Here is a 72089-nt window from a genome sequence, read left to right on the forward strand (position 1 = left end):
TCCACCAGCCACCAGCACCACCATCACCACCATCACCAGCACCACCATCACCGGCGCCGACCCCCTCTCCCGCGTATCGTCCCCTCCCTCTCCCGCAACCACCCTCCCCGAAACCCTCCCTCTCCCGCAACCACCCTCCCCGAAACCCTCCCTCTCCCGCAACCACCCTCCCCACCCTCTCCCGCAACCACTCTCCCGCAAAACCACCTAAAACCCATCCCCCACCCTCGAAAACCCTAATCGGACCTCCCTAGCCATCGCTAGGGGTTCAGTCAGGGTTTTTCGAGGGTGGGGGATGGGTTTCCGGGGGTGGGCGGTGGAAATTAATTTTCGGGGTGGGTGATTTTCTGGGGTTTTCGTGGGTGGGGGAAGGGAAGGGGTGGGTTTCGAGGGAGGGGGAGGGGTTTCCGAGGGTGGGCGGTGGTTTCCGGCACCAGGGGAGGGTTTTTTCGGGGGTGGGGGTGTTTTCCGGCGGGGTGGGGGTGGGGGTGGGGGTGTGGTGGCAGCCGCTGGGTATGGGTGGGTTTGTGGGGTTTTTATTTTATTTTTTTTTATTTTTTTGTTTTTTTTTTTTTAAAAAAATTTAAGCCAATCATACGCTGACACGTGGCTAGGTAACCTGCTACATCAGGTTAGATGACCTGTTGGGTGCAACGAAAATTAATACCCCCTAAAGTTGGGTGCAATAGATAATAAACGAAAGTTGGGATTATTTTCGGCGGACGAGGCAAAGTTCAGATTAATGGGAGCAATTTTTTCTAAAATTAAATGGGGGAAAATATATGTAAAAAGAACATTTTTAGATATATAAATGTCCATGCACTATTATAAGAGTTTTGTTAACCATTTTATAATTAAAGTAGGGATAAATCTTAGTAGTATATACTTCGTATATTTTATTTATATAAAATTATCAGTATCCATACCTATATACGAAGTATTTGTGTTGTATACTATATTTAATCAGTTGTTGGTTATATATATGACTATTATATAATATATAGTTTTTGGTACAATGTTTAACTTATGAAAATATATGTTCTGGTAGGTCAAATATAAGGTTATTATTGTGTCTATAGATTTAATGAGTGCGACGGGTAAATAAAACATGTATATATTAGATTGATTGTAGCTACTGATGCGGATGGTATGATAAGAAAATTTTAGTTTTTTCTCAACGGGAGATATAAATAAATTAGTCCACTTCTTATATAGCTATGTGGAGTATTTTTCAATTATTTTTCAATTAATAAAATAACATTATAAAAAATTAAAAGAAATTCAAATAACATAAAATACTATTCAAATAACGTTCCTTTAATTTTTTTTTTATTGACCATTAGTAACCAAGTCCTTTAATAGTAAATGAATTACCTTTGTTTTTATTTTTATTTTTCCTACGGGTTTATTAATTTGATTTATAAATCGTGCATCGCACGGGCACTATGCTAGTAAGTTACTAAGTTTCGACTTAGCTCAGAGTCTATGTCCTCCCTAACCTAATTACTTAATTTACTCCAAATAAATTTTTAAAAAAAAATAATTACAACACAATTGCTAGCCTACTTTATTTCTCCACTTTTTTGAGGCAAATTTGCTGAAAAATTGAACATGTTACTAGTAGTAATGTAGTATCAATTTTGAAGCCTTTAATTCTATTGCTTTATTAATGTTGAGGTATCTTAGTCTATTACTCTATTATGGATGTTTCTACTGTGTCATTCTTCAAAAAATGACACCATAACATGATGATATGTCATGTTATGGTTGGTCTATTTTTTATTTATTTTTAAAAGCCTAAATATACTATACATGTATGTATAATTGTAAATACATGTATTTTTTTAAAAATACGTAATTATAGCTTTTTAAAATCTTATTTTTTTTTCTTATTAAAATCATTTTCGAAAATTAAATTATAATTAAAATTTAAGAAATAAAAAATTCATCATTAACCACTCTCATAATCTTGTATAATCTATTCGCAACGCAGACCAAAATTCCAACCAAAATTCCGTCAAAAATCCCGTCATATTCATTTACAAATTTTGTTTTAGGGTTCAATTGATAATTTTGATTAATGTAAAAATCACATTATTTGATGTTTTTGAGAATGAAAAAAACATTAGGAACTTGTATTATGATGATATAAAATGCAGATCCTTCATTTTTTTTTAAACGATGAATGGATAATGAGGGTTTGCTCTTTGATCCGAAATCTTGTTTTTCAATTTTTGTAATTTGTTTATGGTTAGGTAATCACCTGTATTTAGTTAGGTCATTACCTTAAAAAATTTAGTTTTTATTTTGTAGTTAGATTCTACTTGTACGCTAATCGTATAAAAAAAATAAAAAAAAATTTATGAAATTTTTATCATATAATTTTAGCAAAAAAATGTTTTTGGGATCATTATCTTATTATATTTTGGAAAAAATATTTTTGAAATTTTTATCAAATAAAAAATATTTATGGGATAATTATCTTATTATATTTTAGGAAAAAATATTTTTGAAATCTTGGGCATATAAATTAGTGGCTATAATATTGGGATGTTCCTAATTAGCTTTTATTCACATTTTTTTTTTTTTTTTTGTATTAGCTATATACGGAGTATTATTCTTTATCAAATCCTATGTAATGACCAAAGATAGTTTAAGTCATTACCTAACTCACAAACAAATTCGAGCAAACTTAATTACATTTATAAGATTAAACAGAGGTTGCAGTAGGTAAAAAAAATTCGACCCACTTCATCTTGTACAAACTTGATACTCTTTGTTCTTTGACAAAATTGCACAATTTGAGTCCACATAAATCATATTTTCAAACCATTTAAAGCGGAATTTGTCATTTGCAAATACTTATAAATGAGATTGTTATTGAGATTTTTTTACGAACGAAAACTTAAAATCAAAAGTTGCAAAAAGCAAATGCAAACACACAATTTATTTTCAAATTTTTATCACAATTTTAGTTGGGATTTGCGAATTCATCAACAACTAACATTGAATTTGGGAATAGGGCTAATCTATGACATGATTGATGAACAATGATGAACGATGACGATCGAACACTGATGAACCATGATGATGAACGCAGACCAACAAAGATCGAACAATGATGAACCATATGATCGATGATGATGATGAACGATGATGATAGAACAATGATGAATGATGAAGGATGATGATCGAACAATAATGATGATGAACAATTTTATCACGATGATTTCTAATTATAATTATAAATTGAAAATTAATTTATATTATAAAAATACATTTTTATAATTTATTATTATATATTAAAAAAATACATGTATTAAAAATAATACAAAAAATAATACAATTTTAATACATTGTGGGCATTAAAAATAATTCAAAATGAAAATAAAAATACAAAAAAATAGGCCAATTATATTTTGCCACACCTGCAAATTGTGGTGTCAATTTTAAAGAATGACATTGTAGAATTTTTAATTATTACCAACTCCAAATCAACAGAAAAAAATGCGAGGCTCTTCATGTTTGTTAGTTTTTATGCTTCCTTCTAGAATTCTCCATAAAAATAAAAAGCATTAAAGTTGTTGCATGTTTTCTGGTCTTGTTCATTGAAAACTTGCTCCATTTTAGGAAAAATTGGCATTTACTACTAGCGAAAACACCCCGTGTCACATTTGCTACCCGTTTAATTTTTTTTTTTTATTTTGCTACCATCTAAAATCACATAATTTAAATTTCACTACCACTTAACGGAATTCGTTAAGGTTCCGTTGAGTTTATTAAAAAAAAAATTAAAATAAAAAAAAAAAATAAAACAAAGTAACCCCTTCCCACCTCACTGCCACGGTGCCACCCCCTCCCCCCTCCCCTCTCCACCTGCCAGCGACGGTGCCGGCGCGACCCCCACCCCCTCCCCCTTGCCGGCGCGCTTTCCCCCACCCTACGCAGCGCAGCCAACCTCCCCTTTCCATTTCTTGTTGCCCCCCGACCCCCAACCCAAATCGAAAACCACCTTTTTTTCCCCTCCCTCCACCGGAATCGGCCTCCTCCTTGTTCTCTCCACCGAATTCAACCCCCCGAAATCGAAATTGAAATCGAAACCCTAAAATTCGAAATCGAATTCAAAATCCTAAACCACCATCCCCAAACCATCAAAATCGAAATCGAAACCCTAAAATTCGTTTAGGGTGGTTTGGGGTTGGTGGTTTAGGATTAGGGATGTCGAAAGGGTGAGGGAAGGGGAGGGGGTCGATTTCGGTGGGGGAATAGGGAGGGGGGCGATTTGCGGTGGGGGAAAGGGAAAGGGGGTGGTTTCCGGTTCGGGGTGGGGGGTCGGGACAGCAGGAACGGGAAAAGGGAGGGGTGGGTCGCGCCGGCAAGGGGGTTGGGGTCGCGCCGGCACGGGGGAGGGATGGCAGTGAAGTGGAGGGCTAGCTGCAAGGTGGTTGAACGGTGGCTTAAACCCAACTAACGGAAACTGTAACGGTAAAGTCTTTTGGTAGTGAAATATATATTTTAGGGTTTTGTTTGGTAGCAAAATAATTTTTTTTTTTTTAAACAGGTAGCAAATGTGACACGGGGTGTTTTCGCTGGTAGTAAATATCAATTTTTCCTCCAATTTATTTAGTGGTGCGATATTTCATTATTCCCTCTGTCCCCTTTTGATAGTCCCTAATGGGAATTTTTCACGGGAATTAATAAACACAAATAAGAATAGTTAAAGTACATTGAAAAAGTAAATTAACTTTGGGTATACAAAAAAGTTTAGGGTGAAAGTAATAAAAGTACATTAGAAAACAAAATTTACCTAGGAAAGTTAAATTTGCACAAATATTGTTATAAATGGGAGGGAATTTTGGTACGGAGTAAAAAATTAATATTAATGGTTGTTGAAAAAGCAAATGGGGTGAACATTTTGGGACTAAAATTTGTTCATAAGGGACTATCAAAAGGGAACGGAGGGAGTATTTGCTAATTTTGTTACAACACTTTTTTTTGCAGGTGTTTAAAGATTACAAGGGTACAAGCCAAACCATTAATATAATTATACTTTTAAATTTCTACTAGTTTGTATCCTACGGAGTATTTATTTTTTTTTTTTTCATGTTGACTTATGATGTAATTATACTTGTAAATTATACAATATTGATGTTAATTTCTTTAATTTATAATTTTTCCCCCTAATTTTAATAGAGCGAAAATAAAAATTTTAAAAATCAAATGAAATTTTGTAAATAATTTTTTTAAAAAAATAAATAAAAAGATGAAACAGACCCGTTATTTAAAAGAACGGGTCTCTTTGATACAACTAAACAAATCCCACATTTCAAGTGATGGGTCTGTTTCCCTTCAATTAATGTTTATTTGTTACTTAATTTAACAGACCGCCTATCTTCAAGAACGGGTCTTTTTGTCTTTACAAACAGACCACATGTAATCAGGGGGTCTCTTTATCAAAGAGACCTCTGAGCTAGAGACCCGTCAAAAGGCGGTTTGTTAGGCATATTTAGACGGATCTCTTTGACTATTTTTGTAGTAGTATATAGCTACTCAAGACAAACAATCTCACACATCTAATTATAGATGTGCACTCTTTCGCACTTGACCTCACACATGCTCTCGGAGTCCCGACTCACTAACCTTTTAGTTACCCAATTACAAACACTCTTGCTTTTACCCTTCAAAGTGTATTCTCCCAAAAATATTTCTATTATTGCTATAAACTTAAACTCAAACTAAGATTTCAGTTATGTTAAATAGCGCTTGGAGATGAGCTATTGGTAACCTAGAACTCTAGAAGATCATACTTGTATCTTATAACAAAAGATATTTTCTTTAGTGCAGAACCACACAATAGAAATTAACTAATAATATATGAATAATTCAGCTTTTCAAAATAGCACAAATATACTAGTATTAGAAGTAATAATATAAAATATACTCTTGTTATTCAACTCACCACTAGTTAGTGAGCAAGTAATAAAATATATAATTCTGAATATATCTTAAACATCAAATCTACTAAAAATGATACAACTCAATTACAATTCATATATGACATGAAAATATAGCTAAAAATAAGGAAATTGTGTGTAGAGACAATATGTGGTACAAGGGATTGTGCTTATTATGACTATATAACCTGTAAGTAGTGAGTAGTCATTTGTGAATAATAAGTTTGGTCCGACCAAATCCCTGGTTTTGCAAGAAGCGCTCCCCTAAGCCAAGATGAGCCATATACAGCCACACAAATGTAATGAGTTCCCCACCTTTGCTCAATTGTGCAATATGACTTCTTGGCGAGCAACGGACAGCAGCATAACAAAGCAGCTCCACCCAAACCTTGCTGGTTATCTTCCATTGCTCTTCTTCTCCAAACAATTGCAGTTGCTTAGCTAGACGACATGCATCAAAGAGGACTGATTTACTTTTATCACCCTTGGCAACAATAGGCTCAACATCTGCTTTTACTCCAAGCACCTGTTGACTAAACTTCTTGAAAATTTCAGCTTCTTGGACTTGTGAAGGATTTTCACCTGATTGGCAACAACACTTCTTAGCCTTCCACCACCACTCTACAAACCAGCTGATACTCAATTTCTCATAATTCATGAACTTCAAGGCTTCAGCACAAGTGTCTTCAAACCGAGTATCCAACATACCAACCACAGAAGAAAGAAGCTTTTGCTGCGACATTACAAGATACAACATGTAATCTGAGAGTGACTTGCTGATGAGTTTATAATCTTTGGTCTCTTGACTTTGGTTGTTGCTGCTAGCAGTCCAGGAGCAGATATCGGTTGCAAGGTGCCAAATCAACAGACTTTCGTCATAATCAATATCCACAGTCCATGGACTTAAGCACTCGGAGGCAAGGAAATAGTCATCTTGCAAAACCAAATTACCTCTAGCAGAAAATACATCCTTCGCCACCACTATATCAGAAGCTAGTACTGCTTTCTGATGTAGCTCCTTCATGACAAAATCAATAAGCTTCTCTTCATCCTTACATCCTTCAACATAGACAAATCCATAAAGAGAATCACGAATGTGCTTTATACCAACAATACACTTAGAGTCGAGCAAAGAAGGGGGATTCCTGAAGCAGCGTTTTAACAGGTTGTATTTGGAGATGGATTGTGACCATCTTTGGGAGCTAGGTTGCCTTACACATTTCGACCACCTTGAGAACGGCATAAGAAATTCATGGTATCTGTTTATTTTTACACCGTGTGTGATAATAATCCACCAATCTGACAATACAAACATAACACCAGCACATATATCCAATGCTACAGCCCCAACAAGCAAGGTCAACGTTATTATAGCATCAGACACATGGTGTTTGATGTCCCATCTGAAAGAGAACATCAATAAGGATGCAATAACCAATAAAAAGCATAAAACGCGAACAAATGCACGTTTCTTTAGCAACAAAAATGACTTGGTATAAAAGATATCATAGATTAAGTTGAGCTCAATCTGCATGATTTCAAAAGCTTCTTTTAAAGACCTTTTCAAAAAAAAGTTTCGACTTCGTTCACGATCCTTTAAGCTCAAAAACCCATCAGCGAGAAGGGGTTTGGACATTTCATAGAATTCGTGAGCTTCTCTTACTATCTTCACAAAATAATTTGGATCTGTTTCCTCAGAAGTGCCCGTGTTATTACCACCATTATTGCTTTCACCATTCTCGTCTAGACCTCCATCTCCCTGCGATTTTCGGTCCAAATTTTCTGATTGACCATGTTCAACATCAAATTCAGAAGGAATATGAGCACATTTAGCAGAAAAATACTCTTCCATTAGCCTAGCATAGTTAGGCCCAGGTTCAGGTGTGGTCCTAAGGGAGTCCCTAAAATTGTCACTGCTAGCGTAAAACAAAGCACAAGTGCGTTCATAATATTTGGTAAATCCAACTACAAACATGAGAATCGTGGGTATCCACAAAGAATTATGTCGCAATGATCTTACAAACACATAAATAGTCACGAGTACCTGGGTAGCCAACTGAAGAGCGTGCCTGCGCCACAGCTCATTATCCTCCATTGCCAGAGCAGTAATTGTGTCTGGACCACCAAGGTGCAGTAGAAGAAATGGTGCCCAAAATGCTTGTAGCTCCTTCTGAGCTGAATGATTTCTGTTGCTGGATATTAACCCAATGATATACACAGCAACTACATCTGCTGACAAATACAGAACCCAAATAAAGAGCATAAGATAGCTGTTTGAGCTGCGTTTTCTTCTAGGTGCAAGAAATGTAAGCAAAGCCTGGATAACGAGACTCGTGAGAATGAGGCAGCGAATTTGCCCCTTTTCCCATAGATGTTTCACCTCAGCAGCACTTACGTTTTTTATTGAATTTAAACATTCCATTGTTATGATATTTTATTTACACGTTTATTGTACCCAAATTTTAGATTACTATAAGAGATAAGTTGTTTCTGAGCATGAGCTATAATGAATAATTCATTACTTATTAAAATGATAACACATAAAAATGAAACATAAAAAAGGTATTACCTACTCACTTGGATGTGTCGGAGTGTTACCTACTCAGTCACATTCCCAAGGGAGCTGCTTTACTGAAAAAGCTTAGAGTTCTGAAGGGGTTCATAATTAACCCTGAAACAGCAGATCATTCCTATGATCAATGTAAATTGAAAGAGTTATCAGATCTGGAGAATCTTGAAAAATTGGCTATTCGCGCTAGATTTGTAAATTTCCCAACAAATGAAGATCTAGAGACACTTTGCCATATGCATAAGCTCAGAAAACTGAAAGTAACCTGGGTGATCAACAAAGCCAGCCAATCCCATATCCCTAGTGCTGCAACTGAAAGCAACAGATCTGACTCCTGTACGCTAGCTCTGCCAGCCACCTTGGAGAAGCTAGAGCTCCAGGCTGCCCCTAAGATGATGGCGTTACAACTGTTGGACTTAATTGGTTGTAGAAGTCTCAATTGCCCCGTAAAACTCTGTATCAGAGGAGGTGGTCTTCGGAAGCTTGAACCTTACAAGTATTGCTTCTTAAATGTTAAAATACTTTGTCTTCGATATTTGCCCAAACTGCATATGAAATGGTCTGATTTGCAACAGTCATTTCCAAACTTGAGTCATCTTGAGGTGTATGAATGTCCTAATCTCATCTTCTTCCCATGCGGAAATAATGGTCAGTGGAATAAGTCAGAGCAATCTTGATGGGCTGCTAATTATATCTAAGTTTTTGAAATTGAATTATAGCAAAAGAAGGTAATTAAAGTTGTGTTCTTTATATTTGTTTTGTAAGTTGTAACAGTTTTTTAAAAAATCATATGTTTAACCTAGAAGTTCCATTATAAAACTGTAATTGTATGTGTGTTCAGTCTTTCTTTTCAATCCGGTTTTTCTTTAGTGGGGTTGTTGTTGTTCTTATATTATTATGAGCTAAGACTTTGGAATAAAATAAGAGTGAAAAGGCATCAAATTCTGTCTATATTAGTTAATTAACTTTATATATGAAAAAATCATAGGAGTATGAGTTCTTGTTAGATAAACACCATTCATGAGGAGGGAGAGAGTGACCTTCCATACCTCTCCAACAATGATGAAATTAGACAAACGTCACAAACCCATTCATGAGGAGGGAGAGAGTGACCTTCCCTAACTTTCCCTTCCCTCCCTTTCCCTCCAGATATTCATCTATATATGTTGGATAACAATGATGAAATGAAAGGCTGGAAGGGAGGGGAACGAAAAAGAGGAAAGAGAAGAGATATTGCTGATTACAAAATTTAATTTATTAAAAAAAAGATTAAGAAACAATTTCAGTGACCACATACATGGCCAAAATGAAAATAGCTTTCAGAAACCAGCAACACTAGTTTAGGGAGATACCAAAGGCATGATAAACCCAATGTTCACATAATTCTTAGAATGGATAATGAAGCTGTCAGCGGTATGAAGTTAAACTGCATAATCCAAATATCAAATGACCAATTCAATAGCAATGCAGGTTACATAAAGCATTTTTACTGAAACAAGGTTATAAAATTCTGCATAATCCAATTATCCACAAACCTGCACCTGCACCTGATTCCATGTTCACTGCCACCAACCCGGGGTTCTGACAACAACCCAACCTCCTTAACTTGAAACGCCTCTTCCAGGAGTAGTGATAGACCACTACCAGGTATGGGCTCGTTGGGCCCATACCAGGGGCAAAAATGTAATTTCACGTAAAACTTACCCATATTGTAAAAATGCAGTCTCTCTCCTCTCAATAACAGTATATAAATTATGAATAACAGTAAAAAAAAACCAATAATAACAGTATACAAACCAATAATAACAGTATAGAAATTAATAATAACTGAGCACCGACAAAAAACTACCGGCGTCAATTTCGACCGAACTCAGCGATTTCCAGCATAAAACTCACCGTTTTTAATGGCTAGAGCCATAAGTTTGTGTCTCTTGTTTTTGGGTTATGTTTTTTTTTGTGGTTTCCGGTGATTTTTAATGGAGGTAGTTGCATGTTTTTGGATTTCGACCAAGGTAGTAGCCGGTGGGGTGGGCTTCTTGTTGTCGGAGGTGAAGGTGCGGTGGGCGGAGGTTTGGCCGGCAATGGGAGCTATCCATGGAGGTGGGGAAAAGGGTTTAAGGAAGGAAGAAGATGAAGAGGAAAGGGAAAAAAAAGGAAAAAGAAAAAAAAAATTGTGGTATTGGGTAGTATTACCCATACCATGGTAGTGGGTAATACTTACTCCTCTTCCAGTGCTAATTTGCACAACGAATTCATCAACACTTTCATATTCCTTTGTCTCACCCCACTATCAAATTAATAAAATCATTTATCTAATTATATAGAAAATACATCAAGAAAATTATGAGTATTATTTAGCTGTTAATTAAAGATAACTATGGAGTAAAATTTTGTTCTTAATCCAGGATAATTGAAGGAAAAATATCCTCACATCATCAAACCTAAATAATGATCAAAATGATACAATTTTTTTTGGAATTTAATTTTAACTCAAATTTTATCCACACAATCAGGGCTCTCTTAATTGCAACCATTTTCTTCATCTTCTTAATTTTGAGTTTTTGACTACTGAAAATTAAGTTAATAAAATCATATAAGAATAGTTGAAAACAATAAGTTTGGAATGGAGAGAATGAGCTTAATTAAGTTTGGAAGGGAAAACAATCTAATGAGGTTAATATAAGCTAATATACAGCTACAAAGGTAATACAGTCATAGCAGCTAGTTGTTAGGATATTTTGTGTGATGTTTTCTATGATGATTCTAGTGAATGCTAGGCAATGATTAGCTGTAAGGATTGGCTGCCACTCTTGTCTTCTAGCTAGTATATAAACTGTTGTAATCAGTCCTTGAGGAATAATGAGAAATGACCTAATATTCTCCCTCTTATTCTGCCTCCTTTTCTATTATTCTCTGATTACTGAGCTAGTCTCCTTGCATCTCTTAACATTATTTCTGTCATCATGGTATCAGAGCTTTGATGCAAAATCGAGACTTTATTGCTCACATCTGTATTTCTGGTCATCTCATTTGTTAAAAATCTATTTTTTTTTTTCTGTTGCTCCTTGTTTTTTTCTTCATAAAAATCCTCTCTTTCTCATTTTATAATGGCTGACACTGCCAGTCCTTTGTATCTTCATCCCAATGATGGGTCTTACTCCATATCTGTTGATAAGCTTACAGGAGCAGCTGATTACAGATCCTGGAAACGTTCAATGGAGATAGCACTTTCATCAAAGAAGAAACTGGGCTTTGTTAAAGGCTCAGTTCTCAGATCTACATATGTCGAGGATGCTGCAAAATCAGAACAATAGGATACATGCAACTCAATGGTAATTTCTTGGATCCATGCTTGCTTATCTGATAATATTAAAAAAATCTGTTTTGTATGTCAACACTGCTAGAGAAACTAGGGTTCAGCTTGAAAAACGATTCTCCATGTCCAATGGTTCTAGAAAATATAGGCTAAACAAGGATATCTATAATTTGAAACAGAACAATGAATCTGTCAATGCATATTATACTGGTATGTCTAGTCTATGGGAAGAACTTGATGCTATAAATATCTTGCCTACTGTTTCTGATGGTAATGCTGAGGTCAGAAATCTTTTAAATGCCATTGCTAAGTTCCAAGAAGAAAGCAGACTGTTTCAATTTCTAAATGGGTTAGATGAATGTTATGTTGCTATGAGAAGTCACATTTTGATGCTCACACCCCTCCCTACTGTTGAATCTGCTTGTTCCATGCTGCAACAAGAAGAGAGTCAAAGAGAAATCCTGCTCATAGGCAAGAATGAGCCTGAATGAGCCTGCTCATAGGCAAGAATGAGCCTGATTCTCAGCAATGTACAACAGAAATTCTGCTACTTATCATGCTCCTGGTTCTGCTAATAGACTTCCTCTTTGTAGTACTTGTGGGAGGAAAGGGCATAGTTCAGATAGGTGTTGGTTATTGGTTAGGTATCTAACTTGGCATCATAAATACAAACCAAGCACGACAAAGCCAATTCCCAGACAGAATGAACAGAAATGGACTAGGCAAGGTCCTAAGTTAGCAGTTGTTGCTCATAGTGCAGGCACTAGTAGTTCTGGTTCTGTAACCCTAACTCAAGCACAATTTGAAAAATTGCTTCAGAATATTCCCTCAGCAAATGCTGCATCCCAGCATAGGGGGGATGACACTGATGAAGAGCTAGAGAACTTCTCTGGTATGGTGTCCTGCTGTAATGCAATCAAAGTGTCAAATGACTGGATAATTGATTCAGGTGCATCTGACCACATGACTTCTAACCTTCAAAATCTCAGTGAATTTCAACCTGTTCTCTCTTAGCTCAAGATAAATTTGCCAACTGGTGAAACTTCAAGAATCTCACACATAGGATCTATGGAACTTCCTAACTCTCTGACCCTTAGGAATGTGTTGTGTGTTCCTAACTTCAAGCATAACTTGTTGTCTGTAAACAAGTTGATCAAAGATTCTCAGTGTGAAGTGGTCTTCTATGGAACACATTGTGTAATAAGAGATATAAAATCAAAGAAGATCGAGGGGCTGGGAAAGGTGAAAAATGGCCTTTACTACTTGATTAATGGCTCTGCTGATCAAAGTTCCAATATTCCTCAACTGACAGGCAAAAATGAGAATGCTGGTGATGAACACCTAGCCTTAGCAATCTCATCAAAGACTGAGAGTGTTCCTTTTGCTGTGTGGCATCACAGATTAGGACATGCTTCACTCAGCAAACTGAAGCATATTGAATGTGTTAAGAAGACAATAACACAAAATAGCCAAGTTTGTGTGACCTGTCCCCTAGCTAAATTCACTAAGCAGCCTTATCAGTTGAGTACATCTCATGCTAAGGAGCCATTTGAAATGGTTTATATGGACATTTGGGGCCCTTACAAAGTATGTACTAGAAGAAAATACAAATATTTTCTCACTTTGGTGGATGACTATTCAAGAATGACATGGGTGTATTTATTGGAGCAAAAATCTTATTCTCTGGCACAATTCAAGTCTTTCTATAATTATGCTCTCACTCAGTTTGAGAAGAAAATCAAAGTTCTCAGGTCGTACAATGCCCTTGAATTTGATGATGGGCCATGCCAAGAGTTTTTTGCCCAAATGGGAATTGTGCATCAAACTTCCTGTGTTGACAGGCCACAACAGAATGCAAGGCTGGAAAGAAAGCACAGACATATACTTGAGATTGCAAGAGCCATCAGATTTCAAGCTAGTTTGGAGCTATCTTATTGGGGAGAATGTGTCATGACTGTTGTACACATCATAAATAGATTGCCTACCACAGTTTTAAATAACAAAACACCATTTGAAATGTTATTTAACTCTGTTCCTGAGTATGATCACTTGAAAGTATTTGGGTGTTTAGTTTTTGCTTACACACACTCAGTTCAGAAAGATAAACTTCAACCCAGAGGTTTGCCATGTGTATTCTTGGGATATCCAGCTACTCAAAAAGGGTACAGACTCCTTGATTTGTCAAATAAGAAGATCTTTGTGTCTAGAGATGTTGTGTTTCATGAAACCATCTTTCCTTTCCAACTTTCCTCTCTTGATCAGCTCATGAAACCCCTACCAATACCCTTTCCTAACCAGACTCATTACCCTATCTTATTTGATGATTGTCCTGTTCCCTTGGGTGCACAAAATGACATTCATGAAAATCAGACTTTGTCTGATGATGACAATGATACTGATGCACAAAATCAATGCCCAAACACAAGCTCAAACACAAACCAAAACACTTATCTCCCACCACCTCCACCACCACCTCCTAGAAAAAGCCATAGACCATCAAAACAGCCTTACTGGATGAGAGACTATGTTCAGCCAAAAAATAAAAACAAAAATCAGCAAATAGCCAATTTTGCAAACCAGCAGGTTTTCCCTGAATTCTACTGTTTTCTTTCTACTCTTGAAAACACCACTTATCCAGTCCACTACAAACATGCTATGCAATATGATCAATGGGTTGCAGCTATGAACCTAGAGCTTTCTCAGTGTGAACTTAATGGTACTTGGGAGGTCACAACTCTGCCACCTGGAAAGAAGGTCATAGGATGCAAATGGGTGTATAAAATAAAGTTCAAATCTGATGGCACCATTGATAGACATAAGGCAAGAATTGTGGTTTTAGGTAACAGACAACAATTTGGCATAGATTACAAGGTAACCTTTGCCCCTGTTGCCAAAATGACAACTGTAAGGACAATCTTAGCTATGGTTGCTATGTATAATTGGCACACCACCCAAATGGATGTGACCAATGCTAATCTGCATGGTGACTTGCTGGAAGATGTTTATATGTCAATGCCACCAGGGTATTTCTCTTTTGGGCACATAATTCAAGTTGATTCAAGTGCTTCTGCTCCCTGCAAGACCTCTCATTTGGTCTGTAAGCTTAAAAAATCCTTATATGGATTAAAGCAGGCACCTAGGCAATGGTTTTCTAAACTTTCTTAGACTATTCTATCCTTTGGGTTCACACAGTCTAAGGCAGATTATAGTCTATTTACTAGATGTCTGAACAATAACTTCACTGCTGTACTAGTCTATGTAGATGATCTCTTGATCACTGGTAACTCTGAAGAAGACATTGATGAGGTCAAGCTTCTTTTGTCATCAAAGTTTCACATGAAGAATCTGGGGCCACTGAGATATTTCCTTGGTCTAGAAATAGACAGATCAGATCAGAGAATTTTTATTTCTCAGAAGAAATACACAACAGACTTGCTGACAGAGTACAACATGCTTAATGTAAAGCCCTTGAAATTGCCAATGGATACTCACTTAAAAATGAGTGATAGCAAAGGTGATCCTTTGTCAAATCCTACCCCATATCAGCAGCTCCTTGGGAAGCTCATATACTTAACTGTCACCAGACCTGTATCTCTTTTACTGTCCAGAATCTAAGCCAGTTCATGCATTCACCAACCACAGTGCATATGCAAGCTACAAAGAGGCTCCTTAGATACCTAGCTCGTACTTGTTCTCAAGGCATATTACTAGCTTCTGCTTCTGCTGCCATTCTCACTGCCTATTATGACAGTGATTGGGCAAGTTGTCCAATTTCCAGGAGATCCACCACAGGTTATTGCATACTCCTTGGTGATTCCCCTATATCCTGGAAATCTAAGAAACAACCAGTGGTGGCTCGTTCATCATCTGAAGCTGAATACAGGGAAATGGCTCTTATAGCATGTGAAGTAACTTGGATTAAAGCTTTGCTAAAAGATATGAATTTATCTCACTTAGCTAAGACTGTGCTTAAATGTGACAACAAGGCAGCCTTAGCAATTGCAGCAAACCTTGTAATGCATGAAAGGACCAAACATGTGGAAATAGACTGTCACTATGTTAGGGATATGGTCAAGGCTGGAGATATTGAACCACAATATGTTTCCTCAACAAATCAGCTAGCAGATGTCTTCACCAAAATTCTGTCAGTTAAGCAGCACAATGGTCTTCTACTCAAGCTGGGAGTCAAATCTTCACCTGCCTCTCAGCTTGAGGGGGGGTAATGAGGTTAATATAAGCTAATATACAGCTACAAGGGTAATATATACAGTCATAGCAGCTAGTTGTTAGGATATTTTGTGTGATGTTTTCTAGGATGATTCTAGTGAATGCTAGGCAATGATTAGCTATAAGGATTGGCTGCCACTCTTGTCTTCTAGCTAGTATATAAACTGCTGTAATCAGTCCTTGAGGAATAATGAGAAATGACCTAATATTCTCCCTCTTATTCTGCCTCCTTTTCTATTATTCTCTGATTACTAAGCTAGTCTCCTTGCATCTCTTAACATTATTTCTGTCATCACAATCCATTTGCACAAAGACAAATTTATTGGTTTCAATTCACTTTTGAAACAGAACATATATGACAATAACTATAAATGCCTACCAAAGCCATATAAAATCATACCACGAGGTAGTTGAACTATCTCATGTACATGCATTATGATTGACATTAATTTGGTATGTACCATATATGGTCATATTGTCAGTAACCTTATGAGTGGAACCTCTTATGAAACATACTGCCACTTTCAATGTTGAAATAATTATTGATGTGTGATTTGAATATGATTACATATATACTATCATACGCCTTAATGAAGTTGGATATATAGGAATGTTGAATAAGTTGGACATGAAATACTCATACCTATGAACTTGAAGTTCCTTTAATCTTTGAATGTTTACAAACCCGCTAAAAAAAATTTGGTGGCCTCCTACTTTTAAGTTTTCCACGTGGGAGACGATGTTTTTTTCGAATCTCTAAAGTGTCATCTTAATTTTTTTTAATTTACAAGTAGTGGCCTAATTGTCATTAAAGGTGCTAACCATCTCCTAAATGGCTACTTTTTTAACTAAAGTAGATAAAATGACTAACCTACCCCTGATTTAATGCATCCCCTCCCCTTCTTCATTAATGCCAACCACACTGCACTGTTCCTCTACATTCATCCATCAAAAATCCCAAAACCTTTCTTCTTCATTCAACAAACATCAAATCACAACTGAAACTTAGTGTGTTTTAATTAGGGTGAAACAAACACAACTGATTGACGTTTTTTTTCGAAATTATTGAGCAATTGGTAGCGATTAAGGGTTTGGTGAAGATCGAAATTTGGCAAATTTGGGGGAGCAAAATTTAGGGTTTTTGGTGGGATTTGAAGCAGAATTCAGACAATCGTGGACATCCTAGGAGTTTCTAAGAGCTATACTGACCTTAAGCAAGGTATGTCTTTAAATATTATAGTTTTTTGATGTTTTTTTAGACTTGCAGAAGTTAGGTGCTCTGTTTTTTGTTGTGTGTGTATATGTTGATTAAAGATGATAACTTTATGCTTGTATGTGGGTGTTTGATGTTTAAATTTATGCGTCTGGTTGTTATGTTGCAGAATGGATCAAGTTATGCTTAAGTTTGCTCATATGGGTAATGTAATTGATGTTTTTGTTGAAGATGTGGACAAAATCATGTGGATTGATTTGATCATTGAGTGTGAGGAAGGGTTTAGGAAAAAAAAAACTATGACTTCCCTAAATTCCCTAAGTTTCACTGCTGTTATAAAATGAAAGATGTTAACATTACTTGGGATAGTGATCTAATGAGTATGCTGGATAGATTGAAGGATAGGGCAGAGATTACTATTTGGATTGGGTTTGGGGATAAACCTAGTGACTGTGTTATTGCTGCTAGAAAACTTGCTGAAACACTGAACAAAAACAACCCTGCTAGCCCACCTAAAAACATGAATATTCCAGAAAAGGAAAAGTCTCAGATAAATGAGGGGTTAAATGATCTTGAACAAGGTTGGATTGTAGGAAATCTAGAAAGTGATGATTACATCAATGATATTAGGATAGAAGCTGAGTTAGATTACAATGCACCAACTGAAGAGGAAGATGAATATGATCGAAGAGCAGATTCAACAAAAGGGGAAAAGAAAGATTGCACCTAAATCTAAGAAAATTAAGAAACTACCTGTCAAGAGAAAGCTACAAGTAGGCACTAGTTCAGAAACCATAACCCCACAAGAAACTTTCTCAAATGCCCCTATTGTTCCTCAAACAGAAAATGTTGTCATTCCAACACCCTTTCCTAATGTCTTACACAAAATTCCAAAGACTACAGCTGCTAGGAAGCAGGGTTCTCAGAACAATAATACTGTGGTTGAGGCAATGGTGGTGACTGAGTTTGAGTTCAATGAAGCAGTTAGGAATAGGCAGGAGAGGGAAGATCAGGTGGTAGATGACAGTGCAAGGGTGGAAGATCAGATATGGTGTGGTAATGGCAACAAGTACTCTTTATAAGATGAGAGGGGTGGATTTGAGGCAGATAAATGGTGGGCATGATACTTCTTTTGGGCATTTGCCAAAATACTGTGAAATGGTTAAAGCAACCAACCCAGGATATGAGGCACACAATGTTTGGAAGCAACTGAATCCACCTGATCCAGCCCTCACCTTTTCAACAATATTCATTTCATTCAAGGCTGCCATAGATGGCGTAATTGCAGGATGTAAGAGTTTGGTGGGAGTTGATGGAGCCCACTTGAAAGACCATTTTGGTGGGGTTCTTCTATCTTCTGTGGCATTAGATGGAAACAATGAATTGTTTCCCTTTGCTTGGGCTGTAGTTCCCAAGGAAAATGCTGACACATGGAAGTTTTTCTTTTGGCACTTGAAAAAGATCTTGTCAGAGTCTGGGAGGGGTAATGACTGGTGTATCATTTCAGACAGACAAAAAGTAAGCTTCATCTGGTATTTGATCCAACAAGATGTTAATTTAATGCAACTAATAGCTAATCTTATTATTGTGTATTTGTATACAGGGAATAGATCCAGCACTGACTGAGATATGGCCTGAGGTGGACAGGAGGTATTGCTGCAAACACTTAGCGGCAAATTGGAAAGGAGCATTTCCTGGCCCTTTGATGCATTCACTCTTCTGGTTAGCATGCAGTGCCACATCACCTTTCACATTTAAAAATTTCATGGATAGGATTAAGGCAGTAAATCCTAAGGCTTGTGAATGGTTGGATGATTTGGGGAACCAGTCAAGGTGGACAAGGCACAAATTTGATCCCAAGATATGCAATGAAGAAAACAAGACCAACTTTGTAGAGAGTTTCAATTCAACATTGGGTGTGGATAGATGCAGGCCTATTTTAACACTATTAGAAGGTATAACTTTTGGTTTGTAACTTGCTTTAATGTTGATTTATATTGTCTATAATGTTGCTAACATAGCATATCATGCTTGAATAGGTATAAGAAGAATGTGTATGGTGAGGCTATCAACTAGAAGACAAAAATGCAACAGTTGGAATGAAGATGAACCTTGCCCAAAAATAGTAAAGAGAATAAGGGTGTTGACCTTTGAATCAAGAACTTGCAAAGCTTATCAATCAAGGGAGGGTGAATATGAAGTGAGGGATGTATGGGAAGTCTATGCTTCCTGTATCACTTAACAAAAAAAAACTTGTATTTGTGGTTTATGGCAAATTTCAGGTTTGCCTTGCAAACATGCAGTTAGAGCAATATTGGCTGCTGGATTGAACCCTTACAACTTCTACAGCACATGGTTCTCAGTCTAAACATATAAGCAAGCTTATGCCAACTCTATTCACTCTGTACCTGATTTTGAGCACTGGCCAGAGATTGACATGCCCACAATCCTACCACCACAAATGACAAGAGCCATTGGTAGGCCATCTAGACAGAGGAAAAGGGCAGCTGATGAACCAGACAAAGGGAAAAGGTCAACAACAGTACAATGTTCTAAGTGTCAGTCCTATGGTCACAACAAGCAAACCTGTAAGGGTGGACTCACTGCAGCTGAGCAAAGTGCAAAGGTTGGCAAGAAGATTGCAAAGGCTAGGGATAAAACTGCAGCAAGGAAAGCTACTAAACAAAGTGCAGAATAGAGCACTTCCACATCACAGCCAGTTGGAAAGACAAGATTCACAAGAAGCTCACTTAAGTTTGCTTCTCAACCTGAGCCCTCCATTAATAATACTCAGCATTCTCAGAAAGCTTATGAGGGTCCCAGCAGCCAACCTGTTACTAGGTCAAAGACAAATGCAAAAGGAAAGAACAAAGTCTAAAGTCTAAGTTGTCTTGTGACATGTAGCTTACTGAACTAAGTCTAAGCTTAAGTATTGTGGGGTTTTTTTTTTGGGGAGCCTAAGATACATATATGATCTGTATTTTGACTAAATCCTTTAATGTCCTGTATTTTGACATTGCAACATGCTTTTGATATCATATTTTATGCAAAATATCATTTCATATTAGTTGCTATCATTTCATATGAGATTATTGCAACAGGCTTTTGATATCATATTTAAAGTCATATTCTGCTTTTCAATCTATTTTGTAACATACTCCATAAAATTGTTGGCTAAATCAACATAACCAAAGAAAATACCATAAATAAACATCCATTAAATGTAATAGACAATAAAACTTCCAATCCCAATTTTTATTTATACTCAGAAGAATTACATAACTTCATTCATAAAACCCATACAATTTAGGATTCACCTACTTGCTACCCATACTACCCCTTTCCCTTCATTACCCTGAGTACATCATTTCATGTAAACAAGAACACAATTGAAGCAATCTCTGAATTTGCTGAAGCATCATAATAACTCACAATTGCATCAGATGTGCCCCTCTTCCTTGAAGACAGTCCTCGATAATTCATCCTTACCCAAATGCAATTGCAGAGCTTTTTTTTCGCAATTGAAATTGCAGATGAAACCCTAGAAAACGAATTGAAAAAGGGGAATTGATGTTAGGCGGGAAACTGATAATAAAAAGGGGAGGGGATTAATTAAAATTGGGGTTAGGTTAGTAATTTTGTCAAACTTAGTTACTAAATGAGCCATTTAGGAGATGGTTAGCCCATTTAATGACAATTAGGCCACTAATTGTAAATTAAAGAAATTTAGATGTCACTTTAGAGATTCAAAAAAACGTCGCTCGTCTCCCACGTGGAAAACTTAAAAGTAGGAGGCCACCATGTAGAATTTCCCAATAATAATAATATGAGATATATATATGTGACTTAGAAATTTCTATTATTTTCACAATACTAATGTGATTTTATAAATATAGTGTCATGAGAAAGAATATACAAAAGTTTTGAAAAGTTTATCAAACTCAAGGTCAAAATTGATTATTTATAAATTACTAGATTTACTCACTCCTAGATGTGAATGAGAATTTGTATGATTGGAAAGAAGCATGTTTGCATGATGTTTTCGTCATCAAATCATTGAAAAGCTCAATAAGAATTACAAACATTATTATATTTCAACTATTTGATCGAGAAATATTTTTTATAAGTTTATGAAATACAACATGACATGAAATTGTGAGCAACTGATCAATAAAATAATTACATGACTTTTACAAGAGAAATTTAACTTTGATTGATACATGATATTGCTAACTTAAAAGAGCAAGGGATTTAAAGATTGTTGGACTGTTTTTATACCCATATGCAAGGATTAGGGGGAGATAGTGTTTATTCCATTGTTTTTATGTAATTTTTGCACATGAATAATTAAATATATTGATGGTCAGTTTGGTACATACAATAGCCTAAATATTAATGATTTATTTAATAGTGGTGGCCACATGTTAATTAAATATTTTGAAATGATACCATCCTGAAGATGGATATAAATAAATTTCATTGTCATATTACTCATATACTAATTGTACTGTAAATGCTCCAATTAAAATTGATGTCCCTGAAGGACGACATCAATTGCTGATGAACCTATAGCACGTCTGAAGCGTGATAGATCAATAAGTTCTAAAGATGATTAAGTATCTTCGAAAAGGAAAGGAGTCACTATTGACAATGACAAATTTGAGGAAGTGATAAATCCCAATATATTTCTAGAAGAAATCACTTTAGTAAAGTTCATGTGTTCCATGATTACATAAAAGACTCCAGAAGAGTATGAAACGTCCAACAAGATTAACATGTATCAAGATTATAGTCAAAACTCTAGCAGAGTATGAGTAATTATTGAAATAATGATAAAATAAAATTTTAAAAAAAAAGTGATTGTCTTGCCAATTGTAAAAAGAAACACATGTTGGTGTTTTAATATCACATCATATTCATGTCCATGCATAAAATAAGTTTTTTAAAGTGATCACTAGTATTGGAAAACTGACCAAAAATTCAAATTTAGAGAAGTGATTGGATGTGATAATTAAATTAGGTCATCCGGGTTTTAATATTTACCCGTTATGGAAACCTGAAGTTTCATGTGATAATGTGATAACGCTCTCTCAATGTTAAACATATGAAATGAATTGAATGGCAAGACATAACATTGAGATTGAGCTATACTTGGATAATGATTCATAATAATTTGTATTGATGAAAATTTCAAGAGTTAATAAGTTTGATTTCTTATATGAAAGAGTAATGGGTGACCAAAAGTTCACCAAAATAACTTATATATTATTGTCAACTATCAGGTGACCAGAGGCTCACCAAATATACTATTTAAGTCTTTAAAGATATAGAAGATCACCAACTAGTAAAATTACATGCAAGTGATTTATGCTTGTATAACAATTCTTTTGATTTGGGCTATAATATGTCAGCACATAAGAAATAGAAAAAACAAAATAAAAAAATCAGCTGCACACCATATGTCTCCCCATTGATGTTGAATTTTAGATTTCCTGAAGAGAACAAATTATGAAAGATTAATAAAAAATACATATGCGGTATGGAATGTATAGTTAATGAAGAAATGTTTTAAAATTGCTCTCTAGAAAAGATAAAAGCTTGTTTAATATAATTCTTCTGAGAGATTAATTTTGTTGATTATGATCCTCCCATGAAATGAATTTTATTGCAAATTTGTACACTAAGGTGAAGAATTGTGATGCCCCTATATGTGAGATATTTTACCAACTTAGGGGGAGAATTGGAGTAAGTTGGCAAAAAATTAATTAAACTGATGATCCCTATATATATAATGATAATTTGAAATGTTTTCTAGCTAAATTTCATCCATATGCTATCAAGATATATTGCGTATTGAGATAAAGCTTGCCAATTGTATATACTTGAATCACTACGCTTGAAGTGTAGATTGTAATAGGTTCCAAAATAAAGATGTGATATATGGAAAGATAGTGCAGTTGACACTTTTAATAGTGTAATAGTATATTAATATCAGGTGTATTAAATATCTTAGAAGTTGTGTAGAAATCTGAACTATTACAATAGATGGCCTATGATGTAAGAAAAATTATGATGGTACCAATGAAAAATGTATTCAGATATCATTGTCAAAATAGCAAGCAAATTAAAATTGTACCTTGAGGAATTATATGATGATACCGGCATATGATGGAACCGATAAATAATGCGTATGCATGATATAATGGACTAGTGAATAAGGGATCTGAAATAATTGTCTATTTTGATGTCGACATAATGATAATAATTAAAGTTTATCATGGACCAGAAGTCCAATGAAATATGGATTTTTAAATCCACACTGTACAGTGTCTTGCATTATTTAGAGTAGTATGTATGTTAATATACATGTGTGAGTCATAGGTCATTATTCATTGTATAATTTGTTTAGTATGTTATCATGTATCTATATCTCATGTTGCATGCATTAGTTTCTTACAATGACTATGGTGTATGTGAATGTTCCTTCAAAATATAGTAAGACATATTTACAACTTTGATGAAAAATTAGAAAGAGATATTTATATTTCAATGGGCTTATATTTATAATGAAATTATTGATGACATTGATTTAATTGCATGTTATGAATCACGAGTTCCTGAAGAAATTATATACAATATACTTAAATATCCAGCCCTACAAAGTTTATATCTTGAATATTGCAATTACTATCAAACTCTTGAAGAGTCTATGTAACTACATCATTGACATCTCAACCTGAAGTTTGAGCATATGAGAGTTAATGAGATTTACTGTTTGTATTTGCAAGAGAGCTATCGCGTCAATTATGAAACGTCTAAAGAATATCAATGGAATACTTATGCATGAGAATGTTTTCTTATGGTCCAGAAGAACCATGATTAGCGTATATAATTACATGTGTTATATTATAATTCATATAAAATTGAAGAACGACATTAACAATATCAAGTTTTGTCATCAAATTATTATTAATGAATCTTTGATCAAATAATGATCATCAATAAAGACTTCCTGCAGAAGTCATAACCGCATAAGTTTAACCTTTAAATCAACTATTAAACAGAGATTTGAAATAATGATATTAGAGATAAACCCATGTAAGGTGAAATGAATACACTTCACATGTTCACGTGAAGACTTGAAGATCAATTTCAATTTAGGAGGATCGAAGATTAACGAGTGATATTTTACTACACATGAGAAGATATCCAACCTATTGGATTCATTGCTGTGACACTAGAAGATATGAAGTTATGTATTCATCAGGGGGAGAAAATACGCGCTGCACTCTTTTTTCCTTGACCATGGTTTTGTCCCACATTGGGTTTTCCTGGTAAGGTTTTTAATGAGGCGGCATCTCGAGCGTATTACGAAGAATGTTGTACTCTTTTTCCTTCATTAGGTTTTTATCCCATAGGGTTTTTCCTAATAAGGTTTTAACGAGGCACAGTATTCAATAATGGACATCCAAGGGGGAGTGTTATGAAATATTGTGTGGATGACCATTATACTCCTTTATCATTCCGGAATATTCTGGATGTAGGGTTTATTCTTATCTAAACATATTTGTGGATGTCCATCTTGTATCATTCTAGAACTTTCTAGATTTTAGGGTTTATTATTCTCCAAGCAAACCCTATCAATTGTACTATATATATATATATATATATATATATATATATATATATATATATATATATATATATATATATATATATATATATATATATATATATATATATATATATATATATATATATATATATATCATCATATAAAAAATACAAGTAGAATATACAGATCAGTTCCATCTCAATCTCTTATATTTCTGCTTATTTTATAACATGTTATTATTATTATTATTATTATTATTATTATTATTATTATTATTATTTAAATTATTATTATTATTTTAAAAAAACCCACAAAGTCAATCAATTTACAAGAAATTGGTGGGGAGCCGAGATACAATCTAGGCCCCCACCCCTCTAGCTATAGCGAACCCTTTCCTGCTGAAGATGTGAGTAGCTGCACGAGCACCAATCCCGAGTCTTAGCGAACGCCTGAACCCGCTTCAGCAACGCAACAACATTCTTCTCTAATTCCCCCAACAAAGAAAAGGAGAAAGGAAGAAAACCATAGCCAATAGCCCTGCAACGTGACCCATACTTGTCCCGCTTCCGCTGCGCCGCCGCGGACACAACACAACTAGGAACGAAGTCAGACAACCCCGATTGTGTCAAAGGTGAAGACCCCGTCAAGTCAACACATACATCAAGGCCTCTATCCCGGGAATAAAGCAACACATCTGCTGGACGAAGAGCCTCGTCGTTCTCTCTAGTCAACCCAACGTTAACCTCCTTTAGAGCAGAAATCCCAGACCGAAAACAAATATCAACAAGCGTGTCACGAACAACGTTGTGCCGATGTTTAATAGCCACCACCCCAGCACAAGACACTGTATGATCCCCATCAAAAACCCTTGAGCAAGCAGAACATGGTGTTGAAATGGAGAACAAAGGAACACCCAACCAGTAGCAAAGAACACTACGTTAAGTCTTACCATTCATAGTCTGACCCAAACCCAATATCAGCACCGTCCGCAACCAGGCCTAAGAGTGATCCCCCTGCTGGGACTTCCATAAGGCAACCTGACGCGCAGATAAAGAGAAAGTGGAATCCGCAGATGCAGCGACCTTCATGAAATATATATCTACCAATTTTTTCATGAGTCTGGGGGCAGCGATCTCACTAGGGTTACTCATAAGGTCAGTCTCCACAGTCTCGTTAAAAAGACTAAGAGCACTATCGAAGGCCAATCCCGGACCAACAATACCAGAATTGCTAAGAAGCGTAGCCGGAAGACCAAAAGACTGCAGACGCAATGCAAGGAAAGCATAGTGCCGAACATCACGCACTCGCTGAATAGACACCCAAACCTCCAAAAGCAAAAGTTAAGGTGGCAAGTCGCCATTGCTAATCACCAAAAATTATTTTGAGATACCATTTATTTGAAACTTTGAATGTATAGCAACAAAAATTGTATACTCCCTCAATTTTAAATACTTGCTAGTTGTTACTACTCGTACTATATACTTCCTCTGTTTTTTTAGTTAAGTTGATACCGTTTGACTTTTACACTACAACACGCTTTGACTCGCTTTTGTGGTTTATAGATACGATAAAACATATTCATGTAGGATCTTGTTTGAATTGTTTCAATGTATATTTTATTAATATCTACTTTTTATAATTTTAAAATATTTATAATTAGAGATATTAATCGTCAAAAACATGCGTTAGCAAGCGTGATAATCGAAAGGTGTCAACTAAAATAAAACAGAGGAATTATTTTTTACACTATTTATTTTTCCTAACTAGCCTTGTTGATATTTGTTGAAATCGAATCTAAACTAATTCCTAAAATACATTGGTTTAAAAACTATTTCCCACAATATCATCCACGTAAGCTCAGTTTAAAGCTAGGTTTGGTATTTGCAAGTATAAAACCGCTTACAATGTTCGCGGTTTTAACTAATATAGAATTCCAATGTTATTAGAGGTTCTATACATGGAATCTCTATTGGTATTAGTGGTTATTTAAGAAAAACCTCTAATACCATTGACGGTTCTATATAAAGCTCCGCTAATTCTATTTAATTTGGATTATCATTAGTGGTATTATATAATCTAGCAGAAGTGAAAGTTAAAGTGAACAAGGTAGCTTCAACTTAGAACCGCAAATGATATTAGAGGTTCTATGCATAGAACCTCTAATGGTATTAGCGGTTCTATGCGTAGAACCTCTAATGATATTAGCAGTTCTATGCAGTCAAATTCCAAACCTAGGAATTGATCTTACGTGGACGGTATTATGGAAAATGATTTTTAAATCGACTTATATAAAGAATTAAGGGTTTTTCTACATTATAACCCTCTAGCTTTCCGTTTTCTACGATGTGCCCCTCCTTTTTGAGAAATCCACATTGTAACCCCATAATACATTTAGTTTCTATACGGTAACTTTTTCGTTAACAAATTTCGTTAGTGGGGCCCACTCACCACTTAATAATATTTTTATCGATTTGCGTGTTGAAAAAGGTTTTGTTAAAGGTTTTGGGGGCTATTTTGACCTTTAAAGTTTTAAATTGGGCTCAGATTTAGCAAAAAAAGAAATACATAAATGCTTCGTTTTGCATATTAAAAATGTCTCGATATGCGTGTTTACGTATTTAATACGCAAAACGATACATTTGGGTCATTTTTTTTTTTGCCAAATCTAAGCTCAATTTGCATCCTCAAGGCACAAAATAGCCCCCAAAACCTTTGATGGAATAATTTTTAACACGCAAATCAATAAAAAGTAATTATTAAGTGGAGAGTGGGCCCCACTAACGGAATTTGTTAACGGCGGGATAACGGCAAGTTTACCGTATAGAAACTAAATGTGGATTTTTCAAAAAGGAGACACATCGTACAAAATGAAAAGTTAGAGGGTTATAAATCTTATAATGTAGAAAACCCAAGAATTAATTTGTATTTTAGCATTATTGATAATTAAATATATTAGGGTAATGCTATTTGTAGCCCTAAGGGCTATATATAAGCAATAAATTCATTCTTGGAGATTGTATAAAATTAGAAATTCATGACAAAACACAAGCGTAAATTAGTGTATATATTTTTATGATTTCTCAACTATTTACGATTTTCAAGTGTAAATTTAATGCTTATATGTAGCCCCTATGGCTATGTATAACATTTTCCAATATATTATTGATAATAGATTAACATCGGCATACGTGCTCAAGAGTATTTCTTACTTTGGATACAACATAAATTTGAAGGAGTAAAGAGCACAACTACTCCCTAAACTTAGCCAAAAGTTACAGTTAGCTCACTGAACTTTCAAAAGTTGCAAGTTACTCACTATAACCTCTTGTGACCTTCATTTACAGGTTAATTGGTAGAACTCCCTAAACTTTTTGACATAAAAGTTAGTGCACACCCTAAACTTTCCTATAACTCCCTAAACTTCCTCACATAATTTTTAATTAATTAGCCATTTAATTATAAAAAATTATTATATAAAAAAAATTCTAACAACAACTATATATATACTCTAATGCATTTTCGATACTATGTTATTATTTTTTAAAATAGATAGTGAAGAAAAAAAGAAATTAAATTATTCTGTAAAAATGAAAAAATGGCTACTTAGCAAAGTTTTTTTTTTTTTTTGAATAAATAGCTAATTCTAGTTTGCCTTCCTTAAATAATTATTTTTTAGTCTGGTTTAACTCTTGTAAAAAAAAAAAAAAAAAAACCCCTTAATATAATACGAAGTACATAATAGTGACAAACACATTGGCTATTTATATAATTTAATTCCATAACTAGCTAAAATATTGATTTGGAAGGAAGTTATTTATTTATTTATTTTTATTCGTCTCTTTTGAATTGGTTTAGTTCAACTTTTTTTTTTTTGGTTTTTTTATTTATATTTTTGGTTTTTTTTTTTTTTTTTTTTTTTTAAAAAAAAAAATTTCTGTTTTTGGGCTTTTTAGTTAGAAAGCTTTATAGCCACGTACTAATATAAGTAAACAATCGCTATTAAGAAATCCTAATTTCAACATCACAAAATATTCTAAACTTTTTTCTTGATCATGATCGTATCACAAAAAAATGGAATTTTAAGTAGTTTTTTTTTTTTTTTTTTTTTTTTTTTTTTTTTTTTTTTAAATCAACACACGCAGCTGCAAATTCTTACGATGTTCTGATGAGGGGGAGTTTTTTTTTAAGGAGACGATAAGGGATTTTTAGTACTATGTTCTCTTTTGAAGTCTGCTAATTATAAATTTTGTTGAGTTTAATGTGTATAATAAATCAAACATTCAAACTAATAATTACTCGTATGTGATATATAATGGCACACAATGAATATGCTCATCTTGTTCAAAGAACAATTTGATTCTTGATTGTTTGATTTGGTAAGCCATTCTTTCTACTATGATATTAATGTATATGGATCTTTCTAATTAAAAAAAATAAAAAATATAAACCAAATTAGTGCAAAAGAAAAGATTCCGTCCAAGTCAAAAATTTAGTTAGTTTTAGAATTTAAATTTAGAGTTCCCGTTGGCTTTCAAATGTATGATTAGATTGATATTTATTAAATTAAAAAATATTTTTAAAAAAATAAAAATAAAAACTAAGGTTTAAGGAGTTTACATATTAGTACAATAGTTTAGACAAAGTTTTGGGAGTTAACCAGCTATAGGTTGCTATCTAAAAAAATGACCTCCAACCGCCTTAGTAGTGACTAACTTACAACTTTTAAGAGTTTAGTGAGTGAATTGCAACTTTACAACTTTTAAGAGTTTAGTGAGTGAGTGTTAAAAAAAAAAGAGTTTAGTGAGTGAATTGCAACTTTTGGCTAAGTTTAGGGAGTAGTTGTATGCTTTACTCAAATTTAAAGTCATGCGAATTTACCATTTTACCCCTTTGTTGGGCAAATTAACCATAGCAAATTGCTGGGCTGAGCCACGCTACTCCAATCCTACCCCCCTCTCTCAACGGTCTCCATTGAAGCGCAGTTCACGTTTTCCGTTGAATCTAATACTTGTATCCTCCATTGAAGCAGCTTCTGAGGTAAAATGGTTTGTTTTTGTTATCATCATATCAATTTCACAATCTAGGGTTTATCTTTGATTTAATCGCACTCAACATTCTCCATTGAAGCGCACTCAACGTTCTCCATTGAAGCGCAGTTGATGTTCAGCAGCTTCTGAGGTAAGTTGTTTGGTTTTTGTAATCGTCATATCAATTTCACAATCTAATTTAATTGTCAGCGCATTAAGTGTTGGGTTCCAAAATCTCAACGATTGGTTCTGAATTCTAAGATAACCAAAATTATGAGCCTAATTTGATTATTGAATCCTAAAGTTATGTGATTTTTCGAATCGAATTTGGTTGATTATGTATTGCACAACCATTTAATGGTAGGATTTAACCCGTGAATCAAACATCTTTGGTTCGAAAATCTCAAATGTTGGTTCTGAATTCTGAAATAACCAAAATTATCAGCCTAATTTGATTATTGAATCCTAAAATTATGTGATTTTTCGAATCGAATTTGGTTGCTAATGTATTGCACGGCCCTTTAATGTTAGGATTCAACCCTTGAATCAAACATCTTTGGTTTGCTGGATTGGGTGATCAAGTGTAAAAGCTAAAAATGTCTACTGGAAGCGACACTTCATGGGTTGGGAAGAAACCGTTGAGGCGAGTTGGTGGCATGTCAGATGCTCTATCCATTGCTTCCGATCTTGGTTTCAATGTCTCTACTCCTCCACAGGTTGCCCTTTCTTTTCACTATTATTACTCAATTTTCTTAAAATTATGCTACTTTTTTCTATCTGGATTGATTTTGATTATATGGAATAATCACTTTTGGTTCACGTAGCCCACCCCACTTATGGGATTAAGGCTTCGATTGATTGATTTGATTGCTCATAGTTATATGAATATAGTCATGTTAGTATGGCTGTGAGTTTTCAGTTAAATGTATTAGAGGAATTGGGAAGATATGTTAGTTTGAGTGATGGGAGAAGTGAGCGTAATCTAATCTTTCTTTATATGTTTTCAACGTTATGTATGAGACTGAAAAATGATCTTCCAGGGATTGTTCTTGAATTCAGAGGGCTTTTTTCAGAATAGGAAAGCTATCTCTCCTAGGTTTCTCGTGAAGATTAATTTGGGCAAAGTGTATGAGACTATGATCTATCAATTCAGGGGTTAGTTGAGATTCATACTTCATTCATGAAATTTGCTAGATAAGAAGAAAGGTTTTAGGGAAATATATCTCATTTATAGAGGAAAGGGCCTGTGGAGGGGGCAAAAGAATCTTTGCTGAGGTCTACCATCATCCCGATTACAAGTTGCTGACTTTGTTTACGGAATGATATTTTATGAGATGCGTAGTGTGCCTTTTTCTATTATTTCCTTAATGCTACTTCCGTTACTTTGAATTGTTGCCTTTTTGTTTATGTTTTACATATTTTCAGTGCGCATATTGAAATAACTCATTGTGCAGCTGTATATATGCGTCAACTCAGTTTTGTCCCTGCCTTATCTTTTTTATAGGAAGCTCTCCAAAATCCATCTGCCACTGGGGAGAAGAGTGATGATCTGGTAAGGGTTTTAAGAGACCTTACAGCAGTTCAGAGGAAAATTGCAGATTTAGAAGTAGAATTACGAGGCAGAAAGGTTAGAGTTTATCCATTGATTTTTATAATCTTTTTACTGGTTATTGTGGATGGTAGCCTCATCAATGGATGCATGATGTGTGTGTGTGTGTGTTATTTGTTGTATTTCCGTGGTTTTAGTATTCCACCAAAATGAAATAGTGCTTTCTAGTTTATGTATGCTTAATGGTGGAACTAATTCCGTTTAATTTTTTCGGAAATTTTACCAAATGCCCCCGAGTTATTTTTTTATTCACCATATACCCATAACATTTTTCAAATTCACCATATACCCCTGAATTTAACAAAAATGTCACCATATTCCTAATTGACTAATGGACGTTAACTCCGTTAGTCATTAGGGTTAAGTATGCCACGTGGCAGGATCTTATTGGTTATCTTTTCAATTAATTAAATTTTAAAATAATTATTCATTTTTATTTTTTTTAAAAAAAAAAGAAAAACCAACCCCACCCCAACCACCGCCTGTCACTGTCACCACCCTCCACCCTATCCCTGCCTCCAGTCCCCACCGCCCCGGCGACCCAGCCCTGGACAACCGCGCCGACGGCGCAACCCAGCCACCCTTCCCTCGATTCGCACTCTCTTTCTCTTTCGAAAATCCCTCCGCTCCCCATTACCGACGACCAAAGGCCCCCTCCCCACACCGGAGAACCCAAATCGGTTCATCTATCCCCTCCAAGCTCCACTATTTCAACCACCACACCCGAAATTAAAATCCCCAAAAATCGTAATCTAGGGTTTCGATTTTGGGGTTTTTAGGGATTTGGGGTGGTGTTTCACGGCTAAGGGGGCGACGGCAACATAGGGGAAGGGGTCTAGATTGCCGGCAAAGGGGTTTCGGGGCGTGGTGGATGATTTTCGGCGGTAGTGGAATGCTGCGAGAGCTATTTACGATTCAAGGTGTTTCGGGGTTTAATTCAAGGGGTTTCGGGGTAGCGAAGGGGTTTTAGGGGTGGCAGAGGACATGTTGTGATGGTGGGGTGGCGCCGGCGAAAGGAAATGGGTGGCGTCGGCGGAGGACAGATGTGGCAATGGCGGGGTGGCGCCGGTAGAAGGTGGCCGGCTGACATGTGGGCTAGAGGTGGTTCTCTTAAAAAAAATAAGTTTTGTTAAAAATTAAATAATAAAATAATTTTAAATAACCAATAAGATGCTGACACGTGGCATACTTATCCCTAATGACAAACGGAATTAACTGTTGTTAGTCATTAAGGGCATTTGGTGACAATTTTGTAAAACTCAAGTGTATATGGTGAATTTGAAAATTGTTATGGGTATATGGTGAATAAAAAAATAACTCAGGGGCATTTGGTAAAATTTCCGTAATTTTTTCCTACTTGGTCTTCACCTTGTAAGTGATTCATGCACAAGGTTACTTGGTAAAATATCGCGCTACACAAATTACAGGTTTCTACTCATTTGTAAGGATTATACATTGGATACCCATTAAAGAGGGTCAATAGTGTTCACCTCCAATCCACATATCAAACATGCATTAAGTGATTTGTGCAAAAGATTTGGTTTAATATCGTGCTCCACAAATCACTGGTTGGACTGAAACACTGAGTGGATTATAAAGTGATTATACAAGTGGGAATGCATACAAATTACCCATCATTTTAATTGTACTAGTATTGTGTGAGCAAATGAAGATAAATTTGTTTTTTTTTGGGGATTCAGGAAACTAAATAGCCAGGGAAATTTTCAACGATTTTGGCAAATTTCAAACTTCAACATCATTTGATGGTTCAGAGAGGTTAGAGTGGGTTGAGTTAAAAGAGATATTAATAAGGGAATATAGAAAAAGTATGGAAATAAGAAAAAGTTGGTTGATGCAGAAGAAGAATGAAGAAAAATAGGTGAAGATAAAATTAGAAAGACATGTTTAATATAAATACCCACTAATGTTATACAACTTCCACATCATTTGAGTTGCTGACGATCACTGCCAAGACAAGGTGTTATCTCAACAAATTTCTGAGTGCATTTTCCTTCCCACATCTTGGTTATATCTACATTTCTAATTCTATCCATCAAGGTGTTCCCATACAACCATCTCATTATAACCAGTCCCTAATATTGTAAATGATGAGTGCTCCCTCATGATGTAACCACATAATATAGTTAAAGGTGTGATGGATATAATTTTCACTTCAACATTCCTTATATGGAAAAGGCATCATGGCTCAAAGGGTTACTGCCAAATGCCGACTATTAGATATAGGTTCTTTATTGTATTTTTTGGATATTTATATTCTATGACCAAAGAATGAATGTGTAGAAGGTCCTTTGTGGCTGAACATTGCTTTTTAATTTCGAATAATAGTGTATGTCTGTTTATCCAGTTTTATGTTTTGGAGCCAATAAATCTTGTATTCTTGTGGCAGTAACGTGTTTGTTATAGTTTGTTCTGACCATTTACAGTCAACTGAACAATTCATGTTTCCTTTGTAGGATGACAAGAATGTGGCATATTTAACACATGTGACCGAAATGGAAAAGAAGATAGAGACTTTAGCTAGAATCACTACTATATTGAAAGATGTGATTCAAAATAAGGTATCACTTTTTTCTGGATTATCCATGCTATACATTTTTCAAATAAATATTATAATTTTTTTTTTTGAAGACAAAATATTATTAGCTATATGCTATGGAGTATGGACCACTGTGAATTTTGGTGTGTAAAATTGGCCTTTTCTGTTTTACAGGTTCAACCATAACTCTATAGACTATAGTGTACTTGTCACTCTAGAAATGAATGATTTATCAAGTTTTCAATTGCTAAAATTTGTTGATCGTAGGAGTTGGAGAGGCAATTAATAATTTGACATGGCTAATTAATGAATAAGCTACAATTCTTGTCCTAGAAAAATTTTCTGTTTCTAAAAATGATGCTATACCCTTCTTGAACCGTGCTAACATAATTTATCAACATTTGGTAACATAGGGAGTAGTGAATCATCCACTGGTTTTGTCATGTTATTGTTAACTTGTTGATGCTTTAGCTAGAGAGGGATGGAGACTTTGGCATCTAGGGAAGAAAACGCGCCGTATTTGGACTTTCTATACGTGGATTCTGATCTGCAAATCCAAATTTTCAGATTTTAATCTAGATCTAGATTCGTATCCACATGTAACTTTTTCGCTTTTATTAAATTGATTTATTTTAAGAGTTTTTATTTTATTTTCTTTAGCCAATAGATAAGTATTATTAGTTCTGCCCATCATCTTACATGCTTAAGCTATCAAATTTCCGAAATGGTAAATAAAAGCAAAATAAAGTTTTTAATTCACAAAAGTTACTCCCCTTTGTTTTGAAATAATAGACACTTTTAGGCGCATAATAAAGAAAATAGAGACATGTGAGTGTGATGAAAGTAAGTGGGCTGTGGTGAGTAAGGTAAAAACATTTCAATGTTAGTATGTCATGTCATATATCCAAATAAGGAAATGTGTCAATTATATGTGAAACAGCCAAAAGAAATAATTGTGTTACTTAATATGAAATGGGAGGGGATAAATTTAAAAAAAACAAAGTATATAAATTTTAGGCCAATTGACCATATTGGTATAAAAGTTAACACCCTTATGACAGATTGGTATAAAAGTGATTGCCGGCGACATATTGGTATAAAAATTAACATGTGGCGACATATTGGTATATAAGTCAACAAATTGCGACATTTACCCCTATTTTCTCGTCGGAGGATATGCGTATGATACACGCGCTTAATTTTAGTGCTAATAACTTTTATTTGACATTTTTTTTTTTTTGTTACTTTTCTCTACTTTTTATATTAATTTAAAAAAATTATGAAGTAAAAATCCAAAAAAAAAATAAATTGAAAGCCCAAAAGTGATGAGAAAGAAGCTAGGGGAAAACGAATAGGAAAGCTTGAGCAAAGGGATTTAAGCTTGAATGTATTGAGGGCATTGGTCATTGAAGCATCACAAGGGTAGATTCTTCTTCCTTTTTTTTTTTTAAAAGAAACTCATATATATATATATATATATATTTTCTTATTATATTTTCTTTGGGGTTTTATCGTTTGATTGATTTATCAAAGTTATTGTATTGGAAAGGAAGAGGGAAAAATTATTATTTGGTGCTGAATAAGTATATTATGATAATAAATAAGATTGCAAAAGTAATTAAAACAAATGTTTGAAGTATACAACACGCTCTTTCATCCGAAGAAAAAATAGGGGTAAATGTCACAATTTGTTAATTTATATACCAATATGTCGCCGACAATAACTTATATACCAATATGTCATAAGGGTGTTAACTTATATACCAATATGGTCAATTGACCATAAATTTTAATAGTCCATGAGAAACATTGAAAGTATTAGTATCATTATTACTATCAAAGTCAAATCAAATAATATACCTCCTCCACTTTTTTATTTGCACCATTTGGATTTTTGCACTATTCGCACATCCCTCTTATTTGTTGTGTTTATACATAAGAAAAAAAATATATATTTGTGGTATTTTATTGGATTTGTGTTGATTTGTACTTTTCAAACATCAAAAATCTATAATTATACTAAACAAAATTAAAGATATTAATGTTTAAAAGTTTTGCATTGGCAAGCGTGAAACTCCAAATAGTGCAATCATTAAAAAAAAAAAAAGAAAAAAAAAGATGGAGTATAAATTTTATAAAATTGTATCATAAAATACAAAGACATTAAAGACTGATCCACAGGTCGGATCCGGATCTCAAAAATAGCATCCTAAACCCAATCCATTATATACAGGTTGACGTTGGGTCCCAATTTTTTAATTCTAGATTTCTTCAAACAGATCCGGATCTAGAGCATATTCCATTTCTAATTTCCACTCACAATTTTTGTTAGGAAATTGTGCACCATATTTTGTCTTTGCCAATTGAACTCCATTGTTGACATGCTCTTTTTCATGTTGTTTATGATTTCTGTTCTCTCTTTTATTTTGTATCACTTTTTCAACATTGGAATTTGATCTTAAAAATATGATGAAAGTGACATAAAATCGATATTAATTGCTCTTTACAATAGTTAATGCTGTGGCAATGTTAAAATTATTCAGAGTTGCTGCAGCAGTGCAGCGGTACTGCAGCCCTTGGCAGTAGATGGTTTGATTTTGCTAGCTTTGTCTACTAATTTTTTTTTATTAATCAATGTTAAAATTAATGCCATCTTTGTTAAGACAGTATTAATTTGGCTGGTCTTTTTCATATCTGGCATATGAAGAGTTCTCTCCCCAACCTTTCATAGAAAGCAGGGGTAGATTGAATGCTGATGTCCTGGAGATATTATGAGCTTTAATGTTTTTGAGGCTTTTTGCGTAAACTTTTTTGTATTTTCTCATGATTGTGACATTTTCGAATTAATTGCCAAAAAGAAAACGTAGAAAGAGTGTTTCTCCTCTTCGCGAATGGAACTTGTTAACATTCATGAACATGTAGATAGTTACTACATGACATCTCTTCCAAATTGAGATATCATGAGATAATTGTCTTCTTACTACTCTATCAAGCTCTAGAGTAAAGTTTTTTTTTATCTATTTGTTGCCATCTTTTCTTTTATATCCTACATTTCAGTTGACATGCTGAATTTTGATACTATTCAGTATTTGCAAACTGTGCTTTGACGAGCTTTTGTGATTTATAGATAAGAAAAAAGTCACGCGGATCTTGTTAAATTCTTTTCTCTGTGTACTTCTAAAATATCAACTTTTAATAATTCTAACTTGCTGATAATTACCAATATTTATGGTTGACTATGTGCATTGACAAACATGGTAAACGAAACATGTCAATTAATTTGGAATGAAGTAGCTTCTTATTGACTGGAAAGGCTTAGGATTAAGGGCTTTATGATAGGTCATGTATGTCAAAATCCATGGTTATGAAATAGAATTAATAAGGATATGTGTTATCCAATTTAAAGTTTAGCATTTCAAAGAGTGCAACCTTTTTTCTTTTTTACTTGTTTTTTTTTTTTTTTTTTTTTTTTTTTTTTTTTTTTTTTTTTTTTTTTTTTTTTTTTTTTTGTGTGTGTGGGGGGGATTTAGAAGTGTCTTTGTATGATATTGCATTTATTCAACTCTCTCAAAGCTATTAGACTGAGCTGCATTTACATTAAGTAAATATGACAGCTATATACTCTGTATATATCATTTGTGCATTGCTTATTCCTTCAAAATCCATATGAGCATGAGTATATGATGTTTCAAGATAAAGGTGTCCCTGATTAATTAGATTTTGTAATAGTATGCTAATACAATCCTGTAGTTAACTCAAGGTTGATAATCTTCTCCAACATGAGCTAGGCAGCTTGGGCTAGTGTCATGCATAAATTCAAAGACTTCCAAGAAAAATTCTGACTGCCCATCTACTGCAGCAGGCGTGCCTAATAAAAAATCCCAATTACAATCTGAGAAACTGTGAAATTGCTGGCAATTGATTTGTGTATGTGCCTAAAGAAATATGGCTTATTAACCCACCAGAGCTATTATGTGTCCCTTTTACTCTGTTATATAAATCAGCTTCTTTACAATTGCTCTGTCAGGGTCACTTTTCTCAGGAAAACAGGGTGATGGCCATCTGATGGTTTCCACTCTGCATACTGTTGGCACCTAGCTCACTTTTTAACAGAAATAATGGCTTCCTACTCTAGTTTAGTGGCATACACATCTACACACTGTGGGCTATTGTTGTGATATCTTTATTAAGCTTTTTTCTCCATTAACTTCGACACTTGGGTTATATTGTCCTGCCTGTGGTTGTGGAGAGTCTGTTGGATCAAAACATGCATTGAAGTTGTTAGGCACGTGAGAGCTATGGTTGAATTATTTGTTTGTGTTACCCAGAGTTTGATTTTTTCTTTCATTTTATCATAATTTTTCAGGATCGTATTATTGCCCGTCTTCAACAGCCTTACTCATTGGATTGCATTCCCGTGGAAGCAGAATTCCAGGTTTGTAATTAGCAAGTTTTCTAAGACAGTACATTACCTACTGGAAGAATATGCCTGACTGTTATATAATTCTGCTTTAGTGGTTGTTTTAGTAGGAATTCTCCATGTGTGGCTCTTGAGTTACTGCATTTCTGCTTTAAACTTTGAATTGCTATCACTTTGCTTTTTGGTTCTTGAGTTACTGCATTTCTTGTCATGATATTCGAAAATCCAGGGCTGTAAATAAGCTAATATTGCATACAACTCGCAAACAAGCTCGCTTAAAAATTTGTTTATTACTGAATAATGCTGAACAAAACTTCTAGGCTCGTTAAGTGTACAAGCCAAGCTTGGACCCTTCATTTTTCTCATTAATGTTCGTTAACACTTGTCTCTAGTAGTCTAGTGCGAGAATAACTCGTTTTATTACCTCGGTGTAACTTGTTCAAGTTTGAATATATTTATTTCAACAGTTTAAAAAAACTAAAACTTTTCCTTGGGATTTTTTTATGGAATGAATTCTACAGATGAGTGTTTCCCTTGGTATGTTCCCATATATGATTTGGCCTTATATTTTTTGTACCTGAGCAATTTATATGCTTGGTTTGTATTTTGTGGATACTGGGCTTTATTGGGTTAATGCGCTGTTCTTTTTCTTGGCTTGATGTTTACAGAAGCAATTCTCGGAATTACTAATGAAAGCGGCTAGTGATTATGGTGCGTTGTCAGCATCAGTTGCAGATTTTCAGTGGAGCCAAAACTTCAAGGAACCACCTTCAGTATGGGCCGTATGTTCCTGAAATTTTTCTTAATTTTAGTTGGAATAATATGGGTGATGACATTTTTGTTTTGTACTATCATGTACTAGTATTTTCTTCACTTCATAGTCTGATGCTTTCCGGCTTTGTAAGGGCTCATTTTTTTTTCTTTGTAAAGCTTTTGTTTTTATGAAAAAAGTGAAGAGAGATGTTAACCTAAACATTTTCCTTTCACAATGGCAAGCACATCAATGGACCTGTTTTCATCTTCTGAGCGCTGGGGAGGGCTTCATTTACTGAAACTTGTTAATGTGGCTGAAAAACGTAGCTGCTTGAAGACTGTAATTACATACATTTTAATTTCATATATCTGCTGTTGTGGGAGAAGTGAATCAGCTACATATGTGTGGAAAGTACCAAAAAAAAAAAAAAAAAAAAAAAAAAGAAAAGTCTTTATAGAAGTTGGAGAAAGCTATTTCATATGATAGTATAGATGGACCTGAGAGAAAAGTAGCTAAGATGGAATAAAAATCAGCAGGTACTTAAGTAGGCTTAGTAAAATTTTAGTCTTTCATTTGACGTGATTAAAAGGATGCTTAAATTTGGTTGATTATCACTATGATGTTCTATCCTGAGTTTGATATGACACAATTATTTTCAAATTTGTAGAAAGTGATAAATATACAATAATTTTTTATTTATTATTATTTTCTTTATTATTTATCAAATAGGCCTTAAACATGTCTGCTTTAAGTTGCTGAAAAATTGATTGAAAAATAGTTTGGTGATATTGATTGTTGTAAAAATTTCAAAGATCACGTGTTTGATGCTCCCAAATCCATTGTGCTTGACCTGATATCCTGTATACCTCTACCTCTTTCAGCATGTCAAAGTTGGGTTCCATAAGTAAACAATTTCTAGAAAGTAAATTTAATAGTCTTTGAAACTTTGCATCTAGTCACGCTTGTCATGTAACCAGATTACTAAAGTGTGTTCCTAGCCCAGTGAAGTAATTTAAAATTTGTGGGTGCTTTTTGTAGGCAAATATTGCTTGCTGATTTGCTGCTATCTAAGAGATAGCAAGACAGATTGATTTGAGGCATATATTCTTTGATAGAAATGATAAATGTTTCATTATTGGCCTATTGGATAGTGGTTGCTCAGTTTCTGATTTTATCTTGTCATGCATTAAGTGCAAGCCTTAATGTTGAGATTCTTTGATAGGAAGGATAATGTATCATTGTTGGGTACTGGTTTCTATCAGTTTCTGATTTTATTGTCATGCAATAAGTACAAGCCTTTAATGTTTGTTTCATTATCTACCTCCTTGTCCTTACTGTTCCCTTCCTAATCTTTAATGTAGGATATGCTGCGTCCAATACCTGTTGCTCTAGCATCATGCACTCGGTTTTTTGAAGCTATGTCAGCAATGAGGGAGTCATTTGCCACCCTGCAAAAGCTGAGGACGGGTCGCTCTTCTGCCAATTCCCTTCCCTCAACACCTGCCAGGAATCCTTCTCAAAGTTCAACAGGGGAGTCTGATTGTGTGACTCCGCCTCCTTGGAGAAATGATCTGAGCTTTAATGATTTAGCTATAAATAGCACAAAGAGTCAAGAAGTGGAGCAGCAGGAAGGGGACATTTTTGGTGAAGCTACTGAGTAAGACAGTACAAGCTACAAGAGGTTCTCGTGGCCTCCAATTATAACAGTTTGGAAGTGATTTGATGTGTAATGTCTTGTGTGCAAGGGTTATTCAGTCGTGTGCTTTCTATTTGAGCAATGGGTGGAGTAATGGTTGTAATGAAAACTTTAGTTGTATTAAGAGCATTTGTTCTCCGTCATAGTTTTAGAGCCGACTGTCCTGTGATTTCCTGCTTTGTTGAAGGAGATCCTTTGAGCAGGCCAGTACAACAGAGGCCTCCTTAGAAAGCCTACCCGCTACACTTCTTCAATAATGCATATCCTGCACAGCTATTGTATCATATCTGTACTTTGTAGGATTTTGGGGTTATTTGTGATGGAATGTCTCCTCTGCGGATGACCGAAAATGTTAGTTTAGACAAGTTCAAATTCTATCACTGTTTGGCATGCAAATGGAATTGAATTTTACTCTAATTTTTAATCTAATATCCTTCCCTATTATTCTTTTAATCTAGCATAAACTAGATCCAAACCAAAAGGTAAGGCTTGGCTTTTGGGCTTATTTGTAGACATTTTTCAAGGTGAATATTAGTATTGAATTGGTGATTAAAATTAGCTTAATCCCAACTTTTATTGTAAATGAATTTTGGGTAGTTCTCATACTTGTATAAAATTAAATTGCTATTGAATGATTATAGAGGTGCATCTTATGTAGAGGAAGGTTGGTGATGTTTATGAGTTGGAAGTTACATGTTGATGGCAAAGATGAACAAAATCAGTATATTATAAATTGTAAATTGGGAGACCATGGATGAATTGGAAGGTTGATGGTGATGTTGAAGATGCATAAAAATTGGGAAACCTTGTCAATGGCTAAAAAAAAATATGTAGCTACTAGGGCTTTCATCGGTCCAAGACCAGACGGACTCGGACTGGACCGAAGACAAAAATTAGAATTTTAAGAACCGAAGATTGATTCAAGAATTTTTTAAAAAAGCATTCTAATTTTTTTATTAATTTTATGGAATACTCAAAAAAAGTAAAGGAAAATATACACTTAACATCTTTTTTTTTTTTTTGTTTTTTTTTGTATATTTAGTACAAAAAAGTTCATAAATTTAAAGTTTTCTAAGTTTATTAAGAGCAACTCCAATGGCAAGCTAATTGTCAAATTAGCTTGCCATGCCATCTAAGATTGCAAAGCTATTATTCCTGCTAGCTAATTCATACCACAATGGTTAGGCTAATTAATATTTAGATTTTTCAGCTTTATTTTTTAAATAATTAGTATTTTATAGAGACAATTCATTTCTAAGCTAATTAGCTTAGCTAAGCTAATTAGCTTAGCTAAGCTAATTTGCTTGGCATTAGCTTGACCAAGCTAATTATTAAATATACTCCAATGGTTGGGCTATTAGCTTGAAAATTATTAAAATTGCAAGCTAGTCCTTGAAAGCAACCATTGGAGGAGGATGCCCCAGTTTCTCATGGTGAGAAACAAATTTTGTTTCTCAGATGGCATTTTCGTAAATAAATCAACAACTTTATTCAATTGTGGAGCCCATAATAATGAAAAGGTTGTTGATTTATTCACGAAAATGCCCCCATGAGAAACATATTTCGGGTCTCACTATGAGAAACATGGAATTTCCCCCATTAGAGATGCTCTAAGGATAATCTTAACCATTATTTAAGGTTTCACGCACATTTTTAATTAAAAAAATCGGTTCATTCGGTCAAAGACTGGTTTTTATAGGATTTTGGACCGGACCGGACCGAAGACCTGAAAAATAAATTTCTAGACCCGAAGCCCGGACCGATTAATTCGGTCCGAGGTGATCTGATTCATTTTTTCGATCCGGACCGATTTATGAACACCCCTACTAGTTACTCCATACTATATAATTGAATTAAATCTCAACCATTCAATTGAGAGAAATTTTCAAATTTGATTAATGTTACCAAAATTATAAATATCATAGTAATTGTTCTTATAAATAACTATTGGCATGACCTTGACTTACTTTTTATGAAATTTAATCATTTAAAGTGCGTAGTTATTTATTTATTTTTATCACTTAATATTCAAATGTCTGTAATATTATGGACTATGGAGTATATAATTAAAGACAATTATAAATGTATTAAATTACCTTTTATTTGATTTCTAAACAACATGGCTTGTATTAAATGATATAGATTACACTTCAATCATAAAATACTTAGTTACTTGTAAAGCGAAAACCAATAAAATCAATTACTTTAACGACAATAATTAATAAATTAAATTGTCTTTATTATATCTTTTTCACAAACATCGCGTTTCTTTAGTTTATCTACAGAAAATGACTAGTTTGTTACAATCGTTTTCAAGGTGATGCTATGTGGCTAAATCCTCATAGGAAAATATGTTTTCAATTGAATTACTATACAACTTTCAAGCTATATGACAACTATATAATAATCTCTTATCGGAAACAGAACTATATATATTTTAGTTGTTGAATTAACATGCAGATGGATTCAAATACTCATTGAAGCAAAGTAGGAAACAACTTGCCACTTGTCATATGTTGTTTGCCGCTTGGTGTTTTCATTTGACGCTTTCATAAATAAAGACAACGAGTTTGAAGTATACTCTTCCACGTTTGACTAAAGAATTAGTGAGAAAGATAGCGAACAAATTAAAAGGACTACTAGTTTAGTAGTTTCACTAAAGCAACACTAGTTTGTTTCAATCAACTTTCAACGTCGCGTATGAGCATAGCAATTTTCAACAAAAACATCTCACGAAGCCAACTCACCATACCTTCTCACCTCAGCTCTTACAAATTTAATTTTGACCATCCACATACAACGCTACACCGACACAAAAAAAAAAAAAAAAAAAAAGAATCCTGAGTCTTGATACAGGCATGTTCTCCACTTCTTGATACAGGCATACTTCCACCACTTTTCCAACTAATTAGTTGAGCAACATTAATTTGTTACAATCAATTTCCATCTTTATGTATGAGCATAGCAATTTTCACCAAAATTCCTCACGAATCCAACTCACCATACTTTCTCACCTCCTACTAACTTAATTTTGATCATCCACACACTACACTACAACGGAGGAAAAAAAAAAAAAATCTTGAGTCTTGACACATGCACGCCCTCTACTTCTTGATACATGCATGCCTTCTCCAACTTGTTAATTGAGCAACATTAATTTGTTTCAATCAATTTCCAACGACGTGTATGTGCATAGCAATTTTCACCAAAAACACCTCACTAAGCCAACACACCTTACTTTCTCACCTCACACAAACTTAATTTGACCATCCACACACTACTCTACACCGATCAAAAACTAAATAAATAAATTAACTCTTGAGTCTTGATACCGGCATGCCCTCCACTTCTTGATACTAGCATGCCTTGATCACTTCTCCAATTTGTTATTTGAGCAACATTAATGTGTTATATTCAATTTTAACTGTTGCATATGCATATAGCAATTTTCACCAAAAACCCCCTCATGAAGCCAATTCACCTTACTTTCTCACCTCTTTGAAAGTTAATTTTGATCATCCACACACTACGCTATACAGGCAAAAAAAAAAAAAAAAAAAAAAAAAAAAAAAAAAAAAACTCGAGTCTTGATATAGGCATGCCCTCCACTACACCACTACATGCATGTCACAATCACTTCTCCAACTTCTTAGTTGAGCAACATTAACTTGTTATATTTTATTTTTTTTTATGTGCATTACAATTTTTACCAAAAACACTTCACAAAACAAATTCACCTTACTTTCTCACCTCTTTAGAACTTAATTTTGACCATCCACACGCTACATTATATAGACCCTAAAAAAAAAAAATCCGAGTCTTGATATAGGCATGCCCTCCACTACACGCATGCCTCAATCACTTCTCCAACTTCTAAGTTCAACAATTTTAATTTGTTACATTCAATTTCCAATGTCGCGTATGCTCATGACAATTTTCACTAAAAACACTTCACGAAACCAATTTACCTAACTTTCTCACCTCTTACAAATTAAACTTAAGTTTGACCATCCACACAACTACACTACACAGACAAAAAATAAAAAAATAAAAAATAATATAAAAAAATAATAAAAAAAAATCTCCAGTCTTGTACAAACATGCCTCGATCACTTCTCCAACTTGTTAGTTGTTTTTTACCTGATTTCGCTATTATTCTCATTAATATATGAGTCTACATAACATGGGTGAACAATCTAAACACACTTCAAATTCGGTGTTTTAGTCAGCCATGCCCGAAAAAAAAATATGCTAATCAATCCTCGATTTCTAATCCTTGATATCTTTTCCACTTTCGTTAACCATTTCTACTTTTTCGCTATCTTTCTCATCAATTTACAAGTCAAAATGAGAGAGCATATTTCAATCTTAACTAGCCTTCTGGCCCGTTCCATGCACGGGTTATTACTTAGAATATTTTTCTTGTAATGTGTTGCTTATTTGTGTTATATGAGCAGCATTGTTTTATATATATATATATATATATATATATATATATATATATATATATATATATATATATATATATATATATATATATATATATATATATATATATATAATTATAATGTGAACTAATTAGCTCAACTATTTTTTTTTTACTATTACTTTATTTTAAGTTTAGGAGATGAAAAGACTGCGACTTTATTTTGGTGTAGTTGAAACACTTAATTTCCTTACTTAAATTTGCAAGTTACATAATACATAAAGACATGAACTTTATTTTTTGATAAAGAAGGTGGCATGTGGCATATGAGTGATTTGTGGTGACATGTGCCATATGTGTAATGTGCGGTTTGTGTTTTTAAATACCAAGTATAGATAGATGTCTTAATAAAGGTCCGTTCGATAGAAAAAAAATAAAATCTCCTAATCAATCTTCAATTTCAATTTCTCTTGTACAATTTTATTAATCTTTTCTACTATTCACCATATCTTTCTCAACTTCCGAGTCAAAAGTAAAAGACCATATTTCAACCTCGATATCTTATTATAGGCATTGAGGCATGCCTTCCACTTCTTGGCTTTACCCTTTCACATACCTACCTCTTCCTCTTCTTTCTTCTTTCGCCACCTAACCTTTTAGTTTCGTAATTTTTCCGCCTCTTATAGTTATCTCCCACTATTTTCCACTTTCTCAATTTCTAACGTCTCTTCTCTTTTCATACTTGTATATATATATATACAGTACATTGTATTTGCATAATCTACTGTTTTCCATCAACTATATTCTCCAATATTCTTCCCCTTCTTCTTCTGCTTAAATCTTGACCTTGGTATCTTTCTTCTTCATCAATGGAGGCAAAACTGTTGATTTCAAAACCTCAAACTCAAGCTTATTTTAGGACTAACCCAGAAAAATTAAGGATACCCTTTAATCTTCTTCCTTACCAGAATGGAAAAAATTGCAGCTTTAGCTTTTGCAGGAGGACAAATTCGTCAATTAAGGGCATTCAATCTTCTAATGTTTCTTCAATTGTTGCTGGGTAAAAAAGCATTTCTGCTCTTTTACTCATTTTTTTATTAAAAAAAAAATATTTCCCATGTTTTTTAGTGATTAATTTGATGAATTATTGCTGCCACATTGCTTTATTTGCTCTATTATTTGGTTTGCTTTTTGGTAATTTGAGAATTTGCTGCTTGTTATTTTTTATAATGTTTGGTGTACTGGTCGAAGTTTAAATTTATTTAATGTTTGTCTTTTGCTTCAACTCTTGGCTTTATTGGGTGGTTGTGCAAATACTTTTAACATTTTATATGTACTTGTTGATTATTGAATCTATTGATGTTTGTCTTTTGGAATTGAGTTAATTGTTTGTGTTAGTGGACAGTATAGTTTTTGAACCTGTTAATCTGCTGACTGTGGTTGAAATGGAGCCAATGTTGTTGGTTTGATCCTATATCTCCACAAATAGAAAGATGTAACTAGCTGATTAAGTTGGAAGATATGTTATAATTTAGGCTTGTTTTTGTTGAAAAAAAGACAGAAAAGTTTGTTTTCTGAAAATATTTCTACAGTCCCTTTGGAGAATGTGGGGGAAAAGGGTTTATCAGAACATTTTGTAACGCGTTCCTAAGAGACAATGACATGAATTAGATGGAAGATGAACTCTTCCAGACTAGTCGCGGATTAGGAGTCCTATGATTGATCCTGCCCCAGAAAAGGAATCTACAGATTATCTCCAAATTGCCTATGGAGTCTATTGATTCTTTTCGATTTGCCTTTGGTATGTGTTGATTATATTGATTCTCTTTAGTTACCAATGCAATCTCTTGATTCTCTCCAAATGCCTATGCAAAGGATTTATTTACTAGGAAGAATATGGTTCTATGCATAAAGCTCCCAATGGAATTATATTGATTCTCTTTAATTGCCCATGGAATCTCTTGATTCTCTCCAAATGCCTATGCAAAGGATTTATTTACTCAGAAGAATATGGTTCTATGCTTTACCTAAAAGCTGTATACAGTCTACACAACTATAATTTTGTTAAAGTAACAGAGTGCTTTCGTTGGCATCTGTTAAAGTTTTTTTTTTTTTTTTTTTTTCAGCATTACTACAGTTGTCTGTCTGATTAAGCTGACAAGTGACAAGTAACAATTACTAAATTACTAGCTCTTGCTAAATTTGTTCAGCAATTAAAATTAGGAGAAGTCTAAAGCAAACACTGTGATGGATTTTCCCCTGGTCTTTCCAGTTAGCAAAATTTATTTCTGTTATAAATTTAGCAGCCTTTGATGTTCCTATCTGTTGTCCCTAATCTCAGTTTGTCAGTAGTGTACCCTATACCCCTACACCTGTACCATCAAAGAATGTTGGTAAATGGTAATGCCACTATTTTGAAAGGATTTACCAAAAGTGGCTGATGTCATACAAGCGTCCAACATTTGTGCTTTAAGATGTTTGGAATTCTTCTCTAAAATACACTTTAATAGTTTAATGTCATAGTATAAAATGTTGGATATCTCTCGGATGAGAGGGCCAGGGGATAAAGGAAGAGCCTGATGAGAATAACCATAATGGAAATATAAGTTCTCATACTAATGTTTATGGAGGAAAATATATGGCACAACTTACAGAATTGATTGTGATGTTTTTGAAGTATCAATGAAATTCTAGTGAAAGTTGAATTAATTTAAGACTTCAACTTTTGTAGCGTACAGCCTAAGACAAGAATTGATGAGAGTGAAAGCTTGACCCTAGATGGTATTCGGAACTCCTTGATTCGGCAAGAAGATAGTATCATATTTGGTCTTCTAGAGAGATCGCAATTTTGTTACAATGCTGACACATACAATCCTGACGCGTTCCCTTTGCATGGCTTTCATGGGTCTTTGATTGAATTTATGCTTAAGGAAACTGAAAAGCTTCATGCGCAGGTATCATAAAATTTGAAGTTCTCAAGTATAACTAGATAGAAATGTAATAATGTGCTTGACTTCTAATTGTTATTATCCCTTTGTATTTAGGTGGGAAGATATAAGAGCCCAGATGAGCATCCTTTTTTTCCTGAGGATTTACCTGAACCATTATTGCCACCTATGCAATATCCTCAGGTAATGAAGTATTTTTAATGTATCTCCCATTTTTCTTTCTCAATGTTGTTATTAACATTTAGTTATTGAATGACAAACAATTATGGAGTCATCACCGTCCTCTAATCCTTTTACTTTTTGATTAACAACTTGGCAGTCACTTATGTGGAAATAATTGTATGCAATTATGTATGCCATCCATCCTGCTAGGTTTTTGATTTATTAAAATAAAAATTCATGAACTCTTGAAAAAAAAAACCATGTATGATTTATTTGTGAGTGTAAGGTGGAAGATATGAAACTTAAGAAAACAAGACTTTTAATAGACAATAAAATAAAACTAAGGCTTTGTTCTTTTCACTCTAAAAGTAAATATGAAATTTAAAGTCCGGGTAAGGGTTACCTACTTTTAATAGACAGGAAAATAAAACTAAGGCTTTGTCCTTTTCACTCTAAAAATAGATATGAAATTTAAAGTCCGGGTAAGGGTTACCCAAGTTGAATTTCAGACTAAGTTCAATTAATTTCAGTTTAGGGTCAATAAGCTTAGGTAACTTTTGGAAAAGGGCTTGTAATTTCATAGTGATTTTAAAGGTAATACAAAAAAAAAAAAAAGAGGTAATTTTATGCCTTCATTTTGGTATTGAGGAGGATTTTGTAATAGACTAATCTTAGGAGAGGCAATTTGGGAAGTGTAGTATTATTAGGTTAGCAATCTTTAGCTTTAGTATAAGTAGAGAGAGGGAAGAAAGTAGAAGACAGAAATTTGGAGTAAATCTTTAGAGACTTCTGATCTCAAATTACTATTATGAGAGTGCTGACCTAAAAGTCAATAATAGAGATTGGCATTTGCATCTTAAAGTTGCTAGCTTTTACAAATCCCTGATTTTCAACATTTTCAATCAAGGATTTGATCCTTTCCCTCTTTACTCTGTGTTTAAGGTGTGTGTGAATGTGTGATAGTCCAGCAAGCATGAGTCTATCTCAAATGCTCTCACTGATTCTAAGGTGTGAATGGGGGATTTATCTAGATTCTCTTACATGTTAATCTTTACTAGTTTGTGTGAATTGCTCTCCTCAATTTCCAGCTTTTAAGTCAAGCTAAGTATGGAAGATTAACACTGATGACATGCTCCAGATACATAGATTGAGGTGGGTTATTTAATTGGACAAATACTTGTTTGCAGTGCTAATAGTAGTCTTGTTCACTCTTTTTTTTCCAACATGAGATGACTAGTACCTCTGGAGTAGTTTGTTTGCTGTACATGAGGAGTCTTGGGTATTCCCTTTTGAGGTTATGAATTGGTTGCAGATTTATTTTTGGGGACTTGGTAAGGAGAGTTTTCTATGGGGCAATCCGCATTGCCTTCATGGCAAATGTGTGGTATGTGTTCCTGGAAAGCTGGAAATAAACTCCTATGTCTTTTCTCGAAGCTCTTTGTCTTCTGATTTGTGGTGGAACAAAGTCACTTATTCAGTGTCATTATGGACTAAGGCGTTTGGAGCTTACAAGAGTTACTACTTACTATTGGGGAAGTTCAACGAAATTGGGTTATTCTGTAAATTTGGTATTTTGAGAGGACAGCTTTTCCTCTTTTCTTGTACTACTTCTTCAACTGTTAATATAATCCATTTTTCCTGTCAAAAAAGTTATGCTAGATATTGAAGTACGTCATAATAAACTCATGCTCTTGATTGAATAGTTTTCTTTTGATAGATCATGTAACTTTATAAGATGTCAATATATTCCATTTGAGACAACTTATAGATCTGTAGAGGATCTAAAATAAGCCAGCTTCTTTATACTTTTGTGAGAAAGGCTAAATCAGCTTTTGTAGACTAAACTTAAATAGGCTTTGCTTTAACAGGCTGTATCATAGTGTAAGCTATTGTTCAAATATTATGTAGCCTGTAGTAGTTGAACTAGTTGTTTTGTGACTTTTGTGAAGAGATATTAACATAACTTTTGAATGTCGGGATAGATCATAACATTCTTACTGACAAAGCATAATAACAGCCTTGAGATATGTTCAACATAATTGTATCTTAAATATAGTGTGATGCCTTATATTGTATTTCTTAGGTTGATGAATTCAACGGTCCATCCACTTAGTAAAATGTTTAACTTATGAATGGTAATACACTAATACCTGTCCTGAATACTCTGTGTTTTTACTTATGTGTAAATGAAATCAGCTTTTACTTATGTGTAAATGAAATCAGCAAAATTCTGCGTGAGAGTGAGAGACTTGTGGGAGTTACTGGATGGGAGTCAACAGAAGCCGCCTGGAGCCTGAAGAGGAAACAAAAGACTTATTTTTCCCTTAATTGGTTAAATCATCAATTTCTAAGCACCTTTGCTGGACATTCACCAGCTCCGCGGCTCCGCCCACTTTTCACTTGTGAAGAAATTCATTAAAGAATCTTGATTCATATTAAAGGAAAGAAAATGAATGAGACTTTGGAATGCTGCTTGCTCTGATCAGTCAAACACAGGGGAAAAAAAACCCCTAAATTTTTAGAAAATGGAAGTATAGGACATGGCAGAATAAAGAAGATGCAACTATTAGCTTGAAATTCATACAATTTCATTCAAGTCTTTAGTGTCTATGCTTTTAGATGGTAGTATAAAAAATTGTTTATAGAAGATGCATTAATCAAGAGAAATACTATATAAGCTTCCCTTTCTCTTTCAGATACAATGGATGTGATCTTAAGATCTTTTATGTGTAGTGTAATGCTGTCTGATGCAAATTTAAAAGTTATTGATTGTTTATTGGTTGAATTGTGTTGGTCATTTGTTCTGATTATGTCAACTACTGCTGCTTTATATGTAGGTTCTCCATCCTCATGCTGATTCAATTAATATAAACAAATTAATTTGGGATATGTACTTCAATGACCTTCTGCCAAGACTTGTAAAGGATGGAGACGACGGAAACTGTGGCTCTTCTGCTACTTGTGACACAATATGCTTACAGGTATGAATACTTAAGCTAGTTATCTACCTTCACAATAGTTGCATTTAGTTATCGTGATTTGGTGTGACAATATAATCAAAAGAAAGTTTTTACAATAAGCTGAGTTTTCACTTTAATTTTAGGAGAATTGGACATTTACACGCACTTTAAGTTTCTAGATTCATGGGTTGCTGGTAAGAGGTTTCTGTAGTACTCTGCCACTTTAGGTTTCTAGATTCATGGGTTGCTGGTAAGAGGTTGCTGTAACCTTCTCTTCTTGCATAATTTTATCTCCAATTGAGCTATGTTATTGTCCTAACAGCATCGTAATCTGAGGCTCATATCTGCTGTATTATCTTGTTCGGAGAACTTTGGTAGTTCCCTTTTTCCAATAGTCTGACGGTCTCTGACCACATTAACAACTGCCGTGGAAAGATTCTGCATTGGAGTTCCTACTTCCTAGGGAATCTATGTGTACTACAACCTTACTTTTGTTAACCTTTTGTAATCGGGTTGGAATGTCTTCTAATCATAATAACCATAGAGAAAGAGACTTATACACCTCAAATGTGGAGTTTTCCTGCACATCCTCCCCACTTTTGCTCATGGGAGGGATGCTTCAATTTTACCTTCTAATCAATGTATATATTGTAAGTTAGTGTTCGCAAAGCAATGCAATGTTGAGATTCCAAAGTGTATTCTGCATAAATAGTACTCTTGTTTTTCTATTAACAGAATGCTTGTGGTACCTGGAGACTTTTAATAAATTCCCTGCAGACTGCAGCTTTAATCTCTGCTTTTCCTCCAGCTGTTAGGTTTGGAGTACACAGATAAGTGAGCAGATTTACACCTTAGTACACACTTTTACTTAACCTGCTCTAAAGGATATATATGGAGTACATGTTCATCTTGGTAGAACCACTCTAATAGCTTCGATTATTAAGAGTTTAGTCTGCATATATCACTAAGGCCAGGACCTTTACAAGCTCATCATTTCTACTTTTGGCTGCTATATTTTAGTCATGCAAAGTTTCTGCACTACTTCTGTATATTTAATGATCACATTGCTGGCAAATCACTACTGAACTGGTTTTTATAGGACAAACTGCAGCAAATATAAAATTTGCCGTGAAGGATTGGTGGCATTGATCACAGAACCTTCAGTAAAATATGAATGAATATATCTGTAGTTTTGTCCTTCTATCTGTGAGGACATAGTGCTGAACATTTCTGTTAAGTTCATCTTCTTTCTTGCAGGCACTCTCTAAAAGAATACATTATGGCAAGTATGTGGCAGAGGCAAAGTTTCGAGCTTCACCTGATATCTATACAGCTGCTATTGCGGCACAAGTAAGAGTTTTTAAATCTTACACATTAACAAATAAATATTTGTAGCTAGTTTGGATCTAGAAGCTCTTCTCTGATGTTGGTACTCTAACTTTGCAGGATAAAGATCAATTGATGAATTTGCTGACATATGAGGCAGTGGAGCTAGCTGTACAGAGAAGAGTTGAAATGAAAGCCAAAACATTTGGACTTGAGGTGCCTGTCAACCCAGATGCTATTGGTGACGAGTCATGCCCCGCTTACAAGATCAAACCTAGCTTGGTTGCCAATCTGTATGGGAAATGGATTATGCCTTTAACAAAAGAGGTTCAAGTTGATTACTTATTAAGAAGGTTGGATTGAACTTAGCCTCATTTTCCTAGAGTGCGATGAGATTATACAATCGAACTCAGCATTTTTTTGGTTGTTTGTATCAATGTGAACTGTGGATGATTCGATGGGCATGATATTGTACGGGTTTAATGTATAGCTCACTAGCTTGTATAGCCCTTGACCCCTGTGTAACTGTTTCCTTAATGACTGGGGAAAAAAATGATATATTGATGAACTCGTGATTTCATTAACCATTAGTGTACCCCCCAAGAGAAGGCATTCTGTACTTTGTTAGTTATCAGTCTTGGTATGGTTAAGCTCTTTTCTGTTTGTTACAGGACCTGTCTATAGAATTGTTTGTGGCATTGCATTTCTAAAAGATTGTTCATTCAGACCGTTCATTGTTTTGGTGATATAGCACAGATAGGTTCACAGTTCGAGATCAGAATGTATGATTGTTTAGTTCTCTGGACAGGTAACTGTTAAAGCCTGAAAAACTGTGTCGTCTTTAAATAAAGCAAATGGGGTGTGATATGGCTTTTAAAGGTAATGAAAGCAAGGGAGGGGAAGTTTGATCTGCTGGTTTATGTAAGCTAGTTTGGCTGAATGCCTGAATCTATGACCATCTTAGATAAGGTAGTAAACTACCTGCAGGACAAATCTTCTGCTGGTTTCATCATGAGTTGTAAAGATGAGAGTTTAATTCAGTTATACATTAATTTGAGCAATTTAGGTGGGACTAGGAGTTGGAATGTTGTGTGATCGGAAATGACATTACTCAAGGACTGGTTTGCGTCTTCCCTAATTGGCGAAGTCATTGGAAAGAAGATGTGTGCGATGGGTTTGGTTTGCCGGTTGGCTGATCTCAAAGTGATGGTCAGCTCATTAGGGTTGCGGTACTAATGTCCTTTGAAATAATTTAGCTACTTGCGGCCTTGCGGGTGTAGAGTGTAGACAGAGTACTGCTTAAACTTGTACATAAGTTGATTTTTGTTGTTTAGGTTAAAAATTTGGATTATGTTATACTCCGTACCTACTAATTTGAAAAGGGGCATAATTATTAATTACTGTACACTTTTATACTCATAATTACTCCACTTAATTTTTTTAAGCAAAATTTTATCTGTGTAATAATGTTTAACAAGAATATTTGTGGTGACGTAACATTGGCAGTGAAGCTCATAACGGATTTAAAGTTAGTTGATCAATTCTAAAGAGGGTTGCTAGGTCGTCGCCCAGAAGCGACGCGCCACATTGCCCGAGTGTGGTGTCAAATGAGCAAGGGCGTGCCATTGGGGCGTTCCCTACTGAGCGACGCGCTGCACTTCCCAGACCCGGGTGCAGTGATAAGTATGTAAGGGTTGCTAGGTCGTCGCCCAGAAGCGACGCGCCATATTGCCCAATTGTGGTGTCAAATAATCAAGGACTTGGAGTTGGGATCAGGAGGGAGCGTGGGAGAAAAGAATTTAGTTTGCGGATTGGTTCTTGGAATGTGGGGTCTCTTACGGGAAAATCAGCAGAATTGGTAGAAGTAATGAAAAGACGACGCGTGAACATCATGTGCCTCCAAGAGACAAGATGGACAGGAGAAGGAGCTCGAGGCTTGGTTTTGGGGTATAAGGTATGGTATGTTGGGCAAGAAACGAGCCACAGAACAAGGAATGGTGGAGCTAGGAACGGAGTTGGTGTGGTTCTCGATGAGAGGTTGGCAAAAGAGGTGATCGAGGTCTATCGGAAGAACGATAGGTTGATAAGGCTGAAGTTGCTATGTGGCAAGGAGATTGTGAATGTTATCAGTGCTTATGCTCCCCAAGTGGGTTTAGATGCAGAAGAGAAACGACAATTTTGGGAGGACCTAGACGAGGTGGTGCAGGGTGTCCACCACTCAGAGAAGTTATATATTGGAGGGGATCTAAATGGGCACGTTGGGGCGAGCCGAGATGGCTATGAGAGTGTCCATGGAGGCTTTGGGTATGGGCAGAGGGACGCCGGTGGTGAAGCTATTATGGATTTTGCCCAATCATATGATTTAATTTTGGCTAATACTTGGTTTAAGAAGAGGGATTCACACTTGATAACTTTTCGGAATGGAGCAAATGCAACTCAAATAGACTTCCTGCTCACAAGGAGCATAGATAGACAAAGTTGCATAAACTGTAAGGTTATCCCAGGGGAGAGTGTGGTCACCCAACACCGGCTATTGGTAATGACTATTCGTCTGAAAGAGAAGGCGAAGAAAAAAGTTAGACAAGAAGAACCAAGGATAAGATGGTGGACCCTAAGGGATGCAAAAGCTAAGGTTTTTACAGAAAAGGTAATTGAAGAAGCGGATTGGGATGGAGAGGTGGATCCGGACATGACCTGGTTACGAATGAAGAACTGTTTCCTAAGAGTGGCCAAAGAGGTCTTAGGGGAAGTAAGGGGAAGAACTTCGGTACAGAGAGATACTTCGTGGTGGAATGAAGAGGTGAAAGCAGTAATTAAGCAAAAAAGGGAATGCTATCAAGCCTTAGGAAAATGTAGGAGTGATGAAACCTTTGCAGCGTATAAGGAGGCTAAGAGTAAGGCAAAGGCAGCTGTTCGCCAAGCAAAAGAAAAGGCATATCAGGAGGTTTATGAAAAGCTTGATTCCAAGGAGGGAGAAAGGATCATTTATAAGATGGCAAAGAGAAGACAAGAGGCAAGGAAGGATATTGGCATGGTGAAGTGTGTCAAAGATAAGAACCAAATGGTCCTAGTGCAAGAGGAGGGCATCAAGGACAGGTGGAAGGGGTACTTCGATGAATTATTTAATGGAAGTAATGGAGTTGTGATAGGAGATACCTCTATGAGTGATGAAGAAATCAACATGGAGTATGTGCGAAGGATTAGGAGAGTAGAGGTGGAGATTGCACTGAGGAAGATGAAACCTAAGAAGGCGGTTGGCCCTGATGGGGTACCGATAGAGGTGTGGAGGTGTTTGGGTAAGATTGGTATTGATTGGTTAACAAACCATTTCAACAAGATATGGACGGCTACAAGGATCCCACAAGATTGGAGGAAGAGCACCTTGGTCCCGGTTTATAAAAACAAAGGAGACGCTCAAGATTGTTCTAACTATCGAGGAATTAAGCTTATGAGCCATACTATGAAGTTGTGGGAAAGGGTGATTGAACAAAGGTTGAGGGCATGCACAAGCATTTCAGATAACCAATTTGGTTTTATGCCTGGGAGATCTACTATGGAGGCAATCCATTTGATAAGACAAATGATGGAGTTTTATAGGGTAAAGAAGAAAGATCTTCATATGGTCTTTATTGATTTAGAGAAGGCATATGACAAGGTGCCAAGAGAGATACTTTGGTGGGCAATGTTGAAGAAAGGTATCCCACGAAGGTATGTAGACCTAGTTAAGGATATGTATCGGGATGTGTCAACAAATGTGAGGACATGCGGAGGGTTGACAAAAGATTTCCCTATTACAATCGGATTGCATCAAGGGTCTGCATTAAGCCCTTTTCTTTTTGCAACGGTTCTAGACGAATTAACTAGACCAATTCAAGATGAGGTTCCATGGTGTATGCTGTTCGCAGATGATATCGTTTTGGTGGATGAGACTAAGGATGGGGTTAATGTCAAGTTGGAGCAATGGAGGCAAAGGTTGGAATCTAGAGGGTTTAAGCTAAGTCGGAGTAAGACTGAATATTTGGTATGTCGTTTTGGCACTCAGAGGGGGACAAGCAATGAAGTGGTGAGTTTGGATGGAAAGGATTTGACCATGAGTGAATGTTTTAAGTACCTAGGGTCGATCATCCAGAAGAATGGTGACATTGATCAAGACGTGACCCACAGGATTAAGTCAGGGTGGCTTAAATGGAGAGCGGCCACGGGAGTGCTATGCGACCGCAGCATTCCCTTAAAGTTGAAGGGAAAATTCTACAGGACTGCCATAAGACCAGTGTTGCTCTATGGTACAGAATGTTGGGCTCCTAAGAAAGAGCATATTAAAAAGATGGAGGTTACGGAAATGCGCATGTTAAGGTGGATGTGTGGAAACACTTTAAGAGATAGAATCAGAAATGAGGTTATTCGCAAGAAAGTAGGTGTGGCGGGCATTGTAGATAAATTAAGGGAAAATCGTCTGCGTTGGTTTGGACATGTAAGACGGAGACCCGAGGGTGCACCGGTGCGAAGAGTGGAAGAGTGGGACCATGGAGGGATTAAACGAGGAAGAGGGAGACCAAAGATGACTTGGTTGGAAGGAGTGAGGAAGGATATGAAGTGCATGGATTTACGTGAGGATGAAGTTTTGGATCGTAAGGGATGGAGGAGAAAGATTTATGTTGATGACTACACGGAATAATCAAATTTGGTTCATGTTAGCCGACCCCACTTTTGGGATTAAGGCTTTGATTGATTGATTGATTGATTGATTGATCAATTCTAAAGAACCCAAGTTGCGCAACAATCCAAGTGAGGAACATAGTCTAAGGCTTTAGCCGCATTATTACAAACCTCTCCTACTGTTGCTATTTTTACTAGAGGTGGGCATGGGTCGTGTCGGCCTGCAGGCGGCACGAGCCCAGCACGAGATTGGCCTAGCACGGTGTAGACACCCATTTGTGTCTCCCCAAAACCAAATCCGGTGATGAGTATCTTTCACGTCGAATCATAATCGAATGAAGTGAAAGTGTGGAAAGTCTAGTGTTGCGGTTAGTTTTATTTCTTTTCTTTCTCTTTGTTTTTGAAAATCTATTTTAAGAAAACAGTCAATCCAGTTTGGTTTGGTCCATGGCAAGGGTCCAATAATAGTGTAGTTGGGCAAGGTTCAAAAAGAGCTTTCCAACGATATATTATAAGCCTAATTCCGGTGAATAATGAGGAAGTTACGGCCAAATTACTAAACTGGGCCGGTTTGATATTTATATGAGGCCCAATGATCTAGAGGAGGGCCTAATATTGATTTATCATTCCTAATGCAATTAGAATTGATTATAGTCTTCTAGATTCTTCTAGAAGGTTCTTTTCATTCCTAATTTAATTAGCATTGATAAATTGACTTTAGTTCACTTTTTAGAGTTTTAATCAGATTAAAAGAAGTGTTTTTAAGGAAAATACGATTTTGCCCTCTCGTACGGTTAAATTTTATCAAATTAAGAAAACACGTGGAAATTTATTTCCAGCGTCTGATGCCAGGACCAGCGTCTGGCGCTAGACCTGGCGTCTGGCGCTAGTGTCCAGCGTTTGGCGCCACGTTATTTTATTCTTTCGAAACTCTGGTTTGTTTTTGTTATCACATCCGGCTGATTTTCTCTATAAATAGCCTCCTAAAACCTCCATTTTCGATCATAAAAAATTCACCAATTCTCATCAAGAATCTCTTAATTACTCTCTCTCTCTCTCTCTCTCTCTCTCTCTCTCTCTCTCTCTCTCTCTCTTCTAAACTAGCTTTTCTCATACAAAATTCCGCATTCACAAGATCTAGACACACCTAGCCAAGTTCGAAGTTGCCTTCGCCCTAGACGTGAAAGGTTTTAATTTCTGAGGGTTTGGTCCCAAATCTCTCTTTCAATTATTTAATTTAATTGTTTTGATTTATATTTTCCTTGAAGTTACTAACGCGTGTATTTTGTTATTAGAAAGAGATACGAGGCATCCAAGTAAGCGTTTTAATTGATTTTAATTGATATTATGATTTAGAAATCATGTTAGGGTGTTTTGATTTTCCTAGTATCATGTTTAGGGTAACAATTATAATTCTAATATCAAATATGACAATTGTGATTCCTGCGATGCTTCCTATTTTCTTTCCTAATATCATGTTAGTATCATGTTAGCGTTAAGGCTTTGATTTTTATTGCTTAGTGACATGCTAGGGTTTGTTATTAATCTTGTTAGTATCATGCCTAGGATCTTGCTATTATTATGCTTTAACATGATTATTATAATTATGATTTTTATTATTATTATTATGATTATAATGTTGCTTGATATATATTTATTGTTATTGCTTGGTCACACCTTTTATGCATGTTTAAAGGAATTTGTACTTGTAATCACGCTTAATAAGATAATTAATAATCTTGTTTAGGGTTAATATGATTATAGTTCAAGTGATCGTCAATAATAGTTTTATTTGTGCATTAATATTCAACCAACATAGATAAACAGGTGTAGGGTAAACCTATTGATTGCATGTTAGTCGGAAAGCGCACATGAATACGATCAGAATAAAGTAGAGATCTATTATTAGGACAGGTTCAATCTCTTTTAGGTTGGATTTGTACCTTCATCCCCGAACTACCAATCATGGTTCAAACCTATTGGAGTTGACGATCTCCTGGATCGTTAAGGGGTGTAACCTTCACCATGTGAACGGTTTACAAGTTCCTAAAACTTGTTGGCGATTCTTTTGCTCTATCTTCTTTCCTTTTGGACGCCACCGTACTTTAGTGTATGATCACAGTGGGGTTCAAGTTTGGGGTAATGCTTGAAATATTCCCTACACACGGCATGAGCCCAGAACGATATTGGCCTAGTGCGGCACGAGCCCGCCAACGGCACGACACGACAAGGTAATTGAGGAATGGGCCGTGCTTAGAGGTGTCAAAACCGAACCGACCCGAAAAAAATTATCCGTTTCGAACTGTAACCGATCCGATTTTATCCGAGAAATTCAAGACCCAAACCCGATCTGTTACCGAACTGAACTCAACCCGAATTCGAACTTGACCCGATCTGAACTTAACCCGGCACCGATTTGATCCGACCTGAACTCAACCCGAATCCGATTTGACCCGACCTGAACTCAAACTGAACCGATTTGACCCGACCCGAGCTCAACCCGATCCGTAATTGACCCGAAAAATAACCGATCTAATCCGATCTGTTTTGACCTGAACTGATATTAACCCGATCCAATTTTAACTCGATTTGATTTTTACCCGATCCGAATTTAACCCGATCATAATTAATTATTTACTTTTTTATTCAAGTTCTTATACTACATATTTACTAATTATTAATAAGTTAACTTTTTGACTACAAAGAAATAATCCAGAGTCTTAAGTTTACTTCATGTACATATCAATTATATTAATTTACTTTCTAAGCTTTAATAAATGCCACAAGATCTAATAAACCTAAACATTAAGTGGGAGTTAATTGATTTGCTTGTAAAGCTCTAGTTAAATGCTGCCAAAAGCCTATTGTCATTTTTAATGAATTTCCTCCCATTGTGTTATATTTTATGAACTAATAATTCTTTTCTCTAACACCTACAACGAATTATATCAATATAAATCACATTACTACTAGTCTGATGCAACCTATAAGAAACAATTATGAAAGCAAAATAAATAAAGTTTTAAAGGATATATCAAGCGCTTACATTTTCATTATAATAACTAAATATATTACATATACATAATCCAATGATTCAAACTTAGGTATTTTTCAGTAGTTTCATTTTCATATACAAAATACGCTGCATATAATATCATTGCAATGTTTCGAATCCAATAATATGTTATGGGTACGGCTTCCTCAAAAATAACAAAAGCCTTGTACTTCCAAAAAAATTCAGCCAAACACAAAAAGGAATTGAACCGAACTTGACCGAACCGAAATCAACCCGACCCAAATTCATCCGACCCTAAGTTACCCGGCTAAACCCGTTTTAAACCCGATCCAAATATATCCGAACCGAAAGTGAATCGATCCGAAGTTGACCCGACCCGTATCCGACCCGGACTCGATAGACCATGACCCGAATTTGACCCGACCCGAATTTGACCCGATCCGACCCGATCCGAGTTAAAAGGATAATTTTGATCCGAACATATCCGACCCGAACAGACCCGACCTGAATAGACCCGACCCAAACTCCATCCGGTTATCCGAATTGACACCTCTAGCCGTGCTGTGAACACGATTTCAAGAATCCGGCATGAGCACGACACAAACCCGCGGGCACAACACGATATTTTGGCCCGCCAGCACGGCATGCCAAGCACAGCCCGGCACAACCATAAAATAACATAAATAACAATAAAGAACTATAATAATAAAAATAAGAGTAATAAAAAGAACAATAATAAGATAATAATAATAAAAAAAAAATTAATAAAATTATTTAAATAGTAAATCCATTTTAAAAGTAACTCAATTTTTTTTTAAAAAATTAAAAATATTATGGGCGGCCCGGTGCTCGGTACGGCACGCCAGGCACGTGGGGCATGACGTACCGTGGGCTGGGGTGTGCTAAATGGTGGCCCGGTCTGACATGGCACGACACAACACACCGAGATGCGGGCATGGCACGACATCACGTAATACCCCGTATTTTTATACGTATTTTATTTTAAATAAGTTTTTTGTGAGGTATTAAAATAATTTGAAATGAATTATTTGTGGCATATTAATTATTTATTTTAAACAAGTTTGGAAATATTTTTATAAAAGGAAATTTTTACAGTAATAAATTAATTATTTTAGTAAGTTGGGATTTATTTTAGAAAAGTTTTATTTTAGTTAAGTTTTATTAGCAAAGGGATTAGTAAAGATTAAAAAAGGGAATTTTAGGTAAGAAGGGTTTCTAGAGAAAGGGGTATAAATATTCAACAATTGGGCAAATTAAACTTTGCCCAGAGTGGAGAATACCCAAGGTAAACTTTCTCTCCCTTCTCTTTATTTCCTTTTCTTTCTTTCCTCCTTCCCTTTTGCACGCACCACCGCTGTACACCACCACATCACCGGAGGGCCGCCGGCCACCACCGGCAGCAGCTGCGGCGGCACTAGCACCAGCGGCAGTCGGCTGTGGTGCTGTGGCTGCTGTCCGGCCACCCCCTTTTGGAAAAAAAATTTATTTTAATTATTTTATTTTCTTTTGTTTAATCCTAGATCTAATTATTGATTATGAGTTTTATGATGACTGATTTTAGGTACGGTGCAAATTAATTTTTAGATTTTAATTTTAATTAAAAAGCCCCAAATTTTGAAACCCTAGATTTGTAAATAATTGATTATTGAAGGAATATGATTTAGGGTGGTTTAAACCTTTAATTTAATTTGAGGGTTTTAAAGTATAATTACAGCAAGTTTTCATGATTTAGTATTGCTGGAAATTTTGCTAGTAAGCTAAAAAAAATTAAGTTTCTTGAAGGAATTTTGACTACCCATTAATTGGGATTAAAGTAATAGGTTTTAAATTAATTTTTAGCTTGTTTTAATTAAATTATGAGTGGTTCAATAAGAGTATATATTGCTGGAAATTTGTGTGAAGTAGATTTTAATGCCATATTATGATTTTGGATTGTAGGAGACTTCAAAGTGAGTGATTTCTATTAGTCGTGGCGATTTTAAGATCGTATTCAAGGTACGTTCGCGTACTTGGTATTTATTTGGTGATATAAGAATATTCTAGGCTTTGAATAATTGATTCCAAATAGTATTGTGATAGTTTTGGTTGGAATATATTTTTTTGGTTGATATTGGGATTGAATTATGAAGCATGGATTATTTGTGATGGATTATTGAATGGAAATAATTTATTTTGGCATGTTTTATATGAACTACACTTTTATTATTGGCATGATGGCGAGCATGATTAATTAAACTAAATGTTTAATTTGGTTTGGAATATCAAAAAGGAATTTTATTATGGTTCATATAATTTTTATTGATGTTATTAGCATGAGAAAAGAGCTATGTAAGCGTCTATGTACACGAGAAATAAATTATATGTTGGTGCCTTAGTGCATTTAAGGTGTTTTTAACACCGAGGGATAGGAATTTTGGCAAATTATGCGTTTAAGGTGTCTTTGACACCGAGGTAGATTAAAAAGGGTTCAACATTAAATATTATGTGGTCGCTAATTATTCAAGAATTAAATTGGCATGATGTAATGTTTGAATAGTTATGATGATCGAATTGTATTATGGTTTGAGAGTCATCACCAAGTCTAATAATATGTAAATAACATAAAGTGAAAGAGATTACGCACCAAAACTTTTGGAATGTATATACCTTGAGAATGAACATATGAGGGGGGAGTTATGAGGTTTCATATTTAACCATAACTTCTACTGGGATTACATGACACTGTATTTTCCTTTTATTATTATTATTTGTAGAAATTCCACCACTTACGAGTGATTATTTTATATTGGCACGGTTAGCTCCCGTGTTAGTACCCCTTATTTGGGGCAGGTTATGGGGGTATGAAACATGTTCGATGCGTAATCAATGCTAAATAAATCAATTAGTTACTTAATTGCATTGAGAAGTCATATTGTATATTGTGTGCTTGTAAATAAGTGTTACGAGGTAAGTTGTGTGTTGATAGGTGAAAGCATGTTAGTGTGTTTAATTACGCTTATGTACTCAGCTTTGTAACTGTGTGTTTATTGGCCTTGTCTTTACCTTGGCCCTATGATGACCCATTTTTAATAGAGAGTAGTGGAAACAAGTAGAGAGAAGCTTTTCTGATGATTAAGCATATTCATGAAGGGCATGAGTGAAGAGAGAATCATGCTAGTTTCCATAAGTTTATGATATGTTTATTGCTTTGATATTTTATTATATTATGTCTGTGTGATTAATGCAAAGATTTTTAAAGTTGGTTCGGTTTTAGTTAAGGGCCTACAAAGGTTCCAAGTTGTAGGTAGACTTGTTTTACTTTGGTTTGACTTTACTTTCGTTGGTTGACTTTTGTCGTTTTCAATGTTTTTAAGGATAGTCTTCCGCTGTGTGTTTTTGATTGTTGTCTTAGTCGTTTTCACGGTGGCGGTAATGTCTTAAATCTTCCTATTTTGAGTTTTAAACAGATAAAAACAGGTATTTTAAAAGAAAGGAATTTCTAGGGTGTTATACGAGCCACCACCAGGCACGGCCCGACCCGGCACGTTGCCCACCTCTAATTATTACGCTCCTAGACTAGGCGTGGCTTATGCTCATAATCTAACCTTTGAGGCTAGAAAAGGAGCCTATCCTTGCTAAGTTGATATTTTGAAGGAGTCACCCTTGCTAAATTGATATTTATATCGTGACAACTCTAACAAAATCTCACACATTTTTCATTAGGTAAAAACATGGTTAACGGAAAAGAATAAGTTGAGAGTAGGAGTCAAATATATGTTTTTTAAGGAATTAAATATATGTAATTATATGAGTTTATTTTTAAATAGGTGGTCTGTTCTGATTAACTGAACTAAACTTATTGAAACTGAACTTATTGGAGCTGACCTGAATTGAACTGAACTGAATATTTTATGAGAGAAGGAAATTAATAATTGAATTGAACTTATAAGAGTTGAACTGAAAATAATCTGAAGAGAACAGACCCATAATCTACAATTTTTGAAATTAAAAAACAACACTAAGGGTCTGTTCTGATTGACTGAACTAAGCTGAGTTAATCTGAATTGAATTTATTGGAACTGAACTGAATTGAATATTTAATAAGAGACATAAATTATGAACTTAACTTAACTTATTGGAGCTGAACTAAACTGAACTTAACTTAAGTGAAATTTTTAAGTATAATTTTTGTATGTAGGTGCAAATTTGTATATGCATCTCCATAAGCAATTATGGCTTGATGAGCCTAATTGTTGATGAACTTGACGGTGATGATGATGATGATCGATGTTGGACTCCCTTTTTTCCTTTGACCTTTGTCCTCCACAACCTACGGCTACAGCTGCCTTATCATCTAACTCTCCTCATCATTCATCAAGTCCGTCTTAAGTAATTTGGGCCCTTAGGCCCCTTACTCGTACATTCTTCGTTATTGATATTGTGATCCTTACTCGTACATTCTTCGTTATTTTTTTCATTATTACTAATATTTAATTCTTTTTTTGACAAAACCTAATATTTAATTCACCAACAAACTACATCATCTATGCACTTTATATGAACCTTCTAAAATGCCATATTGTAGACACCCATTTGTGTCTCCCCAAAACCAAACCCAGTGATGAGTACCTTTCTCGTTGAATCATAATCGAATGGAGTGAAAGTGTGGAAAGTCTAGTGTTGCGGTTAGTTTTTAATTCTTTTCTTTCTCTCTGTTTTTGAAAATCTATTTTAAGAAAATAGCCAATCCAGTTTAGATTGGTCCACAGCAAGGGTCCAATAATAGTTTAGTTGGGTCGGGTTCGAAAAGATCTTTCCGACGGTATATTATAAGCCCAATTCCGATGAATAATGAGGAAGTTATGTCCAAATTACTAAACTGGGACCGGTTTGATCTTTATATGCGGCCCAATGATCTAGAGGGGGGCCTATTATGATTTATCATTCCTAATGCGATTAGGATTGATTAAAGTCTTCTAGAAAGTTTCTTTGAATCCTAATTTGATTAGCATTAATAAATTGACTTTTAGGAGTTTTAATTGGAATAAAAGAAGTGTTTTAAGGAAATTACAGTTTTACCCTCTCGTACGCTTAAATTTATCAAAATAAGAAAACGCGTGGAAAACTGAATGCAGCGTTGTACGACACGTCTGTTGCCTAGCGACAGACCTGGCGTCTGGCGACACGTCTGGCGTCTGGCGACAACGTCGTGTTTTATTCTTTTCGAAACTCTGATTAGTGTTTTATCATATTCGGCTGATTTTCTCTATAAATAGCGTCCTAAAACCTCCGTTTTTAATCATCAATATTCATCAATTCTTCTCATCAACTCTCATCAAGAAATTCTTGATACTCTCTCTCTCTCTTTTCTAAACCAACCTTTTTACAAACAAAATTCCGCATTCACAAGATCTAGACACACCGAACCAAGTTCGAAGTTGCCTTCACCCTAGACATGAAAGGTTTAAAAAAAAGAGGGTTTGGTCCTGTAGGGAATATTTCAAGCATTATCCCAAACTTGAACCCCACTGTGATCATACACTTAAGCATGGTGGCGTCCAAAGGGAAGGAAGCTAGAGCAAAAGAGTCACCAACAAGTTTTAGGAACTTGTAAACCGTTCACAGGGTGAAGATTACACCCCTTAACGATCCAGGAGATCGTTAACTCCAATAGGTTTGGAACCAAGACCGGAAGTTCGAGGATGAAGGTACAAATCCAACCTAAAAGAGATTGAAACTGCCCTAATAATAGGCCTCTACTTTATTCTTCTCGTATTCATGTGCGCTTTCTGACTAACATACAATCAATAGGTTTACCCTAAACCTGTTTATCTATGTTGGTTGAATATTAATGCACAAACAAAACTATTATTGGCGATCACTTGAATTATAATCAAATTAACCTTAAACAAGATTATTAATTATCTTATTAAGCGTGATTACAAGTACAAATTCCCTTTAAACATGCATAAAAGGTGTGATCAAGCAATAACAATAAATATAATATCAAGCATCATAATAATAATAATAATAATAATAATAATAATAATAATAATAATAATAATAATAATAATAATAATAATAATAATAATAATAATAATAATAATAATAATAATAATAATAATAAAAATAATCATGCTAAAGCATAATAATAGCAAGATCCTAGGCATGATACTAACAAGATTAATAACAAACCCTAGCATGTCACTAAGCAATTAAGATCAAAGCTTTAGCCCTAAGATGATACTGACATGAATATTAGGAAAACAATAAAATGCATCGCAAGAATCACAATTGTCATATTTGATATTAGAAATTTTAGTTGTTACCCTAAACATGATACTAGGAAGATTAAAACACCTTAACATGATTTCTATATCATAATAACTGTTGAGGGTAAAAATACCCCGTATACGTGGACCAGTCCCGTAGTGACACGTGGCCCAGTTATAAGGCGACACGTGTCACTATGGGAAGATGCCACGCGTCCAGCTCAAGAGCACTCAAAGGTTCAGGCCAATCCCGTAGCGACACGTGGCCCAGTTAGAGGGTGACACGTGTCGTCACAGGAAGATGCCACGTGTTTAGGGCATGTGTTCCCCTGAAATCAGCACGCAAAAGAGGCCTAATAACGTCAGGGCCCAAATCCCGAGAGATATCATTAAAAGCCGCAAAGCGGCGCCCCCAAAGTAACATGTGACATTCACAGATTGCGCAGCCAATCACGTCGCGCAATTCTAGGGCACAAACCTTAGAATGGGGCACAAGTCCCACCCCTATAAATACCCCAATCATTTATGATGGGAGGGGTGGATTAAGACTAGGAATGACAACGGATCGGATTCGGGTCGGATGGAGCTCCACCCGCATCCACCCGAATTAACCATCCGCTCCACCCCATCCACCCGTCACCCGCAAAACCCATCACCCGCATCCGATCCATCCGTCATCCGCGGATGAAACGGGTGGATCGGATGCTTAGCGGGTGATAATTATAATCCTACTCTAATTATAAAATCTAATACGTTATTATAAAAAGAAAATGTTAGCCAATTTTAAACTTAAAAAGTAAACCATTGATTAAATTTTTACTCCAAACTATAGCAATAATAATAATAATAAAATAATAATCATGAACTTACTTTTTTTTTTTGAACGGAATCATGAACTTATTTCAGTACTACATAATTGGGAATTGAGGGAGGTTTTATATTTTTTAAAATAAAATTAAAGAATTTTTAGAAAGATTTATTTTTTTAGAAATATATAGTACATACATAGTGTAGTATACTAGTATATAAGACAATTGGGAAATTTTTTTTATATATATACGGATGGATTGCGGATCGGGTGATAAACGGATGACGGATCGGGGGACGGATGAAACGGAGCCCCACCCGAATCCGACCCGATCCGTCACCCGCTTCATCCGTCACCCGCCCTTCATCCATTTAATGCGGATTTTCGTCCATTTATTTATTTCGGGTGGATCGGATTTGCGGATATCCATTTAGAATTGCCATCCCTAATTAAGACATTACAACAAAAAGAGCATTAAATAGCTCCAAATTCTCTCTACTTTCTCTCTCTAGCCTTTTTCGTTTCCGATCACTAGCTTGATCATCGGAGGCGAATATTCCGACAACCGGAATATTCGTTGTTTTGCAGGACGGATCGTCTCGTTGCCAAGAGAGCGTGACCAGTATCCGAGGAAATCTAAAAAACACCCGAAACATTTGGCGCAGTCTGTGGGGATACTCGTACGTTATGGCGATAGACGGTCAGACACCTAATCCAGGCGAGGACGGACATGTAGAGGATATGATCCCTACAATCCATACCAGCGATCCGCTGATAGCCACATTTCAAGAAGCTGATGACCCTCCTTGTAGACACCCATTTGTGTCTCCCCAAAACCAAACCCAGTGATGAGTACCTTTCACGTCGAATCATAATCGAATGAAGTGAAAGTGTGGAAAGTTTAGTGTTGCGGATAGTTTTAATTCTTTTCTCTTCTCTCTGTTTTTGAAAACTTATTTTAAGAAAATAGTCAATCCAGTTTGGTTGGTCCATGATAAGAATCCAATAATAGTGCAGTTGGATGGGGTTTGAAAAGACCTTTCCAACGATATATTATAAGCCCAATTCCGATGAATATCGAGGAAGTTATGGCCAAAATACTAAACTGGGCCCGATTTGGTTTTTATAGGCGGCCCAATGATCTAGAGGAGGGCCTATTATTAATTATCATTCCTAAAGCTATTAGGATTGATTATAGTCTTTTAGAATACTCAAGGAGGTTCTTTTAAATCCTAATGGAGTTAGGATTGATAATTATGTTTTAAAGAGTTTGAAATTGAATAAAACTACTCCTTTTAAGAATCCTTGTTTTGTACGAAGTGGAATATATTCAGATTTTATTTTCGTGCCTCATAATATTTATCCAAATTTTATATGGTTGGATAGATCTTGAAATTATCTTTTCAATATTATAATATTAAATCCGAGTTATAACGAAAAAGATATGAATGAGACATGAAACTTTATCCAAAACTAACACCCTTCCACTATTTTGGCCATATCTTTTTATCTACAAAATATTTTAATCTGATTCTAATTGGGTTGGAAAGTAGACTTTAAGAGCTTTCTAACGACATATTATATGCCTTATTTGGACTTTCGGATAAAAAGATATGATAAAAACAAAAACGCGTGAATTTCTGAAATCAGCGCCAAACGCCTGCTGTAGCGCCTGGCGCCAGCATTGGCGCTTGGCGCTAGTGTTGGCGCTAGGCGCCAATAGCCTAATGTTGGCGCCAGCTCTGTTTCAGTTGCGCCAATGCTCTGTTTTGTTAATTTTATCTTTTTGGCTGATTTTCTCTATAAATAACGTTGTAAAAACTCCGTTTTTATTCACCAACTCTCATCAAGATTTTCTTGATTATTCTCTCTCTCTCTCTTTTTCTAAAGTAGCCTTTTCTCAAATACAAAATTCCGCATTCGAAATACTTAGATACGCCTAGCCATATTCGAAGTTGCCTTCGCTCTAGACGTGAAAGGTTTAATTTATGAGGGTTTGGTCCCAAATCTCTATTTCAATTATTTAATTTAATTGTTTTGTTTATTATTTTCCTTTAAATTACTAACGTGTGTATTTTGTTATTAAAAAGAGGTACGAGGCATCAAAGTAAGTGCTTTAATGATTTTTATTGATATTATGATGTAGAGATCATGTTTAAATTGTTATTATGATATTCCTAGTATCATGTCTAGGGTAATTTTAATATTAAATATGATTGTTACGATGCCTTTTATGTTCTTTCTAATATTTATGATTGTTAGTATCATGTTAGGGTTAAAGATTTGATTTTTATTGCTTAGTGACATGCTAGGGTTTGTTATTAATCTTGTTAGTATCATGCCTAGGATCTTGCTATTATTATGCTTTAATATTAACATGAACATGATTATTATAATGATATGATTATTAATTATTATTCATGATATTGATTATTTATTATGTTGCTTGATATTTTATTGTTATTGCTTGAACACACCTTTTATGTATGTTTAAAGGGAATTTTGGTACTTGTAATCACGCTAATAAGATAATTAATAATCTTGTTTAGGGTTAATGTGATTATAATTTCAAGTGATCGCTAATAATAGTTTATTTGTGCATTATATTCAACCAACATAGATAAACAGGTTTAGGGTTAATCCTATTGATTAATAGGGAATTTTGGTACTTGTAATCACGCTTAATAGGGAATTCATGCTCCATCTACCCGATTGAACGCTCCGTGCAACATAGGGTACATCCGAGTATGTTGAATTCACCAAACCATGGAAGCGAGTTTTCTCTAAAACTCGCGGTGTCCCATCCACTCGCGCCAACCCTTCACGGTTAGGCTTCCGCGCGGTGCATCCGGACAATTAACCATGGACCCTCTATTGACTAAATCATATCCCGAACTTTAGAGAACTAGAGCCATGGTTAGGTTGCAAACTCATTGCATCATATTGTGCCTACTTAACTAATTGTGCATTATTTGTTGTGCATACTCTATGTGTTTTTCCTAACCGTTTGTTTGACTTGTGATTAAGCCTAAATAAACTAATTAATGACTAAAGGACTTTATTTAATTAATTAATTAATTAATTAGAGCTAATAAATATACCTAAAATAGAGTCATAGTTCCTTTAAGTCAACCCGGATTTTTATTCCCGTATGCTGCACAAGCGTCAACTTGTTTTGGTCATATCTGGGGTTATAGAAAGAACTACGAGTCGTACAACCTATGGATCTGTAGTCCCGAGTTTCATCTTTAATTTGGCGTTGGTTTCATCTAAATCAGAGTCACAGATCAAAAGTTATGACTAAAATACCACAGCCTATCCAGTTTAATGCATATACGTGAGGTCTTAACTTAGTCTTTGCTTGAGTCTAGTCACATAGTCTAGCCACATGATCATGACACGAGTCTTAACATGTCACCTACACTCACTAGTCTTAGTACACACTTTGTACATACTCTTTTCACACCATGACCATGTCTTAGGTTCATGCATGAGTCGGTCTTTTCCGTCATTTGAGTTGGGGGGTACATTCTATTCCTAATTCTTCATATCCCTCCACCTCCATCATTTTTCTTCACATTCTATTCCTATTTCTTCACCTCTTCCATCCATTGCATGTTGAATAAAGTTTGAGTCAAATAATTAATAATGAACATCCCCAAATTCCTTTTCCACAGTACTTGGTCGAGGAGAGAAGGGCGATTAATCAAGGACAACATCTTCATTCAAGTCTCGCTTTTTGATAAACCGATTCGTCAGAAGAGGAAGGCTAAAAAGATAATGGCAACTCAAGAAGAAGTCAATGAGCTTAGGAACCAATTGGTCACCGTGACTGAGACACTGAAGCTACTCACACTCAAGATCGATGATCATGTGAAGCAACAACAAATGAACCTCATGCAAGATAGTTTAAGCAAGCTATCTAGTGACTATAAATTTCAGGACATGAGTTCACAAGGGGTCTCGCTGGACAAGGAACTTCTTCCACATAAGTTCAACGCCACTGACATCCCAAAATTCAAGGCAACAGATAACCCTTATTTTCATCTAAGGGATTTTGAAACTATAATGAGCGTTAAGGGTATCGATAAGAAGGTTTTCCCGTCTCTGTTCCCACTATCTCTCGAAACCGTTTGTCAAAAATGGTTCTTTTCTCTCTCGAGAGAAAAAACCTCTTCTTGGGAGTCGATAACAAATGCTTTCATAGATAGATATAAGTGCAACATCCAAGACGAAACAGACCACAGACAACTTGAGATGTTAAAACAAAAAGAAAACGAAGGGTTCATTTCTTTCTTCAATAAATGGAGGGAAACTTCTGCTAATATGGTCAAGGCTCCTACCGAAAAAGAATATGTGAGGATGTTTATTATCAGGAATCTCCAAGGGAAGTATTCAAAGCACTTAAAGTACCAACACAATTTGAATACTTTCAAGGCTGTCTACAATATAGGCATTGACATTGAAGATGACCTTTTGAAAGATAATGGTGCGAGAGGAAAGAAGAACGACCATCCTTCTTCTTCCTCTCCCATTAATGAAGTACATGCCACGAACG

The 72089-nt window shown here is 35.2% G+C and overlaps 6 protein-coding genes across 7 annotated transcripts; 5 read left to right on the forward strand and 1 right to left on the reverse strand.

Moving 5' to 3' along the window:
- Positions 1–6020: 6020 nt before the first annotated feature.
- On the reverse strand, positions 6021–9585 carry LOC145555944 (uncharacterized). Its single transcript, XM_081617650.1, has 2 exons — positions 8524–9585; positions 6021–8186 (listed from the first exon to the last, which is right to left on the reverse strand). Exon 2 carries the CDS (start codon positions 8047–8049, stop codon positions 6160–6162), a length of 1890 nt encoding a protein of 629 aa, XP_081473776.1. The 5' UTR covers positions 8050–8186; positions 8524–9585; the 3' UTR covers positions 6021–6159.
- On the forward strand, positions 8097–9200 carry LOC145642844 (disease resistance RPP13-like protein 4). Its single transcript, XM_081694009.1, has 3 exons — positions 8097–8142; positions 8250–8260; positions 8517–9200. Exons 1-3 carry the CDS (start codon positions 8097–8099, stop codon positions 9198–9200), a joined length of 741 nt encoding a protein of 246 aa, XP_081550135.1.
- Positions 9586–11871: 2286 nt separating the features above from the next.
- On the forward strand, positions 11872–12330 carry LOC145642845 (uncharacterized). Its single transcript, XM_081694010.1, has one exon. It carries the CDS (start codon positions 11872–11874, stop codon positions 12328–12330), a length of 459 nt encoding a protein of 152 aa, XP_081550136.1.
- A 6032-nt stretch (positions 12331–18362) lies between these two features.
- Positions 18363–19977, forward strand: LOC145642846 (uncharacterized). Its single transcript, XM_081694011.1, has 4 exons — positions 18363–18797; positions 18883–19234; positions 19319–19510; positions 19661–19977. Exons 1-4 carry the CDS (start codon positions 18363–18365, stop codon positions 19975–19977), a joined length of 1296 nt encoding a protein of 431 aa, XP_081550137.1.
- A 9819-nt stretch (positions 19978–29796) lies between these two features.
- LOC145641780 (AUGMIN subunit 2-like) lies at positions 29797–41401 on the forward strand. Of its 2 annotated transcripts, none has more exons than XM_081692732.1 (8): positions 29797–29931; positions 30022–30072; positions 30453–30637; positions 31426–31548; positions 34005–34109; positions 38454–38522; positions 39176–39289; positions 40623–41401. In XM_081692732.1, the coding sequence occupies exons 3-8, from the start codon at positions 30518–30520 to the stop codon at positions 40920–40922; spliced, it is 831 nt and encodes a 276-aa protein (XP_081548858.1). In that variant the 5' UTR covers positions 29797–29931; positions 30022–30072; positions 30453–30517; the 3' UTR covers positions 40923–41401. The 2 variants fall into 2 exon arrangements, with proteins under 2 accessions (XP_081548858.1, XP_081548859.1); XM_081692733.1 differs by having other exon boundaries at positions 29824–29931; positions 30051–30072.
- Positions 41402–46037: 4636 nt separating this feature from the next.
- On the forward strand, positions 46038–53363 carry LOC145641777 (chorismate mutase 1, chloroplastic-like). The gene is made up of 6 exons (XM_081692728.1): positions 46038–46443; positions 48115–48337; positions 48428–48514; positions 51331–51474; positions 52711–52803; positions 52900–53363. Exons 1-6 carry the CDS (start codon positions 46253–46255, stop codon positions 53140–53142), a joined length of 981 nt encoding a protein of 326 aa, XP_081548854.1. The 5' UTR covers positions 46038–46252; the 3' UTR covers positions 53143–53363.
- Positions 53364–72089: the final 18726 nt, after the last annotated feature.

Source organism: Chenopodium album, chromosome 8 (genome assembly GCF_948465745.1).
Source record: "Chenopodium album chromosome 8, dcCheAlbu1.1, whole genome shotgun sequence".
NCBI lineage: Eukaryota > Viridiplantae > Streptophyta > Magnoliopsida > Caryophyllales > Amaranthaceae > Chenopodium > Chenopodium album.

Bases quoted from the DNA above. Each gene is read 5' to 3' on its own strand.
- LOC145555944 (XM_081617650.1), bottom strand. From the start codon at position 8,049: ATGGAGGATAATGAGCTGTGGCGCAGGCACGCTCTTCAGTTGGCTACC.
- LOC145642844 (XM_081694009.1), top strand. From the start codon at position 8,097: ATGGTGCCCAAAATGCTTGTAGCTCCTTCTGAGCTGAATGATTTCT.
- LOC145642845 (XM_081694010.1), top strand. From the start codon at position 11,872: ATGCTTGCTTATCTGATAATATTAAAAAAATCTGTTTTGTATGTCAAC.
- LOC145642846 (XM_081694011.1), top strand. From the start codon at position 18,363: ATGAGAGGGGTGGATTTGAGGCAGATAAATGGTGGGCATGATACTTCT. The intron at 19,235-19,318 runs GTATAACTTTTG...ATGCTTGAATAG, and splicing joins TATTTTAACACTATTAGAAG to GTATAAGAAGAATGTGTATG. The intron at 19,511-19,660 runs GTATCACTTAAC...CATATAAGCAAG, and splicing joins ATGGGAAGTCTATGCTTCCT to CTTATGCCAACTCTATTCAC.
- LOC145641780 (XM_081692732.1), top strand. From the start codon at position 30,518: ATGTCTACTGGAAGCGACACTTCATGGGTTGGGAAGAAACCGTTGAGG. The intron at 31,549-34,004 runs GTTAGAGTTTAT...TTTCCTTTGTAG, and splicing joins TAGAATTACGAGGCAGAAAG to GATGACAAGAATGTGGCATA. The intron at 38,523-39,175 runs GTTTGTAATTAG...TGATGTTTACAG, and splicing joins CCGTGGAAGCAGAATTCCAG to AAGCAATTCTCGGAATTACT.
- LOC145641777 (XM_081692728.1), top strand. From the start codon at position 46,253: ATGGAGGCAAAACTGTTGATTTCAAAACCTCAAACTCAAGCTTATTTT. The intron at 48,338-48,427 runs GTATCATAAAAT...CTTTGTATTTAG, and splicing joins CTGAAAAGCTTCATGCGCAG to GTGGGAAGATATAAGAGCCC. The intron at 52,804-52,899 runs GTAAGAGTTTTT...CTAACTTTGCAG, and splicing joins CAGCTGCTATTGCGGCACAA to GATAAAGATCAATTGATGAA.